The sequence below is a fragment of the Rhipicephalus sanguineus genome, chromosome 5, assembly GCF_013339695.2.
Source record: "Rhipicephalus sanguineus isolate Rsan-2018 chromosome 5, BIME_Rsan_1.4, whole genome shotgun sequence".
NCBI lineage: Eukaryota > Metazoa > Arthropoda > Arachnida > Ixodida > Ixodidae > Rhipicephalus > Rhipicephalus sanguineus.
The window spans coordinates 173,946,152-174,018,240 of NC_051180.1; the positions used below are offsets into that span (position 1 = coordinate 173,946,152).

At 45.4% G+C, this 72,089-nt stretch overlaps 2 long non-coding RNA genes across 2 annotated transcripts; one reads left to right on the forward strand and one right to left on the reverse strand.

The window, feature by feature from the left end:
- Positions 1–6,414: 6,414 nt before the first annotated feature.
- Positions 6,415–22,321, reverse strand: LOC119394448 (uncharacterized). Its single transcript, XR_005184139.2, has 4 exons — positions 21,933–22,321; positions 21,806–21,868; positions 11,062–11,155; positions 6,415–6,491 (listed from the first exon to the last, which is right to left on the reverse strand). It is a non-coding gene; the product is annotated as an uncharacterized LOC119394448 (long non-coding RNA).
- Positions 14,048–20,533, forward strand: LOC119394449 (uncharacterized). Its single transcript, XR_005184141.2, has 4 exons — positions 14,048–14,201; positions 14,266–14,328; positions 15,801–15,894; positions 20,448–20,533. It is a non-coding gene; the product is annotated as an uncharacterized LOC119394449 (long non-coding RNA).
- Positions 22,322–72,089: the final 49,768 nt, after the last annotated feature.

The following is a 72,089-nucleotide window of genomic DNA, read 5'->3' on the forward strand; positions in this document are numbered from 1 at the left end:
AATAACGTCATTAGGTTGGACTAGAACGAATAAATTATGCTGCAGAGATATGATTATGGCCATAATATGTGAAAGTTGTCTGCTAAGTGACAGCGTTTATGGTGAAGCACGTGCATTTTACGATATTGTCACTTAATTCGTGACAATTTTGTGACATAGTTAGTGACATCTTGAACTTTCCTGAATTTCATGTGGATATTCTCATCGAGTTGAAGATGTGCGAGCTGTGCCAGGCTTATTCAGTCACATCAGTGCAAGTCAGCTCAATGCAATACTGATGGCAGAGGGACAATAATTAAAAAAAATGTGACTCTCATAAGACTATTATGAAGCTTTGAAGCAAGGATAAGCAGCCATTAAACATTATCACAGTTAAAAAAAACTAATGTTCAGCAAGAACAGAACACCTTTCGTCATTTCTTATGGTTTACTTCTTTAAGTCATATGTAAGCTTCCTACCTTCATGCTTCTTGATGAATGTGAATATTGTGTTTAGTGCAGCACCAGAAGCAGTAGACAATGGCCCGCAGGTCACCAGATGACTCTATCGCAAATTCTCAAAGGATGTGCTGTTGTGAACCTACTCCTTGCTGTATCAGGCTTTGTTTTGAGCTCTTTCATTAGCATGATACACGGCAAACAACTTAATTTATCAGAAACTCAAATGCTGTGTTTTTGATGAAATGGTAGGTGTGGAGTGAACTTGAAACCACAAGTATTTGCTCTCTAGTCTCGCACAGGCAGTGAAATTTGTGGTTGGCTGTAGGTTGGATGTAGGTTATGAATGTTTGTGCAGTTGGCAACACTACACTACTGAACTTGATGTGTATATCTGTAAATGCTGCAAGACTTAAAATGAAAGAAGGAAAGAAAGAAATAGATGGGAAGACAGGCAGGTTAGCCACTTCTCAAACTGGCTGGCCATGCTGTGCAAAGGAGGAGGGTACGAGGAATAAAGGATAATACAAAAGAAACTTTACAGAAAAAGAACAAAGCAGGAAAGAAGAGTATGATGCCTCGTAAAGTCTGTCTCTAAGCTCACTTTTGCGTAAGAAGCACAGCAGCACTTTCAATGCTAACATCAAACGGGAGCAGCAATGAAAAAGCTCTGGAATATGTTTTTGCTGAGATTAAAAAAAAAGCTTTATCTACACTGCCAGTTTTGTATTATGCGCTGAATTAGTTCTTGGTGTTCGAGTGCATTAGGATAATAAATTTAGAGTTAAAAGATTGTTACATGCATGGACGTCTAACTGAATTTATGCCGGTTATCTGAATTAGGTATTGGTGTGCTTTACAGCTGTTTAGTGCAGCATGAAATAGTGAGTTACTGCAAAAAAATGTGTACTTTTTTTCTTTGCAGAATATGCTCAAGATGGCACATGCAACACTATGCAACTGTGGACACCAGCAGCTTGAGAAGAACTCTTGAAGCTCATCTGGATGCTTCACAGAACCTGGGTTGGTAGCAGTAATCTCGTTAGGAGAGAGTGATCAAATAGAATCCATTTCTGAATTGTGCAATGCATACCTGTGTTTAATGAAGCAAGTCATTGATACATTGGAAACATTGAGAGTATCACTATTTTGAGTCCAATGTCACGGTAGCTCTTATCTCAGTCATCCTATACAGTATGCAGAATCTGCACCTGCACTCTGTCATGCCTATAACACTATATTGAATTTACAGTGGAGTACCTCGATAATAGACACCTGTAGCATGATATTGACTGTATTGTAACGGATTCATAGTGTTCCTGGCGAAATGGTCAGTACTTATATAACGGCAGTGCTAAGAAGACAAGGACAAGAAAGTGCACATCAAGAGCGCTTACTCACAACTGAAAGCTTTATTGCCTAAACTTGAACCTCGCCTATTACCCGCCAACTAGTTCACATTCCCGTTTTGCTTCAAACGGTCAGTATTGTGATGCGTTACCTTAACAAATAAGTGGCATATACATCGATATACATTGAAGTTCACTAGCGCATTGTTATGATGGTGTTTAAATTTATTTTTGTGTTTGGTAGTTGCAAAACCGTTCACAATTTGCGACACAAATGTTAGTCCTGTTTTGAGTCACTACAGGACTAACATATATATAGGATGGGCTGCATGCGCCTTGTGATTTATGTTATCACTGTGAGGAAAATTTTTACATCCATTTCCACTTGATAGTTATATTAATTGCTTGTCTAGTTTGTGTTCGCTAGGGAAGATTTAAGGTAACAGCAAGCAGTAAGCAGCATATAAAATTTTCAGCATGCACGCATTTCATAGTTGGCAGAAGCAGGATGGTGCAGTGCTTACAGGCGGTACTATGTGCACAGCTGGTTTAGTCCGAAGTGCTGTGAGAAAGACAGCATCTAGATGTTGCTTTGGCATAAACAGAGTTTTATATTTAAATGTAAATTAAAAAATCGAGGCTGTCCACTGTGGCATGCCTCATAAGTACTATATATCTATATTTTGTCCTGTCTAGCCTAAGATTTTAAATAACTTATTTGGGAGAACTTGCACTAAGTTTTGAGGATAAATGAATTATTTTTTTAATAGGAGTTGCCTCCACAAAACAACAAGCAACACTGCACACTAGCTATTGTACCTTGTTCTTTTGCTAGGTGTATAAAAACATGGCAGCAAAACATGGACAAGCAATTGAGCCTCGTCTTTCTGTATTATAATGCTGCGTCTTTCTAGATATTACAAGAACGAAAGTGTGCCGCACACTCATTGCATATCTCACAAGAAAATACTTGGCAGCTTCTTAATTTAGTATTTTTCTGTTTTTTTCGGAAAAGTCTGCTGTAAGAGAAGACAAGTGGGTATTTTGTATGGGTGCAGAAAGCTTAAGACTTCTTTGCTTGATATCTTTTTCAGGAAGACTGAACACTTTTGGCAAAGCAGCAACAGTTCTGGCCCACCTGTTTGTCTACAAGACGGTCTCTTCTGTGAACACTCCTGTGCCTTACAGTATACTATACTGATGATCTTGTACATCTCTCAGTATTTAGGATTGTCACACTTGGAGTGCTGCACTGTGTTATGCACGGTGCTGAGTCCAAACTTTCCAATAACAGTGTGCATTTGAAAATTTTACATGGCTTGAAAAGATGCTGAATGTAAACTCATTTAATTTACTAAGCATGGTTCTTTACTGTTTTACAGCCATTATTTATTCCCTGTTCAATTTTTATTCAACCTCATGGCATGTCCAGTCCTTGGCTCTAATGTGCCAAGCCACCACCAGTATTGATGGGCAATTTTTAATTCAAAGCATGTTATTGCCTAACTCCGAGGTAACTTTCCTGTCACGGTATTCGCGCATTCATTTTCAATGTGGCACTTCTGCATGAGCCATAAATTGAGCTGTTGAAGGTGACGAGGAACCAATTTTCCGGTCGCATTTCATGGCACTAGCTGGCATGTAAATATTGTAACCATTGGTCTACTATTTATGCATAATAATGCGGGTGAATAGGGTTGCGAAATAATGCCATGCTCCCAAGCTTAACTTTATAAATTTACATTATTTCTTAAAAATATGTGAATAAAGGCGACTGTGTTTACAAACCTTGGCAGATGGATCTATGGTCGACACCACAGGTCTTTATACAAAACATTGAACTGCACAATCATGCGTAACATGTTTTCATGCCTGAGGGCAAACGAATGCAATATATAAGAAAAATGGTACACCACCATGCCTAAGTGTTGCAAGCCTTTATTACTTATCGAGTTGCCTTCATGTGTAAGAAGACACCAAGTTCTCTGTGCATCAGGGGCATAGGCAGACATTTTTTTCGGGGGGGGGTCGTCTCCTTGGTTTGAAGTGGGAGCTGGGCAGGCAGATGTGTTCAGTTGTCATTTTGGGCTCTGTATGCCATAGCAAAAAAAAAATTTCGAGGGGGGGGGGGCGAGGGAGGCCCGGTGTGCCCCCCTGGCTACGCCACTGCTGCGCATGCCATCTCTTTGGATTGTACTTGCATACTGGCATTTCGAAGTGTATGTGTCTTGCTTTGTGATAAATTTTAGAACTATGCTTTCATAATATTTTACTGCTGTGAATTAGTGCTCAGGTTGCATTGTGTATGTTGTTTCATCTGTTCAATATGAGCATAGGTTCTGTGGTAGATGAAAATGTATAATTTACATTGACATTGTGAATGTTATTGTTTTGATTCTAATAAAGTGCTACAACCAGCATTTATTGTATCATTTGAAGTTTTAAGAATTTGTAATGCATTCAAACAAAAATGCCCTTGTACATGTAAAAGAAATTGTTCAGGCTCTGATATATAGGTCGTGGTTCTCAGCCATGGATGTTTTGGAGACCCCTTGTGGACTGGTGGAAGTGATGAGGGACCCCTTGCAGTGAGAAGTAAGGAGGGGGGGGTGATCTTCAAAAAAGGCGTATGTTCTTTTTTGTTCGAAGATGCGTTTCGCGGACCCCCAGAAATGGCTTCGCTGACCCCCCCCCCCCCCTTTAGAACCACTGCATGCTATAGATAATGCTTGCGTTACCAGATGGGTTTAACCGATGATTCTTGCAAAACATCGTGCAAATAAGCGACAGGCAGTAAACGGAAACAGATCAACTGTGATCGAACATTGATGGGTTGATCATTTATCAATGGTCGCATAATTTGTAGATTTGGAATCAACTACAGGTACACGAGGTAGTAGGAGTGCACATGGCACCCACTTTTTTCAGTTTTTATTTATCTGCTGCACTCATGTTCGTGCTATGTGTAATCCTGAATCACGACAAAGTCAAGTTGTGTCCTGCCGTGACAAAAATATCCTAATTAAAATGACACCTTATTTTCTGAAGAACAGCTGTTTGACTGAGGCATACAATAATGCCTTTTTTTTTAATATCTACTGCACAATCTCTTGAGGAGTAGTGCCAACTACACGCGGACGTTCGCAATACAGAGGCGCAACAGTATTATCTTTTCTATTTTAAGGGAGACATGTCACTCGCGAATTAATGGACATCGTGCATAACCTTGGTGGACGCCTTCGACATACATTTGAACGGCGGCGTGATACGGAAGAGTAAAGGTTACTTAGTAAAAGGTAGCTAGTCTCCGAGTATGAAAGCAAATAAATACTGACTATGACTAATTCAGAAGCACTATATGTCGTGCTTCAGCGCGCGTAAGTGCTCATCACGCAAATATTCGTCTAACTACTCAGAGGTGCCGCTGACCCTGCGTGCAGATCGCAACAGCACCTACACGCGCAATAAATGCACATGCTTGTATAGGTGCACGCTAAAATACCGTTGGAACTCTGACATCGACGTATGTAACAAAAATATGCGACATATGATGGTCTTCGAACAGCTGAGAACGCACTGCCGACACTTGCAGCTCGCGGCAAAAATAACCAAAACTGCTCCAACAGCACACGCTCGTAGAATACACATACGTGAGTTTCGCTATATAAAGGTACTTTTCACGCCGGTATGAGCAATTTTTTGGGCGAGCGAGACATCCACGATGTATGGTGAACACACAAAAAACACACGTTTATCATTTCTCTTGCGGCACGACAAACGACGAACAGAAGTCGGAGCTGAAGGTGCTAACGGTGGCCTTCGTGAGTTCATGGCGCCGCGCTAACTATTTACTAACCTAATCCACGCGCAAACACACGCTGATGATGCAAAAAAAAAGAAGTAGCAAGCTCCGCCCTCTCGTTGCAAACCACTTTGTAAATATATAAGGCCGTGAAAAGTCAACGAAGCATGCGGTCCCTCATGAAAAAATTTAATGTGTATTAATAGACAGACTAATGTCTTTAGACATAAGAATCATTACACTGTCTAATGCCAGTCTAATGCGCTTTCTAATGCACACCTAATGCGAGTCTAATAGTAATTGGCCACCGTTAGTCTATAGAGTCATGACGTTAGAGTTTCTGATGACCATTGTCTAGTGTTAGTCTATGGAGTCCTATTGCGTGAGTTTCTAATGGCCGTTGTCAAGTGAAACGCAATTGAACATATGCATTAGGTTGACATTAAACACCATATTGCAGACCTAGGCCTTATGCCAGCAACAGCATGTTTGCTGCACACAGGTCAATAAATATTTTTGTGGTTAACAATACAAAAGTGTGTATGCTTTAGACGATTGTCACATAAACACCAGCAGACCATTTCGAGCAATGACTAGATCACCATTGTTCTTTACACGTAACAGTCTTTCAAAGCCAGTCAACAATCTTTCAGGTCTATGATACACGCATTTGTAAACGAGCGCTAAATTGTCAACCTATTTAGTTTCTATAGGACAATAAATGGGGCTAGTTAGTTAAATTTTGTATTTCCTACGAAAGAGCTCTTTTGAAATCACAAACAAACGAAATAAGACCAGGCGAAAGATTTCAGAAGAAAGCGCTATTTAATTTCTGACTCAGCACTGACGATAGGGTCTCTTGTGCTGCACTGTCGTGGTGGTACAGTTGCTGTATTTGAAACCTGCAAGAGAGAGTGTTAATATTAGCTTGGCACTGAAGCATACAGCTTAGGGCAGCATGTGAACAGATGTTGCAATTTATGATTAATGCCTTTTTTTCAGAGCAGTGGTATAATTTTTACCATTTTAACTGAATAATCCATCTGTATCAATGTCCAACTACATAGCCTTGGCTTCATGCTGCTTTGATCAAAAACATAAGAAAACAAACCACTATATATCACTTCAGAGGGCTGTGGTTTCGTAGATTGGCCAGCTATTCTAGACAGACCAATTAGCTCTGTTAGCTTCTTTGATGTAACATTTCATAATAACGTCCTTTCGCTACTCAAATGGTACTCTATGCATGACTGCTGCATGCATCAGTGAGCCTATTCCACCTCCTTTGTTTTAAACAAAACTATCACAGAACAATTTGTAGCTCATGCTCAGCTTGAACAAGGTGAATCTGAGCAATAGGAAAGTGGAATGTGGAGCTGAGTCTTGGTAAAACAGCTAGAGAAATGCTAAATTCTAGTGAAAAGAATCATGAAATGGTGGGTTCTGTAAGAACCTACAATATATTTTACCGATATGCATGCTGTAACAAGTTATGGGTCATTGCTACAAAAATTTTGAAAACAAGGCATTAGGGAAAGCGAGCCAAAGCATTTTTGTATTATTACCCCTGATGACTTTTGCTTATTATTCGATAGCTAAAGGTACATTCATTATGTACCTTGAAGAGGCGACAAAAGTTTTATGAAAATGGAAATATTTTTTCCCGGTTCCATGCTTTAAAGTACACATTTACAATGTTAGCTAGCAAATATTGCATAGTTATGAAATTGATCACTTGTCTTTTAGAAAAACAGAAGAATCCACATTGGAGTGCGTCGGTACTTGTTGAACATCTTGACAGGATAGCACAGCTACTCAAGGAAAGAGCACATAGCAGAGCTAAACTCAAAACTAACCTTTTTTAGAAATCACGCAGACGCTTAAAATATAATCTGAACCCAAGTGTTCGCACAGAGATAACATCATCTACAGTGCATGTGCAAATAGCAAAATGGAATAATCAAACGTACACCCAGGAGGAAAGAGGATCACGAGCTAAGACACCGACACAGAAAGAAGAGAGGAGCATTGTCCGTGTATTGGCTCGCGCTCCTGTTCCCTCCTGAGTATGTACCAAAATGCCCAGTTACAAGTATTGCTAAAATGTACACCCTTCCACAATAGTATGAATTCATTCGACAATTAAAGCTCCCTGTCAAACAAGGTTATTCAAGGCACCATCACACAGTGCATTACACTTCTCTTTCTGTGGTACGCCTCAACCTGTGTCGTGAACTGTGCGATGTACACAGATTCCTGGTATCTTTATAGATTGTGGGGTGATAATGTTCCAAAAAATGTGATGAAACATATGAGTATCCGATGCCTTCTAATGAAGGCTATCTCCGATTCAGATCATCAAACTCTCAGGCTTATCGATCATCTGACAACAATGCTTTGTTAGAAGGAAATGGGTACTCCCATGTTGCACAACATTGCTTAAAACATGGTTGCACCACAACCTTTAAAAACACCATAAACCTGTACATAGCAGTAAGGTCAGAACAGGGACTATTAAGGCCCACGACATAGAAAAATAGAGCAATGGAATACACTGTGAAAGTGTGGCCTACAGCTTTGCATGAAAGTCAATTTTCAATGTTGCATCACTTCATAACATAGCGGTAGAATATATGTTTCATTGCCTCCTTTTGCTGTTTGTCAATGCCTGTAGATGACGTGATCTATTCAAGAACTTGTGGTTACACATAATACTGAAACGTTAATACTTATCGTAGAGACATGTGAAGGCAGGACGAGGAGGGACACACAAAGGTGCTAACTTTCAAGTAATTTATTTGGACTCAGATCATACATATTTATAATTTTAAGGAAAGAAAAACTCAGGCATGCGCAGGCACAGCTGCGTCCAGGAAAAATAGTTCTTTGTTTGTGAAATATAGTGACGGCACACTAACATAATCTTGGCAAAGATAATGAATAGTTGCTGATTCAATAATCAATCCAATGTACAGTATAGTATTATCACTGTGTGGCTAACCGGCAACTGCTGCCTCTTTTTGCATTGTTGCAGTGTTCCCTGAGCCTTCCTTTGAGACAATGGCCCATTTTCCCTAGATAATGCTTACCCCATAATAGGGGTATCTCATAAACGATGCCTTCTTTGCAAAGCATGTAACGTACGTGTCCTGCGATTCTTATTCCAGCCAAGCCTCCTTTGAGCAACTGCATGGGTTGGTGCTTTTGCATAGTTTAGTATGCTTATTTGAAACCGGGATCACAACGCTGATGTTTGTCTTAGCACCAACCATGTTTATGTTGTAGGATATCCTATGCAGATGTGGCATAGCAGAAACATATTTCGGCGATCAAGATTCGGCTTTGTTTTGGCCTAGCAACTGTAAGGTGGTTTTCTGAGTAGGGCTTCTGCAACCAGTACAGCAAGGGGAGCAGGATATCCTGCTTGCATCCACAAGCAGGATATAATTAAGGCTCGTCCACAAGAAATGGGAACAGGATTTTTTAAGGCGTTATCGAGGCAGTGTCAGACAATGCACCTTTTTACCATTATTTAGTGGGAGGAACTAAAACTAAAAGGTAAGAATGGCTTGTTTCCCCTCAGTTCGTATGACTAGCACATGCAGTTTTTATGCATATTAAATCATACATTCAGGAACCTGATAGTACAATACTCGCCCGATGCTCGAGGGTAAGCACCATTGGGTGTAAGTAATCAAGTGCAAGTGTTACGATGTTAGTGGCTTCAGATTCGACAGAACCTTTGTGGTAATCTATAAAGAAAGGGGTAGTCATCCTCATATCTTAAAACCCCTGTGCTTGTATATTGCACTAAAAAATCCTGTTCCCATTCCTTTTGGATGAGCCTTAATTTCAAGAACTCACCGGATGCAAGCAGGATATCCTGCCCCTGTTTCTGTACCGGTTGCAGAAGCCCTACTCAGAAAACCACCTTGCATTTGCCAGGCAAAAAAAAAAGACTAATCTTGATGGATGACGAATTTTTGCCACTATGCCATATTTGCACGGGATATCCGTCAACATAAAAACGGTTGGTGCTTGGGTAAACATCAGCATTGTGCTCATGGCCTCAAATCAGGATTCTAAGCTAAGCAAAAGCAGCAACCCAGATACTCACAAGGACGCCTGGCTGCATTAAGAATCACAGGACACATTACGTGCCATGCAAAGAAGGCGCCGATTACCAGATACCCCTATCATGTGGTAAGCGTTATGTAGGGCAAATGAGGTAGTGTCTCAAAAAAAAGAAAGGCTCAGGGAACGCTGAAACAATGTAAAGAAAGGCAGCGATGACTGGTCAGCTACACATTGGAGCACAACTTTGCTTTACACTTTGATGAGAGTTTCATTGTGCATAGGCACATTGACAAACTACTACATTGATCATTGAATCAGCAACTATTATTAATGTTAGCTGAGGTTGTGTTAGTGTGCCATCACTATCTTTAACAAAGAAAGAACAATTTTTCTTTCGTGCAGCTGTGCCTGTCCATGCCTGAGTTTTTGTTTTCTTTTTGTTCAATGCATAAGTAAGTGTGATCCACGTGCAAATAAGTAATTGTTGAAATTTAGCACCTGTGCATGTTTCTCCTTCTTGTGCCATCTTCACAGGTCTCTATGCTAAACCTAAGGATGTCTTACCATGAAGGCCAGATGTCAACCCTTGATAACATTATTTTTTTAAGTTTTCTCACTCTGCTCCAAACTACATGGCAAAAAAAAATCACTAGAAATCCACTGATTTCTTGAATAATGCAATACTTGTATTTTTATAGTTAGCAAACGGAGTTCCATAATTATGACACTGTCTTCTTTTTCATTTCTGTGATTTACACACAAAACTGACAAAATTTTAGGATTTTTCAAGATGCTACCTTCCTGCAACCAATGGGGAGCATGAAAACCTATATCAGCGCTACAAAACTTCTCGCATTGTCTATTGTGGCTTCAGATTTCATTTCTTTCTCAATGTTATTTTTCAATGGCCCTCGAAAATTCTGAAGGTAAAAGCTAGCATCGCAACAATACACATAACAACATGATTATAAGTAAGATTTCCCCGCACAGTTTCATGGCAATCCAAACAAAACAGATGTTCGGTGGAAGATGGAGGACGCTTGAAGAGACAAAACGTCCTCAAAGAGGTTATGTCGCTGCAGCCAACTTTTCAACAAGTAGACTTGCCTTCGTCAAGACAGCAACGTCAAGAAGCACCAGTTGCTCCCTTTATGAAGACAACTTCAAGTGTCAAAACGTTGGCTCTGGCGTCATTCCATGTTCAAGGATTACAAACTAAATAATACAAAATATACCATGCTCCATGTTCAACGGATACAAACTAAATAATATGCACTGCACTAAAGTGCAGGAAATAGGTTTCCCACACCTAAGCTAAGGGCCAGTATATGCTATATTTCAATATGTGCTACGTGTCAAAACTGTCGCATTGTAGTGATAAAAAGAGATTCCTACCACTCAATATGGCTTGTCTGGGCTTGCAGGAAGACCGCTCCTATCTTGCACTGCAATCTGTCCTCTGTGTCGGTGCCGTGAACAGCTGTCATCGCTGATCCATACATGACAGATACCACAAAAGATTATTTTCACACAAAATAAACCCTACCACACACAGATAGCGAGTACCAGACATGTCTTCAGGCAAGTGTATATCGATACATTAAAAAAGTTGATCCTTGAAAGAAGGGATCAGGGCACAATCAGAACAGGTATTAGTGGACTAGCCACTTCTTGCTGACTATCGAAAGAGTGGCACTGCATGTCCAACATTCACACATGTACGTAATAAGCATGACCCAGAACATGCATATGGGTGATCCACATGACAAAAACATTTGCAAAGAGTGCATGGGCATGAGCATGAGCACATGGTGCAAGGTGGGAAGGAGCCATACATATGTATTGCGTCAATTTAGGAAACACATTTTTGGTACTCTAAAGCGAATTCACATTTAGCGTGTCTTGTTCACTTGAGCTATCTGATTTTTTTTAGTTATGTAAGCCCTTCACAAAACCAATAACATTCTGCAACTTTCTGAGAACTTCTGGAAACATATGAATATATAAGAATTTAGATCTCTTTCTTTTAATTCATGACCTTACAAAGCTAAATAAATACTAAATCACTGAATACTACACCTTGGTTATGCATCCTCATACAAGTAAGAGGGCAATATCGGTACCATGCTGATGTAAAAAGGAAAGCGTGAAAATACAATGACTTAAACCAACCCACAATCAAGCAACATTCTCACAACATGAGCACAGTCTAAATTATTCGTGATGGAGAAGCTGGTGTGCTTCCAGCAGCAAACAAAAAATATATAATGGCAGAAAAGAAGTTCACGCACTTTTCTCAAACACGAATACTGCACCAAAGAGTGGCATCCCTTATGAAAATGAACTTTGCGAGTCTAATGTGCAACTAATGCACACCTAATGTGTCATTAGATTGACATTAGACCTGCAAAGCCTAATGTCCTTTAGCATCATGTGTGCATCAGAAACTCAAATGACAATATGCACCAGGATTTCTGATGACAGAAGTACGCAGATTTTCCAATGCGTATCCTAATGCCAAAGCACATTACAGCTAAGAAATATATATTAAGCGTTCATCACCACTAAAAATGAAATATTCTAGTACTAATCGTAACAATTGCGAGGATTTTACATCCCAAAACCACGATACGACAGTGCCGTAGCCAGGGGGTGGCACATCGGGCCCGTGCCCCAACCACCCTCCCCCTCCCCACCCCTCGAAAGTTTTTTTTGTCATGGCATACAGAGCCCAAAATGACATTCGACCACATCTGCCTGCCCGGCCACCACTTCAGATCACAGAGGTGCACCTCCCCCCCCCCCCCCAAAAAAAAAACAATTTCTGCCTACGCCCCTGCGATACGATTATGAGGCACGTCGTAGTGGAGGGCTCAGAAAATTTCGACCACTTGGAATTCTTTAACATGCACCTTAATCTAATTCAATTTCTTACAGATCTCAACATTCACGTTTTGTCTTTGAGAAATCTCAAACGCCAAACAGTTTGTATTGCAATAAATATTTCAATCATGTTTCAGTAGGAGATATAACATTGAGCACTAATGAGCATTGAGCACCTCAATCACTAATAATAATAATAATAATAATAATAATAATAATAATAATAATAATAATAGTAATAATAATAATAATAATAATATTGCTGGGATATTCCGTGCCAAAAGCACGATGTGGAGGCACGCTCTAATGGGGCATTCCGGATTAATTTCGACCACCTTGGGCGGATAAAACTTCAATATATATATTGAAGTTTTATCCACCGGATATATTGAAGCGTTTACTAATTAACTAATTTTTATAGTGTCGCTCGCGTGCGGTGAAGCGATACCCCGAACAGTTACACAGAAGTGTAGGTTTTCCATTTGCCCGGAGGATGGGGGGTTGGATTAATAGAACTGCAGTGCACTGTAATAGAACTGCGGACACTGAGGGCAGCACGAGAGATGAATCAGTCGGATCGTTGCAGTCAGAATTTGGAAGTGTATCATCAGCTACACGTTTTCAACAAAAATACGCCTGGGAGCAGTGGCTACCAACGTAGCCTCCCCCATCCCCCACCCCATTCTTCATTCCCCGTCGGCAAGTTCCGGCGAACGGGGTACAGGGGGTGGGGGGGGGGGGCGCCCATGCCTTTCATCCCGCAGCTGACGCGTCTGTTTCCTGTTACGCAGAGAAAGTAGAGGAATGGGCACCTGGTCAGATACACCCTTTCTCTTTTATTGTGCAGGAATGCATGCTATTCATACCTATCTACACACGGGCAAAGCCTCCAACCCTGAAACAAATCTGTGTTCGGCGCTTGTAGTACGCAAAAGCATTGCCTTTGAGATCTGTACTAGGGTGGTTAGAATCCAGCCACCCTGCGTGTATCTTGCAGGGACTCGGTGATGACCGTCGCCTCGAGCGTGAGCAAAATTTTCTCTAATATGCCAAGAACAAAAAGTATAGTCGTAAAACTAAACACAAACAGTCATCAAATAGTACAGACGCACCTAAACTTGTGTGCAAAGCCATAAATACATTTAATTTGCAATACAAAAATTTCCTGTATGATAACACGACACTGCTGCCACCTACATTTTCTTTTTAGTCGAGCCTGTTAGTCGGCAGTTGCAACAGGCCTCGTTGTACTACAGGTGCTTCCCGCGAGCACATGTGCTTCGCGGTGACATGCTTACCGTGTTGATAGATATTGTGTGCGTTTATTGTGTGCTTATCGTACTTGACATTCGTCGACTGGATATTTTGCGCGTTTCGGAACGTCCTCCCGCAAGTGGGGGATGATGCATCGTCGTTCGTCGCCACTCAGAACAGCCTCATCGGACGCGCAGCTTTGTCTTCGCGCTCAAAAGTGCTTTCTTGCTTCGTTTATTGATTACTCACGTTAATCGCGTGATTCAATATCGAGTGTACCTCCAAAGACAATCCACTTCCCAGTGTTGTGACAAGCGGCGACCGCGGTTGTACAGGAGCGGAAGCGTGAGCCTTTTGACGAGCGACTGTGAAGAATGCAAAGCCAGTGCCAAACTTCGGTAAGTTGAAGAAAGTCGCTGAACTAAGTAACTTGGTTATTCATTGCGTGATGCTGTTGTGCAGGAACCGATAGCCCGGGCGGCGTGTTGGCACAGCGAGGATGAGAACGAGAGACCCGATAGACACGTACGTTTGGTGCTTTGAGCGCACTTGTATTTACATCACCGTAAAAGCCGGTCGCCGATTGCGTTGATTACATGTTTGAAGGATGCGCGTTGCGGCTGCGCGATCCTATCCTTCGATCATGCAAGCCTCGTGTCATTGCGCTGTTATTCCTTGGATGTTTACTGCACGAGATCATCGCTTGAGAGTATTTATACAATCCCTTGTCGCCGTGAAGAAGTGTCTGCCTTTAAACATACGGGTCGTCCCTTAGCGTTTTCACGGTGGTGATACGAGAGGAGTAGACCAAACTCGGTAATAATGCGCAAAAGTGGCGCAACAGTGCGCACGTAGATAGAAAAACACAGCCCTGTCACGCACACGCGATGATGGATATGTTTTTGTGGTTGCGTTCCCGAGTCCTTTTGTCGGAAATCCATGTAATTGCTCCGTGGTTAGGATTTCAACGTAGCTGCATCATAAATGTTTTAAGGGAGCTCACTTGAAGTAAATGTATTTGAGTGAATTACGTTATGTACTGGTACTAAGTGTACACTCCAACAGCTGCGTGCTTAATTTGAAGAAGCACATGTTTATGTGAAATAATGTTAGTAGAAGAATATGTAAATTCGATTAAGTTAAGCTAACTCATGCCACTCTTTGGTGCAGTATTTGTGTTTGAGAAAAGTGCGTGAACTTCTTTTCTGCCATTATATATTTTTTCTTTGCTGCTGGAAGCACACCAGCTTCTCCATCACGAATAATTTAGACTGTGCTCATGTTGTGAGAACGTTGCTTGATTGTGGGTTGGTTTAAGTCATTGTATTTTCACGCTTTCTTTTTTACATCAGCATGGTACCGATATTGCCCTCTTACTTGTATGAGGATGCATAACCAAGGTGTAGTATTCAGTGATTTAGTATTTATTTAGCTTTGTAGCTTTGTAAGGTCACGAATTAAAAGAAAAAGATCTAAATTCTTATATATTCATATGTTTCCAGAAGTTCTCAGAAAGTTGCAGAATGTTATTGGTTTTGTGAAGGGCTTACATAACTAAAAAAAACCAGATAGCTCAAGTGAACAAGACACGCTAAATGTGAATTCGCTTTGGAGTACCAAAAATGTGTCTCCTAAATTGACGCAATACATATGTATGGCTCGTTCCCACCTTGCACCATGTGCTCATGCACCATGCACTCTTTTCAAATGTTTTTGTCATGTGGATCACCCATATGCCTGTTCTGGGTCATGCTTATTACGTACATGTGTGAATGTTGGACATGCAGTGCCACTCTTTCGATAGTCTGCAAGAAGTGGCTAGTCCACTAATACCTGTTCTGATTGTGCCCTGATCCCTTCTTTCAAGGATCAACTTTTTTAATGTATCGATATACACTTATTTGCCAGAAGACATGTTCGGTACTCCCTATCTGTGTGTGGTAGGGTTTGTTTTGTGTGAAAATAATCTTTTGTGGTATCTGTCATGTATGGATCAGCGATGACAGCTGTTCACGGCACCGACACAGAGGACAGATTGCAGTGCAAGATAGGAGCGGTCTTCCTGCAAGCCCAGACAAGCCATATTGAGTGGTAGGAATCTCTTTTTGTCACTACAATGGGACAGTTTTGACACGTAGCACATATTGAAATATAGCATATACTGGCCCTTAGCTTAGGTGTGGGAAACCTATTTCCTGCACTTTAGTGCAGTGCATATTTATTATTTAGTTTGTATCCGTTGAACATGGAGCATGCAATATTTTGTATTATTTAGTTTGTAATCCTTGAACATGGAATGACGCCAGAGCCAACGTTTTGACACTTGAAGTTGTCTTCATAAAGGGAGCAACTGGTGCTTCTTGACGTTGCTGTCTTGACGAAGGCAAGTCTACTTGTTGAAAAGTTGGCTGCAGCGACATAACCTCTTTGAGGACATTTTGTCTCTTCAAGCGTCCTCCATCTTCCACCGAACATCTGTTTTGTTTGGATTGCCATGAAACTGTGCGGGGAAATCTTACTTATAATCATGTTGTTATGTGTATTGTTGCGATGCTACCTTTTACCTTCAGAATTTTCGAGGGCCATTGCAAAATAACATTGAGAAAGAAATGAAATCTGAAGCCACAATAGACAATGCGAGAAGTTTTGTAGCGCTGATATAGGTTTTCATGCTCCCCATTGGTTGCAGGAAGGTAGCATCTTGAAAAATCCTAAACTTTTGTCAGTTTTGTGTGTAAATCACAGAAATGAAAAAGAAGACAGTGTCATAATTATGGAACTCTGTTTGCTAACTATAAAAATACAAGTATTGCATTATTCAAGAAATCAGTGGATTTCTAGTGATTTTTTTTGCCATGTAGTTTGGAGCAGAGTGAGAAAACTTAAAAAAAAATGTTATCAAGGGTTGACATCTGGCCTTCATGGTAAGACATCCTTAGGTTTAGCATAGAGACCTGTGAAGATGGCACAAGAAGGAGAAACATGCACAGGTGCTAAATTTTTAACAATTACTTATTTGCACGTGGATCACACTTACTTATGCATTGAACAAAAAGAAAACAAAAACTCAGGCATGGACAGGCACAGCTGCACGAAAGAAAAATTGTTCTTTCTTTGTTAAAGATAGTGATGGCACACTAACACAATCTCAGCTAACATTATTAATAGTTGCTGATTCAATGATCAATGTAGTAGTTTGTCAATGTGCCTATGCACAATGAAAACTCTCATCAAAGTGTAAAGCAAAGTTGTGCTCAAATGTGTAGCTGACCAGTCATCGCTGCCTTTCTTTACGTTGTTTCAGCGTTCCCTGAGCCTTTCTTTTTTTTGAGACACTACCTCATTTGCCCTACATAACGCTTACCATATGATAGGGGTATCTGTTAAACGGCGCCTTCTTTGCAGGGCATATAATGTGTCCTGTGATTCTTAATGCAGCCAGGTGTCCTTGTGAGTATCTGGGTTGCTGCTTTTGCTTAGCTTAGAATCCTGATTTGAGGCCATGAACACAATGCTGATGTTTACCCAAGCACCAACCGTTTTTATGTTGACGGATATCCCGTGCAAATATGGCATAGTGGCAAAAATTCGTCGCCCATCACGATTAGTCTTTTTTTTGCCTGGCAAATGCAAGGTGGTTTTCTTAGTAGGGCTTCTGCAACCGGTACAGAAACAGGGGCAGGATATCCTGCTGGCATCCGGTGAGTTCTTGAAATTAAGGCTCATCCAAAAGAAATGGGAACAGGATTTTTTAGTGCAATGTACAAGCACAGGGGTTTTACGATATGAGGATGACTACCTCTTTCTTTATAGATTACCACAAAGGTTCTGTCGAATCTGAAGCCACTAACATCGTAACACTTGCACGTGATTACTTACACCCAATGGTGCTTACCCTCGAGCATCGGGCGAGTATTGTACTATCAGGTTCCTGAATGTACGATTTAATATGCATAAAAACTGCATGTGCTAGTCATGCGCACTGAGGGGAAACAAGCCATTCTTACCTTTTAGTTCATCCCACTAAATAATGGTAAAAAGGTGCATTGTCTGACACTGCCTCGATAACGCCTTAAAAAATCCTGTTCCCATTTCTTGTGGACGAGCCTTAATTATATCCTGCTTGTGGATGCAAGCAGGATATCCTGCTCCCCTTGCTGTACCGGTTGCAGAAGCCCTACTCAGAAAACCACCTTACAGTTGCTAGGCCAAAACAACGCCGAATCTTGATCGCCAAAATATGTTTCTGCTATGCCACACAGGATATCCGACAGCATAAACATGGTTGGTGCTAAGACAAACATCAGCGTTGTGATCCCGGTTTCAAATAAGCATACTAAACTATGCAAAAGCACCAACCCATGCAGTCGCTCAAAGGAGGCTTGGCTGGAATAAGAATCGCAGGACACGTACGTTACATGCTTTGCAAAGAAGGCATCGTTTATGAGATACCCCTATTATGGGGTAAGCATTATCTAGGGAAAATGGGCCATTGTCTCAAAGGAAGGCTCAGGGAACACTGCAACAATGCAAAAAGAGGCAGCAGTTGCCGGTTAGCCACACAGTGATAATACTATACTGTACATTGGATTAATTATTGAATCAGCAACTATTCATTATCTTTGCCAAGATTGTGTTAGTGTGCCGTCATTATATTTAACAAAGAAAGAACTATTTTTCCTGGACACAGCTGTGCCTGCGCATGCCTGAGTTTTTCTTTCCTTAAAATTATAAATATGTATGATCTGAGTCCAAATAAATTGTTAGCACCTTTGTGTGTCCCTCCTCGTCCTGCCTTCACATGTCTCTACGATAAGTATTAACGTTTCAGTATTATGTGTAACCACAAGTTCTTGCATAGATGACGTCATCTACAGGCATTGACAAACAGCAAAAGGAGGCAATGAAACATATATTGTACCGCTATGTTATGAAGTGATGCAACATTGAAAATTGACTTTCATGCAAAGCTGTAGGCCACACTTTCACAGCGTATTCCATTGCTCTATTTTTCTATGTCGTGGGCCTTAATAGTCCCTGTTCTGACCTTACTGCTATGTACAGGTTTATGGTGTTTTTATAGGTTGTGGTGCAACCATGTTTTAAGCAATGTCGTGCAACATGGGAGTACCCATTTCCTTCTAACAAAGCATTGTTGTCAGATGATCGATAAGCCTGAGAGTTTGGTAATCTGAATCGGAGATAGCCTTCATTAGAAGGCATCGGATACTCATATGTTTCATCACATTTTTGGAACATTATCACCCCACAATCTATAAAGATACCAGGAATCTGTGTATATCGCACAGTTCACGACACAGGTTGAGGCCTACCACAGAAAGAGAAGTGTAATGCACTGTGTGATGGTGCCTTGAATAACCTTGTTTGACAGGGAGCTTTAATTGTCGAATGAATTCATACTATTGTGGAAGGGTGTACATTTTAGCAATACTTGTAACTGGGCATTTTGGTACATACTCAGGAGGGAACAGGAGCGCGAGCTAATACACGGACAATGCTCCTCTCTTCTTTCTGTGTCGGTGTCTTAGCTCGTGATCCTCTTTCCTCCTGGGTGTACGTTTGATTATTCCATTTTGCTGTTTGCACATGCACTGTAGATGATGTTATCTCTGTGCGAACACTTGGGTTCAGATGATATTTTAAGCGTCTGCGTGATTTCTAAAAAAGGTTAGTTTTGAGTTTAGCTCTGCTATGTGCTCTTTCCTTGAGTAGCTGTGCTATCCTGTCAAGATGTTCAACAAGTACAGACGCACTCCAATGTGGATTCTTCTGTTTTTCTAAAAGACAAGTGATCAATTTCATAACTATGCAATATTTGCTAGCTAACATTGTAAATGTGTACTTTAAAGCATGGAACCGGGAACAAATATTTCCATTTTCATAAAACTTTTGTCGCCTCTTCAAGGTACATAATGAATGTACCTTTAGCTATCGAATAATATGCAAAAGTCACCAGGGGTAATAATACAAAAATGCTTTGGCTCGCTTTCCCTAATGCCTTGTTTTTAAAATTGTTGTAGAAATGACCCATAACTTGTTACAGCATGCATATCGGTAAAATATATTGTAGGTTCTTACAGAACCCACCATTTCATGATTCTTTTCACTAGAATTTAGCATTTCTCTAGCTGTTTTACCAAGACTCAGCTCCACATTCCACTTTCCTATTGCTCAGATTCACCTTGCACAAGCTGAGCATGAGCTACAAATTGTTCTGTGATAGTTTCGTTTAAAACAAAGGAGGTGGAATAGGCTCACTGATGCATGCAGCGGTCATGCATGGAGTACCATTTGAGTAGCGAAAGGACGTTATTATGAAATGTTATATCAAAGAAGCTAACAGAGCTAAGTGGTCTGTCTATAATAGCTGGCCAATCTACGAAACCACAGCCCTCTGAAGTGATATATAGTGATATATAGGGGTTTGTTTTCTTATGTTTTTGATCAAAGCAGCATGAAGCCAAGGCTATGTAGTTGGACATTGATACAGATGGATTATTCAGTTAAAAATTGTACCACTGTTTTGAAAAAAAGGCATTAATCATAAATTGCAACATCTGTTTACATGCTGCCCTAAGCTGTATGCTTCAGTGCCAAGCTAATATTAACACTCTCTCTTGCAGGTTTCAAATACAGCAACTGTACCACCACGACAGTGCAGCACAAGAGACCCTATCGTCAGTGCTGAGTCAGAAATTAAATAGAAAAGGGCTTTCTTCTGAAATCTTTCGCCTGGTCTTATTTCATTTGTGATTGCAAAAGAGCTCTTTCGTAGGAAATACAAAATTTAACTAACTAGCCCCATTTATTGTCCTATAGAAACTAAATAGGTTGACAATTTAGCGCTCGTTTACAAATGCGTGTATCATAGACCTGCAAGATTATTGACTGGCTTTGAAAGACTGTTACGTGTAAAGAACAATGGTGATCTAGTCATCGCTCGAAATGGTCTGCTGGCGTTTATGTGACAATCGTCTAAAGATACACACTTTTGTATTGTTAACCACAAAAATATTTATTGACCTGTGTGCAGCAAACATGCTGTTGCTGGCATAACGCCTAGGTCTGCAATATGGTGTTTAATGTCAACCTAATGCATATGTTCAATTGCGTTTCACTAGACAACGGCCATTAGAAACTCACTCATTAGGACTCCTTAGACTAACGCTAGACAATGGTCATCAGAAACTCAAACGTCATGACTCTATAGACTAACGGTGGCCAATTACTATTAGACTCGCATTAGGTGTGCATTAGAAAGCGCATTAGACTGGCATTAGACAGTGTAATGATTCTTATGTCTAAAGACATTAGTCTGTCTATTATTACACATTAAATTTTTTCATAAGGGATGAGTTAGCTTAACTTAATCGAATTTACATATTCTTCTACTAACATTATTTCATATAAACATGTGCTTCTTCAAATTAAGCACGCAGCTGTTGGAGTGTACACTTAGTACCAGTACATAACATAATTCACTCAAATACATTTACTTCAAGTGAGCTCCCTTAGAACATTTATGATGCAGCTACGTTGAAATCCTAACCACGGAGCAATTACAAGGATTTCCGACAAAAGGACTCGGGAACGCAACCACAAAAACATATCCATCATCGCGTGTGCGTGACAGGGCTGTGTGTTTTTCTATCTACGTGCGCACTGTTGCGACACTTTTGCGCATTATTACCGAGTTTGGTCAACTCCTCTCGTATCACCACCGTGAAAACGCTAAGGGCCGACCCGTATGTTTAAAGGCAGACACTTCTTCACGGCGACAAGGGATTGTATAAATACTCTCAAGCGATGATCTCGTGCAGTAAACATCCAAGGAATAACAGCGCAATGACACGAGGCTTGCATGATCGAAGGATAGGATCGCGCAGCCGCAACGCGCATCCTTCAAACATGTAATCAACGCAATCGGCGACCGGCTTTTACGGTGATGTAAATACAAGTGCGCTCAAAGCACCAAACGTACGTGTCTATCGGGTCTCTCGTTCTCATCCTCGCTGTGCCAACACGCCGCCCGGGCTATCGGTTCCTGCACAACAGCATCACGCAATGAATAACCAAGTTACTTAGTTCAGCGACTTTCTTCAACTTACCGAAGTTTGGCACTGGCTTTGCATTCTTCACAGTCGCTCGTCAAAAGGCTCACGCTTCCGCTCCTGTACAACCGCGGTCGCCGCTTGTCACAGCACTGGGAAGTGGATTGTCTTTGGAGGTACACTCGATATTGAATCACGCGATTAACGTGAGTAATCGATAAACGAAGCAAGAAAGCACTTTTGAGCGCGGAGACAAAGCTGCGCGTCCGATGAGGCTGTTCTGAGTGGCGACGAACGACGATGCATCATCCCCCACTTGCGGGAGGACGTTCCGAAACGCGCAAAATATCCAGTCGACGAATGTCAAGTACGATAAGCACACAATAAACGCACACAATATCTATCAACACGGTAAATATGTCACGATGTCACTGCGAAGCACATGTGCTCGCGGGAAGCACCTGTAGTACAACGAGGCCTGTTGCAACTGCCGACTAACAGGCTCGACTAAAAAGAAAATATAGGTGGCAGCAGTGTCGTGTTATCATACAGGAAATTTTTGTATTGCAAATTAAATGTATTTATGGCTTTGCACACAAGTTTAGGTGCGTCTGTACTATTTGATCACTGTTTGTATTTAGTTCTCAAACTATACTTTTTGTTCTTGGCATATTAGAGAAAATTTTGCTCACGCTCGAGGCGACGGTCATCACTGAGTCCCTGCAAGATACACGTAGGGTGGCTGGATTCTAACCACCCTAGTAGAGATCTCAAAGGCAATGCTTTTGCGTACTACAAGCGCCGAACACAGATTTGTTTCAGGGTTGCAGGCTTTGCCCGTGTGTAGATAGGTATGAATAGCATGCATTCCTGCACAATAAAAGAGAAAGGGTGTATCTGACCAGGTGCCCATTCCTCTACTTTCTCTGCGTAACAGGAAACAGAAGCATCAGCTGCGGGATGAAAGGCATGGGCGCCGCCCCCCCCCCACCCCCTGTACCCCGCTCGCCGGAACTTGCCGACGGGGAATGAAGAATGGGGTGGGGGAGGCTACGTTGGTAGCCACTGCTCCCAGGCGTATTTTTGTTGAAAACGTGTAGCTGATGATACACTTCCAAATTCTGACTGCAACGATCCGACTGATTCATCTCTCGTGCTTCCCTCAGTGTCCGCAGTTCTATTACAGTGCACTGCAGTTCTATTAAGCCAACCCCCCATCCTCCGGGCAAATGGAAAACCTACACTTCTGTGTAACTGTTCGGGGTATCGCTTCACCGCACGCGAGCGACACTATGAAAATTAGTTAATTAGTAAACACTTCAATATATCCGGCGGATAAAACTTCAATATATATATATATTGAAGTTTTATCCGCCCAAGGTGGTCGAAATTAATCCGGAATGCCCCATTAGAGCGTGCCTCCACATCGTGCTTTTGGCACGGAATATCCCAGCATTATTATTATTATTATTATTATTATTATTATTATTATTATTATTATTATTATTATTAGTGCTTGAGGTGCTCAATGCTTATTAGTGCTCAATGTTATATCTTCTACTGAAACATGATTGAAATATTTATTGCAATACAAACTGTTTGGCGTTTGAGATTTCTGAAAGACAAAACGTGAATGTTGAGATCTGTAAGAAATTGAATTAGATTAAGGTGCATGTTAAAGAATCCCAAGTGGTCGAAATTTTCGGAGCCCTCCACTACGACGTGCCTCATAATCGTATCGCAGGGGCGTAGGCAGAATTTTTTTTTTTTTGGGGGGGGGGGGGGAGGTGCACCTCCTTGATCTGAAGTGGGGGCCGGGCAGGCAGATGTGGTCGAATGTCATTTTGGGCTCTGTATGCCATGACAAAACAACTTTCGAGGGGTGGGGAGGGGGAGGGTGGTTGGGGCACGGGCCCGATGTGCCACCCCCTGGCTACGCCACTGTCGTATTGTGGTTTTGGGATGTAAAATCCTCGCAATTGTTACGATTAGTACTAGAATATTTAATTTTTAGTGGTGATGAACGCTTAATATATATTTCTTAGCTGTAATGTGCTTTGGCATTAGGATACGCATTGGAAAATCTGCGTACTTCTGTCATCAGAAATCCTGGTGCATATTGTCATTTGAGTGTCTGATGCACACGTGATGCTAAAGGACATTAGGCTTTGCAGGTCTAATGTCAATCTAATGACACATTAGGTGTGCATTAGTTGCACATTAGACTCGCAAAGTTCATTTTCATAAGGGGTGGCTCTGTGGCGTTGTAGTTAGAGTGTCTGCTCTCAGTGCTTGTGGTCATGAGTTCGATTCCTGTGTCGTGTGCGATTTGTATGTGTTGTCATATGTGCGTGTTTACATTGATATCCATTTTCTTATTACCCCTAGAGATAAGCATTACAGAAATTATTCCGTGAAACGCTGTTCGAGTGCCAACATTTTTCTTTCTCGCAGCCGCTTTGTGTGCCGTAGCTGCCGCCACGTCAAGTTGCGCCAGCTATGGAGGATAAAAACAACTAACCGATACATAATGTATGACCTTCGAGATTCCGTGATTGTCACTCGCTAAGCCTACATCGTTGATTATTTGAGTATGGCTCTCGAAAACGGTGCCGAATCGACACGAATACCTTGCTGTCGAAGCTTAAGGACGTGAACCTAAAGCAAATAAAAGCATCAGTTCGGAGATAACGAGCGACAGAGCGCGCGACGACCACTTGATAGATTCGCGGTGGACGGCAATCGCTTTCGGCGGCGCGGCCATGTTTACCGGGCGTGCGTATGCGCAGTTCACACCCGGTATTCTGGTGCAAAGCATTTTGCGTATACCGGTGTGCCGGACAGACTAAAATCCTCTAATGTATGCGTTTCGGTTGCGAGCGCTCTACATGTTTTGGTTGCGTGAATGTGTGCGCGTATGAATGTGCCATTTTCTGTGCTCGATTAATTTTATTTCAAAGCTGTTTTAACGTGATAGCTTTACTCCCTCGGAGGAGTGCTTTCACTCTATCGCAGACGGAGTACTGTACTCCATGAGGAGGCGTTGAATCACTCCCTGTCTAGAGGGAGTTGTTTCACCCCGGAAAAGGGAGTGCCCAGCGGGACAAGCCAAAACTCTCACAAAGGGAGTACCCCGACGCCCTTTGTTCTAAGAGTGAAGTGACGCGGCGACCAGGAGACGGAGAACGGCGCCGGCGCGCAGTAGGGGGCGTCAAGCTTCGTACGGAGGAGGGCGAGTCGCTGCGGAAGTTCTGGTGGAAATTGCGTCCGACGTGCGTGTCACTGCGGGCATTTTGCCGTTACCGACGTACGTGTCCCGCACTGAGCGCATACCACCGCGCCAGCTGTTTTGTCGAGGAGAAGCCGGTGGTCCCTCGTAGTGGCGCTGTGGTGCGCGACGTCTTTGAGCGCAGAATCGAGCCACATGTCCACGGACACCGCAGTAGAAGCACACAGGGGCCTCACGCACGTCACCAAACCTTCCACGAGGCACCGTGTACCTGTGATCGTCCCACGAGGACACCATTGAAGGTGTTTGGATGAAGACGTTCTGGAGACCACTACGGCGATGTAGGTTGTCGGTTGGTTGCTCCGGTGCTTCTGATAGGGGCACGTCGTACACCGGGGCATCAACGGCAGCACACATTGCGTCGTATGACAGTGAGGTATCACTGGCACGTGCCCTTGTCGGGGTGACAGCATCACGTCGTCCAAGTTCTTCGCGCACGATTTGTCTAATCGTTGCGGCAAGATCGCAGGATGGTGTTGGAGTGACGTCGACACTTGCAACGGTAGTGACGTTGGCAAGTCTACCAAACTTGGGAGTGATGCGCCTAGCCTTCAGAGTCTCAAACGTGCGGCAGTGTTGAATTACGTCCGCTACAGACTCCAAGGTGTCCTTTCCGATGAGGAAATTGTAGACATCTTCAGCAATCCCTTTGAGGAGATGCCCAACCTTGTCATCTTCTTTCATGCGTGGGTCTACAGACTTACACAATTTCAAGATCTCCTCAAAGTAAGTTGTGCAAGTCTCGCCGGGCACTTGAGCACGCTGCATTAAAGTTTGCTCAGCGCGCTTCTTCTTCATTGAAGGGTCCCCGAAGCAGCTCGCTATGTCCTTCTGAAACTCTTCCCACGTCGCTATTGTTTCTTCGTGGTTCTCGAACCACACCAACGCCGTTCCTTCAAGAAACAATCCGACGTTGGTCAACCGGGAGGCCGAATCCCAATGGTTGTATCTACTCACACGATTGTAGTGTTTCAGCCATTCGTCGACGTCTTCTCCAACCTTACCAGAGAAGGTTCGTGACACAATGTGTTGGGGCCATGTAGCGCCAGACGAAGACCGCGTGTTGTCGCCGTCAGCAATCGGGTCCATAGAGAGGGGTGGTAGTCCGGCCAGTCGGCGGCTTCGGCGTAGCTCCAGATGTAGCGCTTCCGTGATCGTTCACCCGGGATCGCTTTGCTGTACCCAGCACGTCCACCAATACTGTTACGGTGAGATGCGTTTATTTACAAGAGATGATGGATGCGAGAGTCCGGGGATCGAGCAGATCACAGTTCGTGCCCCGCGTCGTTCTCCTCTTCTTCCATGCGTTCTCCCAGTATCGTAGCAATATGTTTCCGACAAATTGGTGAGACACTTCGAACAGTCCATTAGTGGGGTATTTGTATAATGAAGTACACATTTGTGGCGCTTTTTTTTATAAAAGGACCAAATCAAGAAACAGAAGCTGGGCTATATATCGCGGAAGCGTAAAGCGTGCCCAAGTACATTTCACTTTTAAAACAATTGTAATCAAAATGGGTCAATTCCTGGTTGTAATGGGAACTCAACAAGCCCTTTTTGAACGTAAAATGAGCCAAATCTATCACTTGTTCGAATCAAAATGAGCGAGATTCATTAAACCAGCGCTGCGCCAACAAATGTGACCAAAACAACGAATATGGCCGCTTCCAATCTGTTTTATACGTGTCCTAGTTTCTGTGCTATCGTGCTTTCGTTGCATAATTGCTTTTTCTTCGCCGAGTTGGCCCTTACTGAAAGATACGATGTTGTAGCGCTAAACTCAAATGGATTGAGTAAAGAGCAGACTTTCCTACTTCTTTCTCCCTCTTGGTGTTTCTTTTAGACTTTGGCGCTACGGCGTCATGACCTTATTTCGCTCCAAGACGGTATACTTGAAATAGCAAACAACTGAAATGAAAATATTGGACACTGATATACTCCTTGAAGAAGCAGCAGAAGAAGGCGTGATTCGAAATGGCATGGCATAACATGAGCTAAAAGGAAAAGAAGAGCTGAAACATTTTTGAAGGCCTTCAATAGATACCAAGAAAAAGAAAATGCTGCCGGTGGTCTAGAATGGTGCGCCTTTGGCCGGAAGGACCACTCGCTCTACAAGACCAGTCACCGTCATTACAGCCATGCAACAAAAGACGGCACCGATGGAGGCAGAAGAATGATGTTAATATTGTTGCAAAATATTACTAGATCGTTCATTCGCTGCAATTTTTTGACTTCTTTGACGAGCTAATTCAAGTCCGAATGATATGTCCCATTCTATGAGAGCCAAAGCCAAGTTTTACTGCTGATTACCGACGATAGTGGGTAATATAGATTTCAGCCGCAATATAGATTTGAGGATATTTTGTTGGCATGCACACACTGGCAAAAACGTGTTGGAGCAGGCTCCACCATATTGTCGCTAGCAGGAAACGGCGTTTCTTTTTAGTTTAAGTTAAAGTGCAACTGGCTGCCTTAGAAAAAAAAAACGCCACATTTGTTTCTAGATGCCTTCATATTCTCACGTGTTCGCGACGTTGACGAAGGCAGCAGTCGGCGTGTTCAAGACTAAACTTTTTGCTTGGGCGAACTTGTGCCCGGGAAATGAAAAGACACGCTACAATTATTTCACGGGTACACTGATAGCGGCGAACAGAGCGTCGGGCGTATGTAATCTGATCATCGGCTGAACGCGTCGTCTTTTATTCAGAAGCAATCGAAACTTTCAGCGTTATCGCTAGTGCACGGGTTAGCTCTGGAATAAACTCGACTATTCGCGCGCTCCACGTAATCTTCAGAAAATAATTTCAAATATTCGCGAAGTTTCCGGAAAAATGCGGCGCGATCCGTGCGGAGCGCTGCTAACAGGTTTTGTGTGTGAAACCCGAATACGTAAAAATGATGCAACTAGTGCGCGTGGCAATGTATTTCATAAACAGAGATATCATTTTCAAACAGGAAGCACATCCAGCTCATCAAGTCACCTGGTTTCTGCGTAGTCATTTTTTTCACGTGTAACAGAACGTGCTAATTTGAAATGTGCTGCCTCTTCCTTACCAATGCACGCAATTAAAAAAAAATTCAAGCGTGTCTTTCTTTCTAAATTTACCAGCAGCACCTTAATAGGAAACGGGCCCTTTGGTTATTTTTGTTGAGGTTATCGCGAACTTTTGTGTCACCCTTCGCGAGACTAACGAATTTTCTTGTACAATCTCGAATGAGGAACAACTCGAGAAGCGTTTGTTTCTCCTTCATGGCGTCAGGAGAATAGGCAATTCAATTACAAATTGCACTGGGCAACAATATCCGGGGAAGTCCTTCTTTGGGGCATATTTAGTGCGGGGCGTCATTTATAGGTCAGGCTTATCTTTTTTGATTCATTGATTCTATCTCTCATATTATTATTATTGTAATCATTTGTTTTTCTTCTGCCCCAGCATGACCAACACTTCGTAAAAAGCTTATGGGTATCTGAGGTACGCAAATAAATGTATGACTCGATAGTTTAATGTAAAACATAGTAGCACTCGCTGTATCCTTTCTATGCGTATCTATAACAAGCGATGAAATATTCATAAGCTGGAGCTGACAAACATTGGCTCCAGCACACCCCCTGTTTACGAATTTTTCATCAAAAGGTTCCGTCTTCCCCTGAGTCCTGCCTTTTGTGGATATGTAGGACCTATATTACTAATATCAATAACTTCACCAAGCGTCTTCGATGCACGTATGCTCCCTCAGCTTTAATGCAAGTGGTTTTGCTATGTATGCATGGGCCAATAAAAACTACCGTTTCCTGAAAACATTACAGAACATCTTGTTTACTGTTCTCTTGAAGTGAACAGCTCCTCGCCTAATTTCCTGTAGAGTTCAATTGTGTAACATGCGACCATAAACGATGTGACCCAGAATACCAGGTATGGGACTGAACGTTCGCTCTCATGAGCGTTTGTAGCTAACGCAACATTTTTTTACGAAGTCATTTTTAGCGTGCGACATGCACCAAAACGTACCTTAACCAGATTCTTGCACTCTATTACGACGTCCAGCTTAGGCAAAGGTTCGAAGCGAGCTGCGTTCTCAGTTTCCTTCATTTCTGTGGGAGGCACCATGACTGTTGGTGGATACCAGTAACTGGACTGGAAGGAAGAGCAGTCATGCCATTAACTACGCTCGGTGAGCCAGAGAAGGAGCCAAAATAAAAAGCAGGCGCCGAGGCAACTTTGAACTTTCCACACCAAGTTACCGCTACCTCAACTACATTGAAAACGTCTGATAAGGCATACGCAGTTCATACGTCATTTTCTGATCTAAGTGAGCCACATACATAATGAAAGATATTCTCAGGGTGATTTGTTGAAAAAATGTACTCGGGATAGCAAAGTATGTTTCTGAAATCTGTGATGTAACGCTGGTTTACTTAAAAATCGGGCGCTATTCGAAAAACATTTCTGACTATCTTTTTGTGGGGCTACATACAGCATGCAATCCCAAAATTACAGGACCAACATTGTAGGGGACGATTTTGATTTATCAAAAATAAAGCGTTGCACTTTCTCGTCCATTTTTACAATCGTGACCTTTCGTTTTGCTCATAGTGCGAAAGCCTTGACTCGATTTGTTCGAGCCCAGTCAATGTATTTGAGTGGTAAGAGCATGGTTTGACCATCGTTGCGTGCTCGTAGGGCTGCCACTTGCAACAGCCTATAACCATGGGTAATTTTAGAAGCCATGGCCTACTGCACAGTCCTATCGCACTACTAATACTGTACTGGTTATGCGTCAAGGCATGTATGTCCTGACAAAGGCCGGTGCCCGGTCGCAACGTTGCCAATAACGCATCGTTTTTCAAGGCGATATTCTTTCTTGACATATTTGAACACAGAATTTTTTATCTATCTGTCTGTCACACGATTCAGCCACAAGGCCAAAGTTTAAGCACTTGCTGAACGCCCAGCCATCTTGAACTGGTTGCTCCGTTCATAGTTGTGAGCATTTTCGATCAAAAAGCAAATATTACGCATATCTGAAGCGCAACATCAATACGTAAGTATTAGATGGTGTGTTCCTTTACTAGAAAATACACAGATACGTAATTCTAAAGACCCTAGTGTTTCTTTGGCTGCGCTGAAAATGCGACGCTATGCACGAAAAAGCCCTCTGCCGACGATATGGTGCTGTCACCTTGCAGTGGCCTTGGGTTCTGCACAAGCTGATCTTTCCCGACGCCACTGCCAGATGGCGTCCATATCTCACGCAGCGCCTCCATTATTTTATCAATGCCAGCCACACACCAAAAAAAAAAAGGGGGGGGGGGAGCGAGAATGGAGCAACGGGCTCCGTTCCTCCTTCGCAGCAGCGAGTTTCTCCTTTGCGAACGTTTTACTCGTCGTGCCCTCTTGCGGCAAGCGCCAGAGGAGCAACTTTTCTCCTCAACTACGTGGTCTCGCGCGGGCGCGGATGCGCACGCCGAGTTACGTCATAACGTCGAAGTCTGGGTCAGTTGGTACATGACGCTGAGGCAAAAACCAGTCAAAAAGACGCCGGACAAGGGGAAGAAGTGACACACACGACGACGACGTCATGATTCCGTGCTGCGGAGAGCGGCCGCCTTTCGCGCTCACTCGGCAGCCTCAGACTATCCAGCACTACGGACTCGGCCAATCGCGTGCGATTATTTGTACCAAGGATTGATACGAGCAATACAAGAGTGACGTTGATTGTTTTTGTTCAATGTCTTGAATAACGTCATTGGTGCTCGGTTTTTTTCAGTTTTTGTTCATCGCCCAGCGTGTGCGCGATGAGCCGCATACTTTCGTCTGTCTTGTGCTGTTTGTATACGTTTGTGCACGATCTTTGGTTGGTAACAACTTTGTTGATGGTCCGGCAGAGCTTTCGCCGACTGGGCTTTAGGTATCCCACGTGGGGACGTCGAGGCCTTGCCTCAGCGCCGCCTCGCGGGCCTGCTGGACAGCCCAAAGTTGGTCGCCGAGGCTGGGGCTGCGCAAGGCAGCGGCCCACCGCGGCGGAAGGGTTCCGGAGTTAGCACGTTCCGGATTTTTGTCACAGTTCCAGAGCATGTGATTTAATGTGGCGACCTCAGTGTGGCAGACCTTGCATATATTTGTCGGGTATGTACTCGGGTAGAGCCTGTTACACTGTGCGGGGTTGGGGTACGTGTACGCTGCAGTTGTCTGAGGGCCGCCGCTTGCGTCCTGTTCAGCTTGTCGCTGGGCGGAGGAAAGGTTCGGCGGGCCAGGCAGAAGGCCTTGGTAATTTCATTATAGCTGGTCAAGCGGTCTTTGGTGTTGCCCCATAGACGACGGTCGCCGGTGCGGTTTGTGAGCTCACGCGCCTTGGCGTGTGCCGTCTCGTTTAGGTTGCGTTGAGTCTCTGATACCTCTCCCATGTGAGCCGGAAACCAGATGAGCCTGGTTTGACAATCTACCGCTCGATGGACTTGGCTATTGCGTAGGATTCGGGCCGCTCGTCGCGAGATCCATCCTTTGGCGAAGTTTCTGATTGCTTGTCTCGAGTCGCAGATGACCGTCGTGCACGTCGTATCCGTGAGTGCGAGCGCCACCGCCACTTCCTCCGCATCTTGTGCGTGCTCGCACGGTATACTTGCCGATATTCTCGTTTGGCCTTTCCAATCGACGACCGCGAATCGTGAGCGTTCTGCGTATTCAGCGGCGTCAAGGAACCGCGCCCCCCATTTCGTCTCCGTAAGTGTGGAGTAGAACTCTGGCCCTGGCCACTCTTCTGCCTTGGTTGTGCTCCGGGTGAACGTTCCGTGGAATTGGGTCAACCCTTAGCGTTTGCCTGATCGTGTCTGGAATGGCGGCTTTCTGGCCTTGTTGTTTGTGGTAACGAATGCCGAGACTTTCCACGATCTGCCAGTCATAAATACAGCAAGTCCCGCTTCCCAAGACAGTGTAGTTTTATTGAACGTCCTAGACTGTACACCAATAATTCGATTTTTTTTTTCGGCGTTAACATAGTTGGCAAGCGCACGCGTTTTTAGTTTTGCGCAGCACTTATACTACTTATCAATACAACTATCAATATAAAGAAACATGAAAGTTAATTTTTTTAACAACATTTCAGCAAACGTAATACAACTGGACAGTGCGCGCGTGAAAGAAGGATAATATATATTTGCTGGAGTTTTACGTGTCGAAACCACCATATGATTATGAGGCACGCCTAGTCTGGTACTACGGATTAATTTCGATCAACTGGGGCTCTTTAACGTGCACCCGAACATGAGCACATGGGTGTTCTTCGCCTTTCGCCCTCATCAAAACTTTAACGTTAAACTGCATCATAATTGCACATAACTGAAAAATGAGCCAATGACTTCTGTTATTTAAGCCATAATTTCAATCACATGCGTTTTGGATTATGCATGCCATCACTGAGAATTAGGACGGGCTTATATGCACGTGTGCAATATGTATCACTCCTTCTCAAGATTTTGCTTTGGCCTGCGAAAATCAACACAAAATGCGCTTCTAATGACAGCTGTGCACAGTCGGTAATCACTAACACTCTCACTCACCTTTGCGAAAAGAGTATTCCAAATTCAACGCAAGACTAACCACCACCCCAACGACAACTACACACTTGTCAACTACACGCTTGTCGCACAATGACCGCAATTTGACACTCCAGTCGAATACCGTGACGTAACTGTAGGAGAGTAGTATGTAACGTAGGTACAGTGTACTAAGATATTACAGAACATGTCACGAAGTGTGGATAGCGTTCTTTTCCATAATGCGCGCGGTGGAGCGCTAGTTTCTCAAGTAATCGAGCTGCCGCGACGCCAAGAGCCACTGGCATCGCTCTCGAAAAACACCGTCCGGTGCGAGGCCATCTTGTCTTGTTTCTTCGCACGACCCGCATTGTAAATACGTATTCGCAATGCCCATAGACTGTCGCGCCGCCAAGCGGAATTCAGGAGCGTCCTCTCGAGGAGGGTTAGTAGACGACAAAATGGCAGCACTACGCAGTCGCTCCCTTGTTCAGCTGTGCTAGGCTCAATGTTAACGCGTTGGCAAGAAAAGAACACTACGGCTTTGCATGTTCCCTGCATCAGTGAACAAACCGGGCCCTCCGTGACACACGAAATCTGATTCGTTCTTGCGACACGCGAAGTTTTCGTGAAAATACGTGGCAACTCGCACTTTCAATACTATAGCTCACAGCGTACACATACTATCAGCTTCGCGAGGCTTTCTGTAGCCACGTAGGTTAGTTAAATGTTATCGTCTGACATAATCAGTTGAAGCTCACCCTGTTTTGCTTGCATATAGCATTGGTCAGTGTTTCCTGTAGTGCATGAATCCCATAACACTGCACGCGGGAGGTCCCGCGGGCACGCGATGTGCTTTTGTATAACTGAGCGATCTCAAGTTGGCGATACCTCTATCCTTTGTCAGCAAAACGCTGTTACGAATCGTGCGAGCGACGTTTCGATCATTCGAGAACGCGTCTGCTCGACGCCTTTCGTGGAGCGAACGCTTTCCACGCCGTCCTTCGCCAGTGTGTTGGTTTCATATACATTGTACTAGAGTTTCATATTTCATAGCCAGCGCTGCGCCGCTTGTTTTTGTACGTTTGTTGGTAGGTGGCAGCACACTGCAAGCGATTTGCTTGTTGACCGGTCTGAGAGCAGAGTGCAGAGTGTTCTTCGCGCCCAGACGCCTCTCTAATTGTAAACGTGGTGACGCGGAGTGGTCGAAGTCGTTCGGCGGAGGAAATTCTTCAGATTGCTTTCAGCAGTGATGTTGAAAGAAACCATCTTGAGGACTAGGATTTTTCACTGGACGTTGAAGACTGTGCAAGCACCGAGAGTGACAGCGACGATGAACGATCAGCTGCTAACTCACGAGGAGCGAGTTGCACTTCACGTCCACTTGTGCGTTAATGTTCTTTCACGCTCGTAAGTCACTTTGATTGTATTTAATGTATAATGTCTTAGAGCGAGATCAAAATAAAAGCATAGTTCCTCTTGTGCATTGCATGTATCAATTATTGTGGATATTATGGAGCGCCGTACGTATGCCGCAAACACGCTCGAGCTCGACCAGCGAAGCGAAATGGTTATAACGATAGAACGTGCAGTCACGGCCGCAATGCACGCCTCTCGGCTAACTTCTTCGCCGTTGCGAAAGCATACGTGTGCATTCTTTTCGATATTCATGTTTCGATCGTGCTGATCGAACCTGCAACATGCGAGTGAAGTGAATTGCATGCACACGGCTAGAGTCTCAGCATGGCGGTGACACAAGCGCTACTGAATGGGATGTGAAATGCTTGTGTTCCGTTGAAGACGTAACTCCGCGTTCCCGACTGCGCAAGTAATGACGACGGCGTATGGTGTTTGCAAACCATCACCACGTTAAACGTGCGGTCCCGTGCAGCAGCGATGGCGCTACTCGCTGGCGGCCTACTACTGCGGCAAATCCGTCAGGCAGGCTCAGCACGTACTACCTCGGAGTGCCGTTCAGCTCATACGTCATTTCTAGTTCATGCAGTTTTATGCAGCACGCACAGGATTTCGCGAAGCATCATTATGCACGCTAACGGAGCTGAAATATAACCTTTCACGCCGCAGCAAATAATTAGGTGGCGAGTACTCAGCACTTTCCATGGTTTGGGAAAGCATTTTAGTCTCATATCCATTTCAGCGCAGCTCATGACTTCATCCGGTGAAAGCAGCACGGGTCGTACGTTCTATCTCACGTCCTATCTGTTCCTATGCTAACAAACGGGTTGACCCTCCTCCTGGTGCCATCTTGAAGAGCACGGCGCGCCACCTATAGTTCGTGGGCATTGCGAATACACAACTGAGACGGCCGTTACCGCATCAGAAGCATTGCCATTGAAGGGCTAGCAGTTGAACGAATCCATGGCTCATCGTCATACTTGTGGTCAACGCTTAAGTAGAATGTGAACAGATGTTAACGCCAAACCACTCAAAGAAGTCGACGCGACGAAGGCGACAGAATCTGAACTGCATGTTGCCGATGTTGCGCTCTCACACAGTAACTATTGAAAATAAAGAAATCAGAGAGCGAAATTTCATCTGTGGCCGCTGTCGGAAGATGGCGCTACTTCAAAATGTCGTCGGAATGGTATGAACGGTTCTCAATATGGTCGTTTTCGCACTAACTTAATCAACTCTGTAATTATATTGTTCATTATTATGCGGCTTTAGTTTAACTGGTGCGCTTGGCTAAGCCATAGCTACTATTTAATAATGCCGGCGTATATTGTGACGCAGCCATGAAATCGTAAAGAGTTGAAGAAAAATGACGCATCTTTGTGCCACCATGGTCCACTGTAATTCAGTGACTACTTAAGGGCCAGCGCTTCATAAAGGGTATGTGTAAACGCCTATACGCCTAGTGCGCGCCGACGGAAGCGCCATAGGCGGCGAACTCAGTCATTACTCTCGGGAAAGCAAGCAGACGGCCGACGTGGTTTCCTACGTCGTTGTACGTGTGTTTCCGCGTGGCTGAAACTTCAAGGGATGTCGAATAACAATTGATGTGGAGTGGAGTGCTCAAACACCTAAAGAAAACGCGCCTGGAACACTGTTTTACTTAGCGCAAGGCCTCCTGAGCAAGAACGACGGAAGCAATGAATCGCCGCTGTTCGTTGGCCAAGGCGAGCCGCTTCGTCATTGTGCGAGTTAACACGTCGCTTCTTCTTCTAATGCTTTCGTTATGCCATATCAGTGCTCGCTGGATGCACTCGATCATGTTGACACTGGTAGACGACCAAAGTTATAAGCCTGAGCATGTGTTGGTTCGGTTCGACCGCCGTGCTCCCCAAGGGCACTTCGCTCAAACGTTCTATATTTCAGAAGAGTTGTAGTTCGGGCGAGTTGGTCATCCCTGAACTTAGCTTGTACTAGCGCGGTACATGTACCACGCTATTACAAGCTAAGTTCCATATTTATTATTTACAGAAATAGAAATGCAGCAATGGTTGACTTCAGAAACAACAAGAAGTGATTGAGACGTCACCTTTGTAAGCAAAACAAAGCGGATGCTCACCACGAGCTGTACCTCGTAGCTGGGTCTTGTTACGCTGGTCTGCGCGACGCACCTTTGATATTCACCGGCATGACGATTCACTCCACGCGGACGTTCGTTCTCCTCCGCAGTCGGTCATCACACGTCTCCTCGGCGACCCTCTTCAAAACTTGTCACTGCTCCCGCGGCGTGATCTCTTGATACTTTATTCGCAGCACTAGATCATCAAACAACACGACTTCTGCGGTCGAGCGAACGATGCTATCACTAGAACGACATAACTTCTTCGCTGACTAACTTCTCACTGACTGACTCTCCGTCGCCGCGCGCTTGCATGGCCTGTATCGGCTCGCGCCTGGGTTCCGAAAGGGGGAAGGTGCGTATGATTCGTCTGCGCGTAGCACAGCGAAAGCTAGAGAAAGGGCGAGATTCTCTCACAGATTCGTCTGCGGAATCAGACGGTGCCGCTGGCGCTGCTTTGCTTTCTCGAATATCCCGATCTTTCGCGTGCGTTGGCTGTGTCGGTGGCGTCTTCTGCGGAGAGGGTAAGGGGCGCGCATTCGGCGCCTTTTTATACTTGTTTTTTCGAGGCGCGCACTCTGTCGCACACAAACCGTCGGCGCCAGGCTTTCATGCGGTCGTTCGAAATCGGTGACGTGCGCTTAGTTAAGCGCTCGTTCGTCACAAACATCGTGCACAAGTCCACTTTCGTGGATGCACGCGCCTTTCCTGCAGCTGCCAGTGCAGAATTAGTTGGCTGGCACCCGCACGAAGGGGAAATAGTAGCCGCGAACTTCATCCATCTCCTCACACCAAAGCTGTGCAAAGCGCTGTCGTCTGCTCGGCTTCCCGCACGTACTGTCGGCGGCGCCCGCTAGGTGGCTATCAGTGGCGCCTCTATAGGCGGTGCACAAGGCGCATAACATTAATGACCGCTTGATGAAATGCAATCCACTCTACAAGACATCCCCAGACAACTCAGGGAAAAGACCGACGACGAAATTGCAGCAGAGAAGCGCCGGCGTGCCTACGCCCGTCGTCTCAAGCGTGCCGAGGAAATGGCCGAGCGGATGAGCCGCGGATGAGACCTGGACTGATGTAGTACGACCGGCAGAAGACAATCGTCTTTCGACGACATTTGCAGCGAAGCACGCAGATACGCGGCCAATTTTTTGCGTTTGTTAGTCCGCTTCATTTGAGCACCTATAGCACAACCGAAACAGGAAGAGCTTCAAGAAATATATATATTGTAGCGGAGCGTCAGGTGGTCAAAATTTCCGGAGCCCTCCAGTACGGCTTCTTTCATAATCTTATCGTGGTTTTGGAACGTTAAACCCCAACAATTAATTTTATTATTATTATTATTGTTATTATTATTATTATTATTATTATTATTATTATTATTATTATTATTATTATTATTATTATTATTATTATTATTATTATTGTGCGACGTTTGCCGCGCGTGTGGGCAGCGAAAAATAGAGCAAACGGTCTAGCAAAAGGAAGTGGCGCAGAGTTAGTGATCTTCGACAAGGCATCGGTCGGCATTGCTGGACGACCGTATGGGGCAAGAAGTTGAGAGGGAAGGCAGGTTTCGCTACGCATGTGGTTGTGGAGGCATAGGCGGGAGGGTGTCATCAACCTGGGTCCGAGTCGTGTGAAAGGTACGAAGCGGAGGCTGCGCAGGCTCGTACGTAAGAGGTATTAATGAAAACTGATGCGCTACCTCTTAAGGGATAAATTCCTTGTTCGAGGATATCAACGGTTGTCGATCGGCACGACGCGCAACTAAGTGCAGCTTTAAGAGTGTGTTGGGCGTCGTCAGGGCTGGGCGGCTTATCGTGCGTTCTTTAAGCAACTCGCCAAACCTGTGACACAATGAGATGAGTGCAGGGATCGTAGTACGATTTCTCGTGAGCGGCGTCTGAAAAGCGTCGTCACATATGTGCAGCAGTGTGTGCTTGACTTCCCCACTCATGGTGGAGTTGTTTCGGTTGCATTGGTTGAGCCCATACACGATGTAGCCCTCGAAATTGTCGCCTTGAGGATGCGCACATTTACACCAGCGTTTCTCGGCGCGATGCTCCTAGTTATAAACATATGAGCATTATGCTCGCTCTGTAATGAAGGTTCGCCTGCTATCATAACTGATTTTTGGAATACTCCGCTTCGCGTGGTCTAGTGATAGTTAACAGTACCAGTCTGTTGCCTTCCCATTAGATATGTGTGTAACTATCTGGCGGCTCAAGCTTTGTGATTATTCGCGAGTTAGCACTGTACATAGAATTCTTAACAGCATTAATTTAAACGCGCAGTAAAATATACTACTTTTCCGACTTACCATTACAGGAAACAGAAGAGGCTGCGGTCGAGATGTAGTCCAAGGCAAGACATTTGATAGGTAAGCAATCAATATGGCTAGTATAAAAGTTGTCAGTAATAGGATGGCCCACAGTTCGAGAATGGTCACGTTGTCCATGTTCAGAGCCGTCTTGCCTATGATGCCCCAGCCGGCCATTTCTAAAAAAAGAAACCTAGCTTGTAGATAACGTTTGAAGCAGCGTGTTATTGAGACACGAAAAGTGTATTAAAGAACCTTGAAGATAACACACTGCAGGAATAATGCTTGTGCATGTCGAAAAGTTTGTAAACACTTGTGTTGGCCGCGAGATCAACGAATAGGTGGCAGCACCGTCGCCGCGTTAGTGTGGAGAGGCGGTCGGCGGCGCGTGTACAAATGCACACAGCGGCGCTTCGTTGTGAGCGGTTTGAGCCTTGTCGGCGAATAAAATGCGTTGAGTGCAGCTGACTGGTAATATATACGCTCTTCATTGTTGAATCGATGCATGAAGATCATCCAACGTTACTATTACTAGTGAGAGAAGCGCAATCTGCTGATGAAAGGGATGCTCGCCCTGGATGACAGTCTGCGCTTACGCCCTTTATGACGTTTTTTTTTGTTGTTGTTTTCTCTGTACGTGTTTAGCTTGTGTTCTATGTACTACGCACTGCAGTAGCACGACTGAAATAAAGTGTTTACTTCTTGTTCATTTGTATACCAGCCCATATTCCTGTGCAATGAGTTCAATAGCACTATTCACGCGAATACGCATACGCAGGTAAGAGTTTAGCACAGATCTTTCATCGATTGATTACGTGCACGACAGTGATGCAACAAAGGTCCGGTTATTTTATGGAATAAGTGTCTTTTTTTTTGCAAAGTAATAATGTCCGCTGCCTTCCATCAATCTATAACAACTCCACACAAACGCTCAAGATAATGTAAAAAAAAGCATGAGGTTTTGCGTGAAATTATACGACATAAATGTATGGCACGCCATCGGGAATAGTTTTAACATCTGGTTCTTCAAAGCGTACCTAAATCTAAGCACACGGGTGGTTCTACATAAATTTCGCCCCAAGTTAAAATTTCGCGCGGCAACTCCGTTTTATCCCTGCCGTGTCATTACACTGTCTGCTTTTTTTATGGGACAGCTTGAGCACCGAAGTGTCAGACTTCACTTGATAGAAATATTTCGCTGTAGCGGGAAGACGAGCGTAGAATAAAATCACATCTTAAGCACAACTACAGCTCATCATGAACTGGAGTACCGTGTTTATACATTTAACAACAACGCGAAAGTGCATGAGCCTCGTTTTTGTCTACCACCGAGTCGCTAAAACGCTGCATTCACACACTATTTAATGTTCCTCATATTTGGGACTATGTTAAGCGAACTCTAGGATGTGCTTGAACCAGAAAGCGGCACCAACACTGAAATGATTCTGGCGAACGAAGGGTACGGCACCAATACACAGCCCTCTCGAAAGTCGCACTCACTGATCTTATTACAATGCACATGCAGCCGAGAAAGCCCATTTGCTTCTGTACACCAGGTTAGGTATACGTACGAGCAGTTAAACTCGCGCTAACATAACAGAACAAGCCGCCCTTTGAGAACGTGCAGGACGTACGCGTACATGCAAACACGACGTGGCTAGCAGACGACGCAGGGAGCAATCCATACTAGGCGCGCTTTAACCAGTAGCCGCCAGGCGGCGACGCCGTTCGATCTCGCGGCCAATAGGTTTACCAGCAGAATTTCGAAGTAGATGCTACAAATATCAGAAAATACAAAGTGAACTGGTACAGATACCAAGAGACCCGCGGCCTTCTAGTGCTAATTTGAAGTATTTAGCTAATTTTTCGCAGGTCTTAATGAAGCGAAACCAAACAAGCCGCATAATTTTGTGGCCTTCCTCAGCAAGAGCATTATTTTGAGGAAAGCTATTTTTGTTTTGCGAAGCTACATTAGGAACTCCCGTCTCCCATAGAAAATGGACACGTATTAGTTCGTTTACTGCACATTCTAATCTGCTGGTTTAATGTTCGCGATCTTGCACGTCACCACCCTGTGGCAAAACTCAGTGCCACTAGATACCAGCGTCCAGTGCTATGCCGGATTACGGGCGGAGCGCCGCGCTGGATACTGGGGGGCTGGAGCGACGTTTTAGTGGGAAGCGCTGGCTACTCAAGCACAAAGGGGCTCCACAGGGTCAAAACTGTGATGTAGACAGCATCCTGCAATAATATTAAAGAAAGCTTATGAAAGAAAGTGCCTCCGTCAGGCGGAATCAAACTCGCCATTTTTCGAGTGCTTTACCACTATAGGCCATACCGAAACGTACCCGTCTTTGCGTTAAAGGGCTAATCAACACAGTAACACACCGTTCCCTTTCGTATATAGATGTCGCATGAACACGAAAGACGCGATCTTCCTTTCCGGATAAAGCTTGCTTCTATTTGTCACGAACGAACGGCTGCCCGCACCGAATGACATCCCGACAATGGCACTAGCGTTCAGTTCCATTCAAAACTCCGAAAAATATCAAAAGAACCGTGGAGCAGGTAGAGCTTGACGGCTGTTTTTGCCGATGTTGAATAGCCTTTTCTCGCTCTTGCTTCTGGTCAACATGTACCAAAGTTTTATGATGACTCGCTTGATAAATACGCGTGTACATGATTTAATATGAAGAGAGAGATAGAGAGAAACAACTTTATCTCATCTTAAGGGAAAGGGGCTTCGAGAAGGCGAGGGATCCTACTCGCGGCAGGCCTCCTCTACCACATCAGCCCGCCTCAGAACAGCCTCCTGAAATGCTGGGTTGTAGCTGCGCATGGCAGCCTCCCACAGCTCCTGACCACTCAAATGTTTGCGAAGGCTCGGGGGAGGGGAGTGATTTCTACCTTGCCACATAATGTGGTTAAGGTCCGCTCGCCTGACAGAACAAAACTTGCAGCCCGAATTAGGGTACATTCCGGGGTAAATTTTGTGGCGTAAAGCAGGGGAGAGAAAAGTGTGGGGTCGTAGTGTACGCCATAGAACATCGCGCCTGTGTGAGGACCGACGTAGTAAAGGCGGAAGCGTTTGGCGACCTAGGCGGTAATGCAAATGTTTTCGCACGCAAGCGACGATATTCCAGTACTGCGGCCGTGGCACTGTACGAATTTGCAGTTCTATCAATACCTAAAACTATGAAAACCCTCGGCAAAAAAACAATACAATAGGCTGAACATATATGCCAAGGCGTTAGTGTACTGAGATGTACCAATTGTCATGTATGTGCACTAACTGTTAAAGTGTTTATTTGCCGACACTCAGTGACAATGCGTAATGGCGACAGTCACGGCCAAGCACGGACTCTCAGCGAGAGCTGCGTCCTTTCAGGACAAGCCAAAGAGGACGACCCACTAGAAGGCGCTGGAGAGCGGAACCCATTACTAAGTTCCAAGGCTTCGCTACATAACATATGAGTAAGAGAAGTGCCGGCCTGTGCGGCCAGCAGGTCTCGGTAATAGCCTTCGTGCGCTGATGAAAGCGCGTCGCATAGATGGTCATCTCTCTTTGTGCCGACGCTGTACACAATAAAAAATGGTTCATTTTGGGTTAACTGATGTCCAGTCTGTACGCTACAGTCATTCTTACACGTCGGAATGGCGCTTACCTAAACTAAGAAGCGGCGGCGGCATGCAGACGGACTCTGTACACTACGCCTAACGCTCGCTGGGAGTGGCACTGAATAGGACCGATCTCGGCGCACGTGAGTTGCGATAGTTGAAGTTTCCCCATTTTACCTTCGGAACCTTGCTTAATGTTACCTAAAGTGTAGCTGAAGTAATCCGAGAATTGCCAGCGATGCGTTCCTGTTGTGGCGATATCAAGCGAGGGCTGTTTTTGTGGCCTCCATTGGCAGGGGTTGCCTAGCGAGAGCTCATATACTGCTCGCCAAAGGCGCGGCGATGTAATTATTTGTTTTATCGAAGCCGACGCCTCCAGACTTATGAACACTGCAATATGTAATTATTACACGAACACATCACGATGCGAAACTGAATGATGTCCATTCGCTGCTGCGTGCTCACTAGCAATTAACTACGCGTTATTGGCAAAAAAGGATTTTAGTTTGTCCGTACACTTCTTAAAATTACCATGTTACAATAATACCCGATTGCGGTTACCGTGATAGCGGAATGCATGTTTTAGCAGAGTTTTAGCTTCCCCTACGTTTACGTACGTTACGTAAACATATACGTTTACGTACGCACAAACCACTAAATTATGATTATGATAACTGCACCTAAGCTATATTTTATTCAGATAACATTCAATCACCGCTGCGCCAAGCCATCATAGCAGTTTTTAGTGAGTACGGTATTCCGGTATATGCAAAGGCGTGTAGGAATACCGAGTTATCGGACGATGGCATGCACATCTTGCGACACTTCGTGCAACCGCAGTCATAAGCACGTCTGTTTTTGTCTAGTGTTCTTGATGGGAAAAGTGATAAAAAAGACAACTCTTTCGTAATTACGCCGCTGCAAGGAATTTACACCAGAAGAAGAATGCACCACGTTTCTGCAATTACAATTTTGCGTTTGTCAGGTTCATCTCGGTCCCGCCAGATTGCACCAACCGTCCGGCCTCTCAGGAGCTTGAGGGCTCTCACGTTTACGGCTTCGGTACTCTACGTCACTCTAGCTTCGGTAAGTGGGCCCAGACAACGTGTTCGTAAATGGCGTTCGAATTTCGGCTTATTTTGACTCGGCGGCTGGAGTCTCCCTAAAGCGGGTATCGTGAGTAGCTGCGAACGAAGGTCAATTAGCGAGATAGGCCGGAAACATAAAACGTAACCGGTGAGTAGATTACGTTCCGTGAATGTAACTACACGTTTTGTAAGGGCGCCTGCATGCGCAGTTTCCATCCGGTATTCAGGTAACACGGTAACGTGAAGAGTATGCAGACAAGCTAAAAACTTTTAATGCATAAAAAAAGCGTGATAGAAAGCAAAAACCCGCCTTGGCTGCTTTGGGTTATTGATTAACATGTTTTTCTCCACATTCGAAAGGAGTACATTAAAAATGACAGTAATTTCATGTATACCGTACACGTCCTGAATATAGTGCGCATCTCCTCCTCTTTATCTGCTAAGCTTGAAATTGTGACACATGTGTTTCGGACCTGTTAAGGTAATATCTATCGGTACCATTGAGTAAACATTCGGTAGTCAACTATACCGAAACGTTCCGCTTCGCATAATACTAAAAGCAGCGCGCGGCTTTGCAGAAACAGTACATGTCCAATATCGACCAGCGCACTCCAATGAAATTTTCAGTGCTTCTCAGTGCGCGCCAGCGTCACAGCGGTGAAGCCAGCGCTCCTTGTAGTGCGACCGAGGTCTTTCCCAGTGCGCTCACCGAAGGGCCAGTGAATACGAGCGTGTACCAGTGATCCCAGTATGATTCAGTGCCAAAAAACGTGCTGGTATTGAGCCAGGGGTACTGGAACGGCGCTGGGTTTTGCAATAGGGCATTAGAGCACTAGTACGCCCATGTATAGATAAGAATTCTACCAGCCTAATGCTGTTTCATCCGCACATACGACCCTCCTCCATCTCGTCCATGTTGCTTCTTGTTCAGAATAGACTAGCTTTCCTGCTGGTGCACTAATTCGTTCGAACCATGTTCTTTTCATAAATACGCATAGCTCGGCCATAGTGTTTTCCGCTCACGCTTCGGTTAATATAACTGTATCTCTAGGAAAAGAATCCTGGTGTCATAAAACTGACAACTCACTCACTCTAAGCAAAGAAAAAAAATATGACTGATCCCTCCGTCATAGGAATCGGTATAACACGAAAGTGAAACGTGTCGTCGCAGAAGTAGCTGATTGTTTAGAGTGCATCTGATATGAGAGCTTGTACAATGTCTATTGTTGTTTGGCAGATATAGCAGCGCTTGATGTAGACGCACCTACGTTGACTCCTACTGGCACATTTCCGTACAGGCAATTAACGCCCATGATCGTCACTGAACCATTGCGGTAGGTGAAGTTGTCAAGATATGCGTGGACACTACATATGGTGAATCCCGCGCAAACATGGCATCAACAAGCACATAGTAAACACGGATACTCGATATGCACTCCTTCAGGAAGTCGTGAAACGCGACGAGCGTCGTGTCTTCCCTCTAGCCTGGCTGTTAATTCTCGCAGGGCGAGCGGGCAACGCGGTGCGACAGCCAGGCGAGCGTCGGAGAGCTATTTTCGATATGGATGGATGCTATGAGCGAGGCTTCGGCTAAAGCTGCCGCCTCGCGGTGTGTTAAAGCGTTGATACAGTTACGCTTCTCCTACTGGAAACGCACCGAATGGGACGGTCGCAGCAACGGCGCGTTGCCGGAGCGAATTGCGGAGGCACCGAAGATTTCTTTTTTTTCGAGCCTGGTGGCACACATGTCACCGCCCCGTTTAAAGAAGACGCTCATAGCATCCATCCATTCATTCAAGAGCACTGCTAGAGGAAAGTGTTAAAGCTAAAAGGCGCGTTCATGTAGCCTCCGTTATGTGTTTGGCGGTAGCTCAGTGGGCTAAACGCCCGCCAGCCATCGTGGCTCACCGAGAGTCGTCGGTTCAACTCTTGTCAACGGAACGTATTCCTATAGTTTTTTTTTGCCATCTGATGGCGTTCATTTTTCTGAAGTTCTTCCGTGACGGAAATACGTCATGAAAGTCTTAATGGACCGCGGCATAAAACACTTTCGTGTTAAAAAAAATAATGGCTGATTCCTCTGTCATAGGAATAGGTATAACACCAAAGTGAAACGTCTCGTCACAGAAGTAGTTTATTGTTTATAGTGCATTGGTATATGAGAGCTTGCACAATGTCTACTGTTGTTTGGCAGATATAGCACCGCTTGATGTGGACGCATCTCACTCACGTTGACGCCTAGTGGCACATTTCCGTACCGACGACTAACGGCCATGATCATGATTTAACCGTTGCGGTAGCTGAAGTTCTTAACATGCACGTAGACACCGCATATGGTGAATCCCGCGCAAGGATAGCATCAACAAGCACATAATAAACACTGTGACTAGATATGCACTCCTTCAAAGCGTCGTGAAATGCGAAGAGAAACGCTACGCGCGTCGGGTCTTGCCTCTAGCCTGGCCGTATACTTTTCACAGGGCGAGCGGGGAACGCGGTGTGACAGCCAGGCGGGCGTTGGAGAGCTATTTTTCGATATGAATAGAGGCGATGAGCGACGCTTGGGCTAAAGCTGCCAACTCCCGGTGTGTTAAAGCGTTGACAAAATTAAACTTATATATTAAACGCGCCGAATGGGACGGTCGTAGCAACGGCGCGCTTTTTTTTTTTTTGAGCCTGATGGCACATATGTCACCGCCCCGTTATAAAGGGGACGCTCATAGCATTCATCCATAAATCCAAGACCACTGCGAGATGAAAGTGTGAAAGATACCATACGCGTACATGTAGCCTCCGCAATGTGTTTCGAGGTAGCTCGGTCTTTATTGCATATGGAGGTCACGTATGGATATACGAAATGCTGAGCCACAAGCGCGATCGGTTAACGCCTATTTTGTTGAACAGATCACGAAGCTCAGAGAAGTGCTGGAGCGCCGAGGGGCATGTGATGAAATGATTTGTATATTAGATACACTGAAACAGTTAAAAGTTCATAAGTAGATCCAGCCAGCCATACGCGTGCTGGTGGGTGATGTGTGGCACATATGTATATGTATATAACGTATTAACATTGCAATAGAGAAAAACAAAGTTTCGATGTAGCTCAGCGGGCTAAACTCCCGTCAACCATCGTCGCAGACAGAGAGGTCATGGGTTCGACTCCCGTCGACAAAGCCTTTTTCTTTTGTTTCTTTTTTTCTTTGCCATCTGATGTCGTTCATTTTGCTGACCTACTTCCACGACGGAAATACGTCATGAAAGTATCGGTGGACCCCGGCATAAAACACTTTCCTATTAAAATTACGCAGAAAAGGAGCAGTGCGCCAGGCAGCTTCTCAGCAAGAACTGGCCAGGAAACCACAAGCTCATGGTCAGTTAAGGACAGCTATGCGCCTGTAGAACGTGGAATTTATCATGACTACATAGGGCCCCATCGGAAGCGGAGTAATCCGGCTTATATGAAGAGCGGGAAAGTAAGAGCGGGCAGATCGGGAGTACTGCTCTAGAAACTATGTGATGTCGCACGACCGTAATCGCCTTCACGCACACACAGGCGCATATATATGCGAAGTTTTCTGGGTCCTGCGAAGTTTTCTGGGTCGTTGCTCATACTCAAATCAAATCAAATCAAATCTCCATTTGAGTTTGTACGTAAAACTAGGGATGGCGAGAAAAAAGCAGCAATTTTTACGCCGCTTGACAAGCCTGGCCATCCTTACATATCAGCCGTAGGCACAAAGCAGAAACAACCACTCTACATAGAGTTCGTGTAAGTATCCGTGCATGTGCAAAAAAAATTAAAAAGAAATTGACAAAAAGACATGTGTGCCATAATTGGCAACAGTACTGTGAGTGTAAAACAATAACACAGATTGATACAATATATCAAGACATGAAAACACTTGATATTACGGTGGCACAGATTGCCAAATAATGCTCTTGCGAATGGCAGAAAGAGACATAGCATTTAGGCAGTCATAAAATGAGGTATCCAAGAACTTTGGCACGATATAACTCAACAAATAAAAACCATAGTTTGTTCTACAGTTTGGTAATACGCAACCTTTTTGTACTATAGTGTCATATGATGACTGGAAAAACCTAAGTGGAACAATTTTAGAAAAAAAGAAATATTTTTTTTGTTGTTTTATAAAAACATTCAAATATGTAGTCAAATAATTTGTTTACAGGTACAATAATATATTGTGGGCAGATATGCTTAGTGGGCGAATCATATGACCCATTTACAATTGCGCGAAGCATTTTCTTTTGCAGAGTTTGCAGTTTTAGTATGTTTGACAACGTTGTATTGCCCCAGACTATGAGGCAATAGCTGATGTGGGAATAAAAAAATGCATAGTACAAAGTAAGCTTAGTTTTGGTTGGAATAATATATCTGTTACGCGAAGTGATTCCTGTGATTCTAAAAAAGTGTTGAGAAAGATTATTAACATGTGCATTCCATGACATTGTATTGCTCAACGTTATTCCTAATGACTTAAAGGTGTCCACTTACTCGATCACAGTAAGGCCTATGTATAAGGAGGGCCGTAGAAATACTTGTTTTCTTTGTGGAAGGAAAAGTACTGCTTTCGTTTTCTGTTGTTTATTTTTCAAATAGTTAACTGATGACCACATGGCATGTGATGAGAGCGCGAAGTTTGAGATTTCTGCTAAGTGTTGTATGTCACTGGGAGCAAAAAATAGGCTGGTGTCGTGCATATAATAGTATTTCGCATGAGTGCTGATGTTAGGAACATCATTTGTATATACATTGAATAGCAGTGGCCCCAAAATGCTACCACGAGGGACGCCATTCGAAATACTAAGAATCTGTGAGGCGCGTGGGTTAATGACTACGTATTTAGACCGTGAGTCCAGATATGACTTTTTAGATTAAAGGCGATTAAATTACCATTAAATTTAAATTAAAGATTAAAGGCACCATAGTGCTCTAATTTTGCGAAAAGAGTGTCATGATTTAAGCAGTCGAAGGCTTTCCTGAAATCAACAAAAATACCAAGAGTTAAGAGCTGTGTCTCAACATTTTTTAATATATATTCTTTTTGAACAAGTAGCGCATGCTGTATAGATCTGTTTTGTGTAAAGCCTTATTGAGAGTCAATTATTACGGAATGTTTAAGAAAAAGGCCGTTCAGAAGAACGCGGATTAGTTAGAGACAAACGCGACGGAACTTCCGCCGATTTAATAAGAATTTTGCACAACTCTCTTCCCCGCTGACGTCCCTTCTTCATAAAGACGCGCCGTACTTGTGGGATGATAAATGTGAGGCTGCATTTCAACAGCTAAACTTTTTGCTGACTTCAGGACCTAGCCTGAAGCATTTTGATCCTGAAGGTTTGCCGAATTGCATACTGATGCTAGAGGATTTGGCGTTGGCGCTGTGCTCGTCGAAATCTGCAGCGGCATGTCGTAGCTTACGCCTGTCGGACACTGAGCAGAGCAGAGAAGAACTACGCCATCACTCAGCTCGAGTGCTTAGCAGTCGTCTTCGCCATTCAGAAGTTCCGACCGTATCTGCGCGGCCGAGAGTTCACAATAGTGACTGGCCATCACTCACTATGCTGGCTTGTTGGACTCCGCGAAACGTCTGGCCGGTTGGCTCGTTCGGCGTTGCGCCTCCAAGAGTACAGGTTTTCTGTGACCTGTAAGAGCGGACGATGTCACACGGATGCCGACTGCCTATCCCGCCTTCCTTCAGTGCACACCAATGCTGACGAAGATGACTTTAATGACCATTTAGTGCCAGTCTCGTCCGACTTTCCCGGTCTGAGCAACTTCATGGGCGAGCAACAACGCAACCCTGTCTTGAAACTCTTACTGGAATCTGCACATGATTCCCCAGGCAAGCATTTAACATTTTCTAAAGGCTTGATATACAAGAGGAACTACTGAATCGACGGTCATCTGTTGCTTCTAGTGGTGCCGGAGAGCTTTTGGCCAGTCGTTCGTTGTGCTATGCAAGATGAGATAACGTCCGGTCATCATGGTTTCGCACGTATGCTGGCTGAAATTCTGGAAGACCACGAAACCGTACGTCGCCGGCTGCGCTGCTTGTCAGCGCAACAAGCAAACCACGACTGTTCAGGCAGGTTATTTACAGCCCGTGTCACCACCGACGTCTCATTTTGAAAACGTCGGCATCGACTTGCTCAGACCACTTCCACAAACCCCATCCGGCCACCGATGTGCTGTAGTGTGCGCGGATTATTTAACTCGATATACGGAAACGAGAGGCAGTTACATCTGCCTCAGTGGCTACCGTCCCTTCTTTTCTGCTAGAGTGGGTCATATTGCGGCACGGTGCTCCACGGGTAGTCATCATTGACCCTGGACGGCAATTTATCGCCGATGTTGTTGAACTTTTGCGTCTTTGTGGTTGTTATCGTCACTCCACTCCTTGCCATCCGCAAACTAACGGTCTCACCGACAGGACGAATCGCACTCTTACGAATATGCTACCGATGTATGTTGATGCTGACCACAGGAACTGGGACAGCATCTTGCCTTTCCTAACTTACGCATACAATACCCCAAGGATGAAGTTACTGGGTATGCACCTTTTAGATGCGAAGTATCTTAAGGCCGAGCTCAATCCGGTGGTGTGCGGCGTGACCACCCTTACTGCGCATGTGCATACCCTCTCCACTTTCCCTCTCTACTTTCCCTCTCCACTTTCCCTCTCCACTTCCTCTCTTTCCACTTTCCCTCTCTCCTCCCCCTCTCCCATAGCCCTCTACCCTCCCCCTTTCCAATCTTCCTCTGAAACGCGGGCTAGACATGCTGAAATTCTCTCCTGCGCAACGCCGCGATGAGCTCGAGCGAATGCGCGTCCCCTCCCCTTCTCTGTCCTCTCCTACGCTGCCCCCGTCTCGCCCCCCTGTCGACCGCGTTCCCCGCTCTCCCTGTGAGAATTAACGGCCAGGCTAGATGGAAGATACGACGCGCGTAGCGTCCCTCTTCGCGTTCCACGACGCGAGGTCGGTAGCATGCCCAACGAACGCCAACGGAACGCGATCGTGCAAGTGCTCCGGCTTCGCATCGCCTAATGGTCCCCTTTAGCGGGAGATGGTGTAACTTTTTTGCCGACTTTATGCACGAAACCGTCAGAGTTTTCTGTGCAGTCTAGTACCTTTCTCGCATCATAAAGGTTGTTCCATTGCTCAGACATTGTTTCGCGCCGAAGAAGCACGTCGACTTGCGCGCCTTCGAACATTGTCCTCGCAAGAACAAAACAAGAGTCGCTACGATGCCAAGCATATCCTCTAAGTTTTTCTCCTGGCGACTACGTTTGGTTGTGGGCTCCTGTTCGAAAAAAAAGAACTGTACCGGAAGTTTCAAGCCAACTCTTTAGGCCCATTCGTGGTAGTCGCTCTTCTAAGTGACGTAAACTACGTTGTCTCCCAAGTGACTGGCACTAGCCGGCATTCGCGCGTTACACAAGTTGTTCATTTGGCTCGACTCAAGCAGTACCATCATAGGCATATTTAGCTCGCTCGGCGAGCTCCGTCTCCTCCCGGGGAACATGTAAGGGAAACGCACGACAGTGCGGAACGTAGAAGCAGAGGAAGCGTAGTGGAGCCGGCGCTTAGTCTGTGTGGTTGCATGGCTGAGCGAGCCGGTGTTGTCTTGACTTGCACTTACGCTCCTCCTGCTTGTCATTTCATCTCATCTGTAAATCAACCGATTCCTTCGTAACAATATAAGCCATCCAGAGACTAGCGGTACTAGAAAGTTCTTTAAACAAAGTCTTGGTGACTTGCTCTCTATGTACGTAACACATGACCACTCTAATTGTGACCTAGTTCATCCATTCTTGTCCTACGCTTACAATACCGTGAAGAAAGCCTCAAATGGTTTCTAAGCTTTTTAACTCCTTTACGGCCGTCACCCTTCCCACATGATTGACTCCACTCTGCCCTATTCTGCCCTATAATATTTCATTTAGTCTTGAACAGGCTACGAAAAAGTCGTCTAATGGCAGCGAATAAACGATATAGCAATATTTCGCCTCAAAATTAAAACCGTCATGTGCTATCGTCCTGTCCGTCCTTTGCTGCATGGTCATAATGGTGATGAATAGGACGGATGAGCGAGTGGTTCTTATTGACAATAGGCGTAATGTGCTTGACTGCAGGCAGCGTTTTATTGTTCCGGGAATCTACTAAAGGTCTCCAAAAATGTTTAAGCTCTTTTTCTTCTTCTTTCTAGCAGGTTTAAGCTGCGTTTTTTAGGATCACTTCTTCTTATTCTTCAAGAAATAGATCAGTGCCCAATAACTAGATTTCTTGGTTTTTCATAATATACCGTCTTGTATCGAAAGAAGTACATGATACTGTGTCGTGCTTAACTCGAAAAGAAACGCTAACATATAGACACGCGAAGGAAAGTTGGCCTCTTACTCTTTACATTCATGCTTTGCCCTAAGATATCATGTCCTTCAGTGAGTAGGAACTCGCCCAAGAAAAATCAATGTCGAGCGAAAGCATGAAAACGAAGTAACTAGGCCCCAAAATAAACAGATTGGATGCGGCCATGTTGCTTGATCTGGTGACGATTGTTAATGCATCACTTGTTTAATGGATCTGACTCAGTTTGATTCAAAGAAGTGAAGGAAATGGCTCATTTTCGACTCGAAACGGCTAGTCTGAGTGTACGTTGTAAATGTGAAAGACATGTAGGCATGCTTTAAGTTCCCATGAAATTTATCCCAGTTTTGGTTTCTGAATGTGCCTCTTTTCGAAACAGGATGCCACATATTCCTGCGGCCTGGCTTCCTTCGTGAACACGGAGTGCCTACAATATTTCTTGTCGGCGAGCAGATTGCCGTATTATCTTTCGAGGTAGAGTTTGCTGTCTGTATTTGTTACACCAAGTTGAATTTATCAGAGCATAGGGCAAAATAACTACTAGTGCACATACTGTCTACGTGATTCTTCTACTTATTACCACACTTGGTGTTCACAGTGTACAGTATATTGAAACTGCGTTATTGTTATCATTCAGTAAAGTTGCAATGTCATAATTTGACGTGACTAGGCGTCATTTCTTCTTGTTGTAACTGTCATGGCGGCCGCATTTATATGAAGGCCAAACTCTACAGCCCTGTGTACTTAGATTTAGGGGCACGGTAAAAAAACATCAATAGGTCAAAATGTTCGGAGCCACCCACTACGGCGTCCCTCATATTCATATTGTGGTTTCGGGACGTAAAAAACCCAACAATTAAAATTAATATAGGTGAAGTACGCAAGCACTTCACTGTTTAAGATTCAAGTGTATGTGCGAAGCAAATAACCAACGCTGCAAATGTAAGAGGTGCGTTGCTGCTTGCTTTAATGCGGCTGCGGTAGATCCGCAAACACACAATAAACGTTCCAAGAATAATGTGTACTAGTAAAGCTAAGGCTAAATAAATTGCAGTACACTTAGACACCACCGTCTCGCCACTATTCGATATAAGTTTCTCACGCGTTGAAGCGCACTCGCCAAGTTCACGACTCTCATCGCACTGACGCCGGTCCTAAGAGGTCAGGGGTGTACAAAAACAAATTTTAGGTCAAACTTTGGGCTAGTGCCAACAAAATGTCATCACCGTTTTTGCTGAATATTGCGTACATCCGCTTTGTTCTTTGTTCCGCCGGAACTGTTTTCTCGTCACAAAGATGGCGCTAAAGCCCCTTGAGCAGCTGACGCGCGATTATTTTGTGAACTTATAGGCTTCTACGGAAGCTTCGCTACTACCTACATTTACATTTGGTTCGGAGCGAAAGAACCCGGCGTTCTGTTGCCTTAGTCCTCAATGCCAGACGCGCGCGATTCGCTGCGGGAGTGCAGCTACGCCGGAAGCACGAGGCCAGCTGCGGGCTTGCTCACCACTCGCACCTCGCAGTTTGCCCGGCACTCACACCTTTTCTACATGCCATACCTATACACACGCAGTTTGGCTAGAACGTAGCCATATCTAGTATTGCAGTAAAAGGAGAGAGAAAAAGAATGACAAACACAAGTTGACTTCACAGAATGGTAAATTTATTCTCGTGTGAGTTCATTTCATTCCTTTGATCTAATTTTCCTGGCTTTAAAAATGCTTCCGCCCAAGCCTCGATCGCGACGAAGAACTGTTAACTAGGCAGCTCGATCAACGCTTATTTGCTTCAGAATACTGATGATCTGAAGCTTGTGGGGATCGCGGATAACAACCCTCGCCCTCACCCACAGTGGCGGTGACAGTGCCACGCCCGCTTCTCTTTTTTATTTTTATGTACTCGGGTTTGACCCGCAAGGACGGTAGGCCACGCGTGACGCAGATTGCGGCTGGTCGACGTGCACCTAAACGCTAGGCATTCTTTGCGCAGATTTTCGGCAAGTTTCCGTCGCAGCGTTCACGCGGCCTCTTTCTTCTGTGTCAGCGTGATCCTAGACAGGATTCAGTGCGCCGGCGCAGTCTGCTCTTCGAGTCAACGTTTATCTCCTTAATCGTTGGATTCATCGACGTGATGCGAAGCCGGTGTTCATCGTGCGGCCACGGAATCTGACGTTACCGAGCATTGCCTGGTGCCGCCCCTTCAGGCATACATAAAGACGTCGCAAGTGCCTCGTCTTCATTTGGCAAGCAACTGTAGCGGCTGATCTACGTGCACTAAACGCTAGGCATCCTTTGTGCAGGTTTGTGGTTTTCAAGCTGTCTTTTAAAGACAATAGTCTTTCTTGAGATACTTAAACGGAGAAATTTTGGTCTGTCTTCCTGTCTTTCTGTTTGTCGGCACGTCACTCGATTCAGCCACTCGGCCAAAGTTGAACCACTTGCCCAAGGGCCAGCCACTGACTAGGTTCATACTTGTGTACATTGTCGATCAAAAAGCAAACATTACGCATATCTGAGGCGCAACATCACTAAGTAAGTATTAGGTGGCGTGTTCCTTTAATAGAAAATGCATACATACGTAATTCTAAATGCCCTAGTTTCTTAAGCTGCGCTGAAAATGCGACTGCGCTAAAACTTGCCTTCCTACGTGCCCTCTGCACGAGCTCATTGTTGTGTTTCGGTTTCGGTTCTGTATTGCACTGTACGAATGCCATGGGGCGCCGCTCTGGCATTCCTGTTTTACCCAGGCGACGTGTAAATAAAAGAGCGTGTGAAGAGTACTCGTTGAGTGCGGACGTTTCTTCTGTTTCAGCGCTTCGCGCCAAACCGCGTGTTCGGGCTGGCTGGCGTCCCCGCCGGTCGCGTTGGTCACCGCCGGTCTTCGCCTGCTGCTGCGTCGGGACTACCAGCCCGCAACACAGCACTCATGTTTCCCGACGTATTGCCAGATGGCGTCCATATCTCACGCAGCGCCTCTTCTATCGTCTTTAGACGACATTTGCAGCGAAGCACGCAGATACGCGGCCCATATTTTTATTCATTATTCTTAGCCGCAACTACTGCTCTTGTCAAGTTCTTGCATTGTATACTGCACGATGCCTACTACTAATATCGTGCTTGCTAAGCGAATTGATGCGCTCGAAAATCTGTTCAACGGTAGGCTTGATTGTGCAGTCGCGGACCTTGTTTCTAAGTGTACTAACAAGCTACATGATCTCGGATTTGATCAGTTCGCAACTCTAACGGAAAGTGTTCAGCACTTAAGTAATGTTTTTGATGACATGAGGGCAAAAGAGGACGAGTTGGTAGCTGCGAACCGCGCACTCTACGCAAAAAATGAGGAGTTGGAAAAAAAGGTTGCACCTCGACCCTTCCGCTGTCACTCCCCCTGAAGAAGGAATCGAGTTGATTCCGAAACGTCGGGAAATAAACCCATTTTTTGGTTGGAGCCCTTTGAAAGTCTTAATTAACCCAACCAGACAGATAAATCTGTCAAAATGTTCAGCTTTATGATCTGGAACAGTATTCTCGACTGAATAATGTTGAGATCAATGGTTTCCCGGTCACGCAAAATGAAAATTGCCGTGCAATCGTGAAAATCATTAGCAACGCCATCGGCTGCCCTGCTTCTCCCTCTAACTTTGACGTTGTCCATCGTGTGGCCACGAAGTCCAAAGATAACATTATCACTCGCTTTTGTTGCCGAGAGAAGAAAAGCGAGTTTGTTCGTAGGGCTCTCAAAGCCCGTCGACGTACTGGCCAAATTGGCTTTTCTGGTTCCACTGATGATGCAGTGTTCGTTAATGATCACCTTATTGTGGAGAACGAACGTTTGTTTTCAAAGGCACTAGCTCTTAAGAAGGAGAGGAGCTGGCAGTTTTTATCGACGGACAACTGCCAGATTACGCTCGTCAGACTAGTAGCAGCAGAGTGTTTATTATATAACAACCAGGCCGCTACCCCTCTCCCCAACGCCGACCATACACTGGCCCAACCTGGGTCCGGTCACCTAGCCCGTATCCGGAAAACTAAGGGTAGCGACCGATAGAGGTGCGGTTCCTGTACGACGAAATACCGAAGATTCTTTGCCACTGACGGCGACGCCACGACGAAACTTCAATACAAGACGCGAATCAGACAGAGCCCTGAGGACGAAACCTCGCGGACCGAAGTAGGCCTGATGACACAACGTGGAAACAGCGGAAGAAACCACGTAGCCGTGACCCGATGCCACGACCTAGCTGCAACGCAAGCACGACGGACTTGTGACCTCGACATTCTTATCGACGGCCACAGCGTCACAGCTCTTGTCGACACCGGAGCCGACTATTCTGTCATCAGTGGACCGTTCGCTACGAAGCTGAAGAAAGTTTGGACAGCCTGGGAAGGCCCCGAAATCCAGACAGCTGCAGGTCACCTAGTAACGCCCGAGGAAATCTGCACAGCGAGACTCACCATTAACAACCAGATTTATCCCGCGAACTTCGTAGTCCTGCAGCGTTGCTCGAGAGATGTCATCCTTGGTATGGACTTCTTAGGCCGTCATGGTGCAGTCATCGACCTAAGATCCAAGTAGATAACATTATCCACGGGAAAAACACTGCCGCCTCACACGCCGCCAGGAAAGCACGCACTGAATGTTCTGGACGACCAGATCACCATTCCCTCTCGCTCCAGCGTCATCATTTCCGTGGGCACTCAGAAATCAGCAGACCTGAGAGGCGTCGTTGAAGGCGACCAACACCAGTTGATTAACTGCGAGGTTTGCGTCCCAAGAGGAGTAGCTGAGCTGCGGAGCGGGAAAGCAACAGTGATGCTCACAAATTTCGGCAACGAGTACCAGCACGTGATTAAAGGTACGACGTTCGCCTACATGGAAGAAATCGTGGAAGCCAATTTCGCCCTCACCGATTCTTCCGAGCCTACTCCGGCGAATCAAGCTCCTCAACGAGCTTTCCACGTCAATCCCAGCCTTCCGAAGCATCAGCAAGAACAGCTCAAAGCCCTGCTCTTGCAATAGAAGGACTGCTTTTCGTCGTCATCCATAATTCGGCAGACCCCAGTAGCAAAACATCGCATCATTACAGAGGAAAATGCCAGACCACTCCGTCAGAGCCCGTACACAATTTCGACGAGAAAACGCGAGGCCGTAAAGAAACAAGTCGACGAAATGCTACGTCACGACCTCATCCAGCCATCCACGAGCCCGCGGGCGTCACCTGTGGTGTTACTGAAGAAGGAGGACGGAACCCTACGCTTCAGCGCCCATTATCGCCACCGGAAAAAGATCAGGAAAAAGATTTAGAATAACAGAGAGCTGAGCTAGTTGGTAACTAGTTGGTAACTGCCTGACAGGCTGGAAAGGGTCATCAGTTATGCTGGCAGGTTGCTATCAAAGGCAGAAAGCAACTATTCCACAACAGAAAAGGTGTGCCTGGCCATCATCTGGGCTACACCGAAGTTTCGCCCCTAACTCTACGGAAACCCTTCAAAGTTGTGAGCGACCACCACGCCTTGTGTTGGCTCGCTAACTTGAAGGACCCTTCAGGTCGTCTCGCACGATGAAGCTTGAGGCTTCAAGAATTCAACATTACCGTCGTTTAAAAGTCCGGAAGAAAACACTCCGACGCTGACTTCCTGTCTCGCACCCCCGTCGACCCACCGCCGCAGGACGACCACGAGGATGACTGCTTCTTGGCAACCATAAGTGCCGACGACTTCGCCGAACGACAGTGAGCGGACCCAGAACTCAGGAGCCTTGTAGAGCACTTTGACGGCAGGACCGTCGTTGTCCCGGAGGTCTTCAAGTGAGGACTGGCGTTCTTTTTCTTGCAAAATGGCATTCTCCTAAAGAAGAACTTCTCGCCCTTTCGAACCAACTATCTTCTCCTGGTGCCTTCAGCATCGATACCAGAAGTCTTCCAGGCCCTATACGAAGACCCGATGGCTCGACACCTCGGTGTTTCCCGCATGCTCGCAAGATTACAGGAAAAGTACAACTGGCCACGACTTGCCACGACGTCGCTCGCTATGCAAGGACATGGCGAGACTGCCAGCGACGCAATACACCGCCGAGAAGACCAGCAGGCTTTCTTCATCCAATCGAGCCACCTCGCTGACCGTTCCAGCAAATCGGTATGGACGGGGCCTTTCCATACTTCGACTTGCGGAAATAAATGGATCGTCGTCGCTACCGGCTACCTCAACTGCTACGTCGAAACAAGGGCCTTACCTAGAGCCAGTGCCGCCGACGTAGCGAAGTTCTTCGCTGAATACATCATCCTGCGTCATGGCGCCCAGGAAATCTTCATCACCGAAAGAAATACGGCCTTTACTGCAGAGCTAACTCAGGCGATCATGAGATAGAGCCAGACAAGCCACCGCCGGACCATCGCCTACCACGCTCAGACCAATGGACTCACCGAGCATCTAAACAAGACCATCGCCGACATGCTGGCCATGTACGTCGATGTCGAACACAAGACGTGGGATGCCATCCTTCCGTACGTTACCTTCGCATACAACACGGCAGCACAAGAAACGACGCAGCTGTCGTCGTACAAGTTGTTCTACGGAAGGGGCCCGGCAACGACGCTCTAGGCAATGCTGCCAGCTACCACCGATGAAGACAATGCCGACGCCGCCACTTATTTGCAACGCGCCGAAGAAACTCGACAGCTCGCCCTGCTGCGTATCAAGAACCAGCAGCGGATTGACAGCCGTCAATCCGCTGCTGCTCTTCGGCGATGGCACATGGAATACCAGCGCGGTGACCGTGTGTGGGCTTGGACACCTATACGCCGACGTGGACTCAGTGAAAAGCTTCTTCGGCGATACTTCTGGCCATACAAGTTGCTACGACGTCTTGGTGCACTGGACTACGAGGTTGTTCCGGACGGCATCAAAAACTGTCAGCGGTGCAGCGCACGACCTGAAGTTGTTCACGTCATGCGCCTCAAGCCATTTTATGGGTGGTGAGGAACGTGAGGACTCTGCTTTTGCTTGCTTCATTGCTGTTCTTTCGTGTTACATGCACATTTTTTACTTCCATGTTCCGTTTTACACATCGGGACCATGCTTTTGCAGATGGGGGCATTGTCACGCCCGCTTGTTTTATTTTGATGTATTCGGGTTTTACCCGCAAGGACGGCTAGCAACGCTCGACGCTGACCGCGCAGAAGTGTTCGAGAAGCTTTGCAATTGTAGTAGATCATATTGTTATAATGCGCACATGACGCCAATAGTCAAGATCATTCCATAGCTTGCGCGACCACCAGTGATAAGGCTGGAAAGTTCGATGCGTGATGTATAATGGACGGCGCGTCCCAGGCATCACGTTTTTTCGACGGGCGATGCTCCGTTCACCGCTATAAGTGTACAGTGTCTGTTGCTGTAGTTAGACTTCCTTTTTCCCGGCCACAAGTTCGGCCCAATAAAGAGTTTCCTGTTGGACACGCCGACTGCTGCCTTCGTCGACGTCACGACCACGTGAAAATAGCAAGCAGCGACGAGTGCCACTGCGCATATACTTCCATGTTCGAATGGTTTATAAGCCAGCACAGAGAGTGGCCCGAGGGGAGTGGTCGGCGAACATTTGTCAGGGGTGCTCGTGTGCGCGGCGTGCGGTCCGCCGTGGTCAGGGAGAGCGGCACCGGTGGGGAAGTGGTTCTTGGAAGTTGTTTTAGAGTTTTCTTGCCGCCTTAACATTGATAAAGATTGGACTAATAAATGTTATTATCTTTCTCCGCCGCCTACACGCGCCTTTTTTTTGGAGTAGAGAACGAGCCCCCACAACTGGCGCCGAACGTGTAATCGTCCACGTTTACTACCAACAAGAATGGAGGCCGCTCTCAAGACGCTCCTTGAGTATGGAGCGCCGCGACCTGGCATCGGCAGCGTTCAGCGCGGCGCGGGGAGACGCCGCGTCCGCAGCCTTCTGGCAGCGAGGTGCGTTGCGGTCCCAACTGTGGGCCGTGCAGCGGCTGGAGCGGACAAGGGCGCTTATTGTGGAGATGGGGAGGCTGCGATCGTCGGCAGCAACGACCGCGATTTGGACGCCAACTTGTAGGAGGCGGACCGAGCAACTGCGATCGGAGGGAGTAGGAGCGCGTAGACGTCGACACCCACCACAGCTGCGACAGCGCATGGGCTGCCGATTCGAACGCAGACGGCAGGCGAGGACAAGCCGCTGATTATGAACCGCTGATTCCGGTTGTTCGAGGGAGCGCGCTGGCGCTGAGCGAGGAGACCATTGAAGAGTGGCTCACGGCTAATGTGGAAGGCGCTTCGATGAACAGAAGCGCGAGAGGCGAAAGCGGTGACGTAGGGGCAGCTGCACCCGCCGATGTGCCGGGTGGTAGCGAGCTTGTCAATAAATCGACCGGTGACTGCTTTGACGAGCCCGAAAAAGGCGCAGAATGTTCAGGAAAGAAGGCCATGGAAGGAGAACCGGAGGAAGAAGGTGGCAAGGAGAAGTACGTGGAAAACCACAAAATGGGGGACGCGGAGAGGCCGGCACATAGGTTGGAAGGGGAAGTTGCAGAAGAAGTTGTGGGAAGAGGCTGCGAGCGATGCCGAAGAACCAAGCGCCGAAGGCGATGAAAGAGCCGAGTCGCAAGGAATTAGCGTCTCTTTCCAAGCAGAGAATGGCGCAGGAGAAGGTGCAGTGGCTACATGAGAGAACGGGGAGGACCGCGACAAAAGCGACGGCGATAAAGACCACTGGCAAGTCGACTGCAACCGAGACGACCACGCAAGAAGCCACGTGAACCGTGGTAAAGGAAGGCAAGACACCCACCATCAAGGCAAAGCCAGCTGCTGCATAGGCGCTCCGGCCAAGGCTTTGAGCAATGCTCCGGAAATGGTTGTATCTACGGTGAGCCCAACGACTGTGGTGGAAGGCCGAAAAGACTGAAACGGCGGAGAGCATCCGCGCGAACTTTCACAACCCTGGCCCTTACCAACAGCAGCAGTGATAGCAAGCAGCGACGAGCGCCACTGCGCATGTGCCTCAATGTGCGAATGGTTTCTAAGCCAGCACAGCGAGTGGCCCGGGGGAGTCAGAACCAACCAGTGCACGCGAGTTCATCGCGGACCGAAGCCTGCTGAGGGCTTTCACGATCTTCTAATGGTAACATCGCACCCATAATTTCCTCCCCAAACTACTCACCGTTAAGGGCGTCCGCGACCGGTTTTCCAGTTCGGCAAGAGCTGAGTATTTGTCGCGAAAACCGTCGTAGACTTCCTGCAAGTCGGCGAAGACGGTAGTGTGCCTTGCAGGAGGACCTCGCTCGCCTGGCAAAGGAGTCGGGTATTGGCACGTGTGGTTCTTGAGGTGTGAATGGTTGGGAGCGCGGAACGGTCCCACCAATCGATGAGGCTGCTTGCAGGTTTTGAAACGACACTTTATGAAAACATGGAGGAAACACAAAGACAAAAGGTCCAACAAATCAAATACATTAACAGAAATAATTAAATAACAAAAGTCTCTGAGGGGCGTCCTTAGGAAATTCAGTCTCGGAAGAAAGATGCTCACCCGTGGAGGACTCGAACGCGCTGGGCCATGTGAGGTGACGAGTGACGTGCGCTGGCTTGCAAAGGCTGACGTATAGAACATGGAGCCTTGCAGAGGCAAAGCGTTGGAGGCAGGAGTCGTCAGCGGCTACGTGAAGCCCGTAGCTTAAACTGGTGGACCACGTGCCAGAGCGTCGACACTCGGGCCTGTCACCCGACTGCGTCGAACGCCCAACACCATCTGCCCGTTCTCTCTCCTTTGTTCTTCGCTAGCACGCGACTCCGAATCTCGCCACGTTCGCGCATCTTTGCACGCGCCCCAGCGCCATCGTCGTCGTCTTATAGCACACACATCACAGCGGAGCACTACCCCTCTTTCGGGCGCACGTCACAGTGTTCGGGGAACATTTGGCAGGAGTGCTCGTGTGCGCGGTCTAAGTTCCACCGAGGCCATGAATAGCGGCACCGGTGTGGAAGTGGTTCGTTTAAGTGGTTCTTGGAAGTTGTTTCAGAGTTTTCTTGGCGCCGTAACTTCGTTTAAGCTTTGACAAATACATGTCATTCCGTTTTCCTGCCGTCTGTGAGCGCGTTATTGTATTGCGATAGCAATTATATGGGCAGTCTCGACATGTTTTTGCCGTCGCCGTTGCCGTTGGCGTCGCCGTCATATCCCGTACGAAGTCCAAATTGATAGGATCGCCCCGCGCATCGTATGTTCTACCGCAGATAAAAACGCGCGAACGGGGGCGACGAACGCGGACGATGCAGGGATCAAACGAGTCGGCCCATTTCTGTCGGTCGGAGGGTACATGCGATGACCTCAACCCGGTCGGGAGTCCTGCCGTCGAAGCAGACATGAAACGCCCCACCCGTCTTTAACGAGCATGAGAAGACGCGACGGGGGGAGGGAGGCGCGGTCGCGATCACTGGCGCACGCGCCATCTCGACAGCCATCACAGCGGGCGGCTCGTATACCCTTCTACGTGCTGCGCTCTCAACGCGAAGTGACTCTGCGGCCGGAGCGCATAGTCACTTCCTGGAGCGGCCGTATTCTCTCAGACCAGCATTTTGCAGTTACGCGAGATGGGATACAAACAGTTAGGTGCCAGCGTCACTTCGTATAACACTACAATGTGTTGCTATCGCATTCAGTGCTTCGCCTTGCGGTGAAACTGTGACATTTTTTGGAGTAGACAACGAACCCCCGCGAGCTATATTTCGCAAACTATGTTTAACGCCCGGATATTTTTCTGTTTGCGACCCATAGAAACTTCTAGCCGGCATGCAGCTGCAGATATACTCCCTTTGTTGCGAGACACAAAGTCGTAGCCCTCGAGCACCAAAGAGTATGGACCCAATGAACCTCACGAGCAGACTCAATAAATCCGGCGTCATATTTCATGATGCAAGTGACCCTTTGGGAACAGACACGACACACTGTGTGTTTTGTAATGGAACACTGAGTGTTTTTACTTCTTTCCTGTGCCTGCCCTGTGCGTTGCACACTATCTATCTATCTATCTATCTATCTATCTATCTATCTATCTATCTATCTATCTATCTATCTATCTATCTATCTATCTATTTATCTATCTATCTATCTATCTATCTATCTATCTATCTATCTATCTATCATCTCACGAAGAGCGCAGGACCTTCGCCATCACCAAATATTGTATTTAGATACATCTTCTTCAGTCACGGCACGTGAGTAATAGGGCTTGCCCAATTTCTGTGGCACATACCCTTTAGGGGCTGTGGACAACATTACTAGAATAACGCAACTACACATTACTAGAATTACTACTCAGTATTACTACAATACTACTGCATTACTACACAACATTACTAGGATCTAGCACCATTGTCTCGGTAGGAATTTTTCACTAACACTGACGAGCTACGGTGTGCAGTATGCTTCGCAAGAAATATAATTTTTGATTGAAAATGAAACTGAATATACCTAATCTCTTTGAACACCCACTATATTTTTATTATACAGTAATTACTAACTCTTTATTATTTTCGAATTGTTTTGTATGATACGTTACAAAATTCTTTCACACTGTTTGGAAACCTTATATATTTGAAATATTACTCGGTATGAATGTGTTTTCTGCATCGTACGGTGACAATTTGGTAAGTTATTTTTATGAGTTATTATTGAGTTTATATAATACAGTATCTGCTTCTCATTTTTCTTCAGACAACAACTCATTTTAGTTCTTGAGTCTATTAATGTAGTCTGTAAGTTTAAAAGGTTGTCTTTTTCGTAAATTCAAGTTGTGGCACTTACTTTGTGTACATGGAAACTATTCACTATTGCAAAACGTTTTAACGAAGCAGAAGGCCCTGTCGGGCCTCCACGGCTTTTTTTTTCGCTACCTTTCCTGCAACACGCAGCAAAAATGAAATATCCTTTCTTACTTTCAAAGTCATCGAAGATGCCCATGATCTTCATGATTCTATTGAAGGCCACATTTGGGTAAATGGCAATGCGCAGTTTCTCTACCCTGATGTCGCTGAGGTATTTCATGAGATTTGCTTCCAAAAAGAACTCATCTTCTCACCATCGCACATGGGAAAGATGAAATACAATCCGAACGCTATCGTCATCGCCCATCGACCTGAAAACAAATGACAAATAAAAAGAGATTCCACTGTGGACAAGAAAGAACTTTAAATGCGACGTATGCAACAATGCGTCACACAAATATACGCAGTGTGATAACCTACTTTCTTCATCCAACAATATCACAGATAAACCTTGGTTTAGCGCAGAAATATGCAAACTTATTAGGAAAGCTCGACGCAGGTATAAAATATTTTCTGCTAACTCTAGATTGGTAAACCAAAGCGCTTAGAAGGAATAAACAATTTCTTATAAGCAACAATTAAATCGGCGAAAGACTCATCTTTGTTAAATTAGGCAACGATCTAAAAGAAAACCCGCAGTTATTTGGAAATATATAAAGCAGAATCGAAAAGAAGATATATCTATACCAGCTTTACCTGTCGACGGCAAAACCGTGGCGTTAGGCTACCAGAGGACGGAATGTTTTAATCAATATCTTCAATTATTCGATTTGCATGAAACTACCGATCAGACATCACTTCTAAACATATCGCTCAGAGAAATATGATGCCAGGCATTGAAATTGATGTTAGTGGCGTCGATTCATTATTAGGCCGCCTAGACGCAACAAAAGCCATCGTGAATGATGGACTATCCCCAGTAGTCCTCGAAGTGTCATGGCAACATAAACTCCATAGTTAAGCATCATCTATAAACTCTCCCTTGAAACTGGTCTTATCCCTCAGGATTGGCAGACGCCAAACGTTACACCCGTTTTCAAATCTGGAGATAAAAAACTGAGAGAAAATTACAGGCCGATCTCATTACCGTTGATATGTTGCAAAATATTTGAACACATTTCACACACCAACATATTTGAATTCCATCACTAAGACGCTTTCTTTGCTCCCTACCAGCACAGTTTCCGAAAAGGCTACTCCTGTAACACCTAATAGAATTTCAGCATTTCGCATCCAAAGCCATTGATAAGAGTAGTCGGGTAGACGCGGTTTTTATTGATTTCCAAAAAGCATTCGATACTGTGCCCCAAAAGCTCTTGGATGTAAGGCTTGCTGCATATAACATTAATAACAATGTCCAAACATGGGTACGAATTTACCTAAATGGTAGAACCTAGTCCGTCGTTTTAAATAATGTCAAATTTTCGTCAATAGCAGTGACTTCGGGGTACCCCAAGGAAGCGTTTTAGGGCCCTTATTGTTCCTAATCTACATAAACATAATTGATAAGATTAGATCACCCATAAAATTATTTGCTGACGAATGTGTCATATACAGAGACATTGCAACTGAAAACGACATACACACTTTGCAAACCGACCTACATCACAGAGTGGACTGGTGTAAAAAATGGAACATGCATTTAAATATTAAAAAGTGTTTCAGCGTGAGCTTGTGAAGGAAAATATCCAAATCACGGCATTTGTATAACATCTATGGCGTCCTTATTAACGTAACTGCAAGGGCTCGGGCCTACCCGGCCCGGCCCGTGCCTACGCGACCCAACCCGGCCCGGGCCAGGCCGGGCTCGGGTGTTACCCGGGTATGAGGTGGCGGGCTCGGGTCGGGCCGGCCTTGGACTTTGTTCAGCTCATATTCTATCTAAAAAAAGATTGTTGATCCCTCCGTCATAGGAATCGGCATAACACGAAAGTAAAGCGTGCCCTTGCAGAAGTAACTGAATGTTTACTGTACATTGATATAAGAGAGTTTGCACAATGTATACTGATGTCTGGCAGCTCTAGCACCGCTTAACGTGGATGCACCCACTTTGATGATTGGTGGTACACCTCCATCCCGACGACTAACGTCCATGTTAAATGATTAAACAAACCCTTGCGGTGGCTGTAGCAGTTACTGGTGAAAGCGTAATCAGAGAACGAGGTGTGATAGCCAGAAGAGCGTCGCATATTGGACGCAGAACTTGGTCGCCATACCGCGGCATGTTAAATATGATTGAACACCACGGCCGGACTGAGGGAAACGCAAAGCGCGTCGTGCCGCCCCGGTAGCCCGGCCGCGATTTTTCTCGGGGCGAGCGCGTGAGCGGGGAACGCGGTGTTACAGCCAGGTGAGGCAGGCGCGTGTCGCAGAGCTATCTTTGGTTTGGATTAGCGTGATGTTATGAGCGAGGCCGACGCTTTTACGACGCTTGTGCTAAGATAGTCACCTCGCGGTGTGTTAACGCATTTACAAAATTGAACTTCTATTGAAAGCGCGCCGAATGGTACGGACGTTTAACGCGTTGCAGGTGCTAATCGCGGAGGCCACAGTAATGACGAATTACTTTACGTAAACGCTCCCAGAGGGCAACACCACCCCGCCGACCGGGAGAGGGGTACATATAAAAGGCGCGTTTGTAAAGCCTCTAGAGTATGTGACCGTTGTACAGTGGATAGCGTGGTCGGCATCTGTTGCTGCGGACCGAGCGGTCCTGGGTTCGATGCCCGTTGACAGAACTTTTTTCTTTGCCATCTGATCGTGTATATTTTTTCGACGTCATTTCCGTGACGGAAATACGTCACTGAAGTCTTGGTGGACCCCGGCATAAAACACTTTCGTGTTAAAAAGGCTGTTTTTACGTGGGGAAAGTTTTATGAAGCACAAGTACTGATCTTTTCCATATTGCATGGGGCTGCTTGATTTATGTGAAACGGGCGAGCTAAAAGTAAATAGACCAGACGCTTACATAGTTATTTACATAGCACTATTCTGTGGATTATTGCATTCGTTATTATTTTTTAATGATTTTATATCCCTGATGTCATTTTGTAGTCGCAGTAATATGTGTAACATAATGAATTTATACCTGTAACATATTAACGCAAGAGTGGTAACAGAACTCCAGAGCGGAGACATGTTCTTAGAAGTTCCAGCCGTCCTCTAAAACAAAAGGCCTACGCGGAGTCTCGTTACATAAAATCACTCCAGACAACAATTTTTTTTTCGTGGCTCCGTCATGGCTCCCAGTGGTCATGTGAAGCGAGATGTACCTGTAGAGCCTAGTTGGTGGGCCCACGTTGTTAAATCAAATCAAATCAAATATTTATTTCCACCGTGTACTTTACAGATGGAGGACAACGGAAAAAAAAGCTGCCGTGTGTGGTTCGTTAACGTGTGTGGTTTCGTCTTATTCCGCTATATAGTACGAGAGCTACGTCCCAGGTAGTACAAAAGGGATAAATTACGTCTTTTTCACCGTTTATTCGTTTGCCCTTCCCTGGCGTTTTCAAAACGTCGAAATTGGTTTGAAATCTGTTTTGTCCCGTGTATTTCTAAAATGGACGTTTTGTAGACCATATGTGTTACCTGGTATGATAATGCCGACAGCGCGGCAATGTGCATGAATCGTACAGGTCAATAAAACAAGGAGTAGGAAAAGTATATTCGCTTGACCAAATATCTGGCTCGAAAAAAGACAATTACGAAGTCCGTGCCGGCAATGTCGCCTTACCTGGGGCCATATGGAACCACTTAGTAAGCGTCGATATGCTTATTCGAACCTTTATTACGAAACTTGAACGAACTCCGGAAATATATCGAATTCTCCTTTAGCAGAGTGTATAGTATGTAGATATATAGATATAATGTCTATATCTCTTTATACTATATATATATATATATATATATAATATATATATATATATATATATATATATATATATATTATATATACAGATAAATATAGGTACAGATAAATATAGGTAGGAATGCCTATAGTATATAAATTTTTACCTTTAAATGCAGATCGAACACTTCTTGTAGCGTTAGCTACACTTGCCTAGCCGAAGACGATTGCGCGTGGAGAGTCATGAGCCGTGCTGCGCGAGGATCAGTGATGTCACACAGCTAGGTCACCGGAGCTGGCATCTCACGCGCTATCCGACACCGCCCTGCGCTACTCGCCGCTGCTGGTCTGCGCCGCATTCAAGAGGAGTTACGTCGAAGACACAGTGGCGCCAGCGCGCGCGCAGCTATTCGCCTTCACTGTGCAGTCGCCGTCTGCCACTGCGCTGGGGCCGCTTGATAGCGCCTCTGACTGGCGTTTGCAGGTGGGTAACGCCATGGAGAAGGAGAGCGCAAATGCTGCTCGACGGCGCAGAAGAGCCGAGAAGATTATCTCATCGGATCCCGAAGTAGTTGCCTGGCAAGCGGTTCAGCGTACGAAGAACGACCAGAAGAAGGCTAAACGTGCTGCGGAGACACTGGAGGAAAGGGAGGAACGTCTAGCAAAGCGGCGTCACCAGGATGCTGAGCGACGGCAGCGTGTTACTTCACTGACCACCGAGCCGTCTTTGTGGCAGTAGAGGAGCAACCTGACGTTGAGCAAAACTAAATATCCGTGTGCCACATAATATGTGCCACATAATACGTATATCGTGTGTGTGTCATTGGAGCAGCAGTAAGCATGACAATCAAGCTAATCCTAGACAATCTGGAAAGCTAAGAATAATCAGCTGAACCTTTGCTAACGCTACCTATATCCTGGCATAGCCGAGCTAAGCCACTGCCATTTTTTTCTACTCGCTCTTTCCGGAAACAATAATAGATTGAAACAGTTTAACAGATGACTTAGTAAATATAACAGATAATGATTTATTTTTTCTATGTTGTCAAATTGTTCTTGCATTAACAAATGCGTGTACTAGGTGTCTTGAAAATGTATTTCGTGATCCATACACATGTTACTTCTGATAATGTTACAGTGACATTTGTATATGTGTGTACATATCTCTGCAACGCGTTCCTTTGTACTGGTTATGTTTTTGTTTCCCCCCTACGTAATACCTATATGGCGATGCCGGTAATCTGTAACTAAAAAGAAATAAAACGCCTTGATAACAGTGCCATGTCCTATGTACTGCAAAAACGTATCCAGATATTTTTTAGAACTCGTAAACTGTTGCGCGTAAAAGACGTAGACAAGAGCAGAGTGACACAGGCGGAGCGCACACTAACGACATTTTTATTGCCAGACTGACATGGCCTTATATATATACCTAGATACAGAACTGAATTGCGCATCGCAGGAAGTACGTATCAACAAGAACTATACACTGAATAAACCCGTGTCGTGCCAATCAGATACGCGATATTTTTGTCGGATAGAGATAGACGCCCGGCTTACGCGTTTTTCTTTTAAACCATAATTTGTGAGCCTCCACAATGGGGCGTGTCATTTCGCTGGCGCTTTTTGAGATTATGATGCACTTGTGAAACTCAGGTGAGCAACAGCAACTGTTGCAGTGAAGTGAAAGCCATTCTTCCGTTTTGTTTTTTTATGTTGTTAGCATGCTCGCTAAGCCTGTCGTTTACGCAATGACCAGTTTGTCCTACGTAAGAATGGTTACATGTTAGATGAATTTGGTAGAGAACATGTAGGTACGTAAAATGTGACCGTTCATACGCAGCCCAAGCTGGTCTTTGCGTAAACGACAGGCTTCGTGAGTCATACTTAGGAATTTCGGACATCGCTTTTAGTTCGCCGTTTTTGACACCACTCGGCGTACAGACCTTCAACATTCAAAATTGGTGCGGCGACGCAGGCCCCTCGGCAGGCAAAACGACAATAAGTATAAAAGAAAACAGCACGATACCGACTATTGCCACCGAGAGCAAACCGCAATCGCCGACTGAGAAGCGCAACGCGTACGACGAGCGGTCGGCTGGCTGCCCGATTGTGAATAAGCAGTTTTTTTGCAATGAATTTGTGCATACAAGCCGCTTAGCTGCGCTTGAAAAACGCTAAATCTCGAAATGGCGTGCTGGCCTTCCTCTAGCCATTTTCAGTATATTTCGTTCGATTGTATTGTCGTCTGTCCGCGTCGGTTTTTTGAAGAAATAATGATGTCCTTTCGTTGCTGCCGTTTTCGCAATCTACAAATTTTGGTGTATATCAAGCGAGCTAAGGGCCCCGAGTGCACCATGAGCGCGACATGTAAATCATGTCGTACATGACTTGCATGTCATGATTTTCCCATTACCACTACTGATTTTTGTTCATCACACAGCGTCGTCGCGCAATACCACTTTTGGTGTATATCAAGCGAGACAAATGGCCGCGAGGTCACCATGAGCGTGGCATGCAAATCGTGTCGCACATGACATACATGTCAGGATTTTCATGCTCCTATGTGTCAGTTATATTGGTCACACAGAAATGTCTCGTCTTACCAGTTTTGGTATGTATTCATTCATTTAAACGGCCGCGAGTGCCCCGGGACCATGTAATATAAATCATGCTGTACATGACATGCGTGTCATGATTTACACTTTAGGACCTGTCATTATGTTGGTCATACACTCTTGTCATGCAATACCAATTTTGGTATATATCAAATTAACGAGACGGCTGCAAGATCCCAAAGACCGTGACATGTAAATCACGCTGTTCATGACATGCATGTCATGATTTTCATGTTATGACCTGTCATTTATGGTCGTAATACAGTCATGTTGTGTCATTCCAATCTTGGTATACATGCCATTAACGAAACGGCCAGGAGACAAAGTCGTAGGCGGCTAGATAGATAGATAGACACATAGATACGCTCAGTCACATAAGTTCGCTAAGAAATGCTTCGCATTTAAAAGCTAATTTCAAGAAAATAATACCAGCTTATGACGTGGGAATGGCGGCTCGGGAATATGAAGAGACAGACTTGACGTCCTTGATATTTGTTGGCGTTAGTTTACAAATGAAATATCTTGCGCCATTGCGTTAAGATGCCCGGCCGTGTAATATTCGCTGCCAGAGACATTCTTTTTAGAGCTCAAGAAGGAGCAGAAATGAAGGCAGAAATTGATTTGAAAGGAGGGATTGCTCAATGGCTTTCTGAATTTAAAGATTTTAAGTAAGACGCTTTAATAAAAGAATTCTCCTTATGTTTCTCAAGTACAACCGGCGTCAAATGAAACCCGAACACCGGCAAGCCTTCGCAATGGTATAGTGCGCGCCGTCCAGTTATCACCATTAACAGGCGCGCATCCGGTTTGACCACACTGCGCATATGCGCGTCTGTCGATGGTGATAACTGGACGGCACGCACTATACCATTGCGAAGCCTTGCCGGTGTTCGGGTTTCATTTGACGCCGATAGTACATAATAAAAGACTTCCGAAATACCGTATTTCATTATGCACATAACTTGCTATATAGCTTGTTTTTGCCTTCCTGCTAAGTGTTGATGAAAGCGTAATGAAACCAATCGATTTAGGTTCATGACCGTGAAAGCCTCCTCTTTGTTTCACTGGCTTTGAAAGAGCTAAGCCGGACAATGATTCCTGATGTCGGACAGTGAGACGAGGCGTTGTCGGCAGAGCGTATCATAGCACTGTAACTTAGATCACTGTATCCGGGCTCTTCGAAATGGACATCTCAAAGGCGTCCTCGTCGAAACAATTCAATATATGCTTCTTCCTCCTCGGACGTTGTCCCATCGACGCGTTTGTACAGGCCGATGACATCCAGAGTGTAAGTGGTAAAATTCTGATCAATTTGCTGAGATTGCGACCCCACGAAGCTTTCGAAGAGTAGGACGGCGGAAGACTTCGGTGATATTAGTGTTGAACAAAGTTCAGGTTGCGACGTCGGTTTCGTGGTTCAGAAGCCAAAGTTGGAAATACCGGTTGGGGAGAAACCTGATGGTGAAAACAGCGCGAATAGAGCGCTCACTAAGGACTAAATTTATTATCGCTTGACAAGCAATAAATGGGAATGTACATGCTACGTCTCAGAATCAGGAAGGCGACCCGCCTCCACTACCAGTTACATCATTAGCACAGTAGTAATTAGAACCTGATAAAGTAGATTGCTGTTAGAATGCACGATATACGCAACGCCTTCTTGAGGACAGATGTAGCTAATTCCCACTTGAGAAGTTTAGAACACGCAGATGCGAGTGGCATGAAATATTTTTGTGATTGCGGGTGACATCTCCAGCAAAGATCCTCGGCATTCAGGTAGAGTATACGTCAAACCTACAAATAAAAAATACCCAGACGAAATATTTCCGAAGCACGCGATTGGGGTTTCGAACCTGCGACCCATCGCTCCCCGGCGCCGCGCTTATTTTTGCTTTTTGTAGCATTAGCTACACTTGCCTAGCCGGAGCCGATTTCGCGTGGATCCTCATGAGCCGTGCTGCGCACGCGCGAGGATCAGTGATGTCACAAAGCTGGCTCACCGTAGCCGGCATCTCAAGCGCTCTCCGCCACCGCCGCGCACGGCTCGCCGCTGCTGGTCTACGCGTTCGGGAGGAGTGGCGTCGTAGCCGCGGCAGACACACTGGCGCCGGCGCGCGCGCAGACTCCAACGCCGGCGCGCGCGACT